The 71,910-nt window shown below is 41.9% G+C and overlaps 2 protein-coding genes across 3 annotated transcripts in view; both read left to right on the top strand.

Moving 5' to 3' along the window:
- Positions 1-774, top strand: part of RFESD (Rieske Fe-S domain containing) — a 1,979-nt gene extending 1,205 nt beyond the window's left edge. The window contains exons 3-4 of the mRNA XM_079331677.1: positions 10-44; positions 248-774. Coding sequence (XP_079187803.1) covers positions 10-44; positions 248-541 — 329 coding nt within the window. The 3' untranslated portion in view covers positions 542-774. The remainder of the gene's footprint in view (positions 1-9; positions 45-247) is intronic.
- Positions 775-18,347: 17,573 nt separating this feature from the next.
- Positions 18,348-42,542, top strand: RHOBTB3 (Rho related BTB domain containing 3). Of its 2 annotated transcripts, none has more exons than XM_079331675.1 (12): positions 18,348-18,655; positions 18,824-19,040; positions 26,411-26,603; positions 28,376-28,527; positions 29,369-29,480; positions 30,260-30,628; positions 32,138-32,250; positions 33,807-33,918; positions 36,465-36,638; positions 37,784-37,950; positions 39,077-39,173; positions 41,694-42,542. In XM_079331675.1, exons 1-12 carry the CDS (start codon positions 18,618-18,620, stop codon positions 41,807-41,809), a joined length of 1,860 nt encoding a protein of 619 aa, XP_079187801.1. In that variant the 5' UTR covers positions 18,348-18,617; the 3' UTR covers positions 41,810-42,542. The 2 variants fall into 2 exon arrangements, with proteins under 2 accessions (XP_079187801.1, XP_079187802.1); XM_079331676.1 differs by lacking the exon at positions 41,694-42,542 and adding an exon at positions 39,765-39,840.
- Positions 42,543-71,910: the final 29,368 nt, after the last annotated feature.

The following is a 71,910-nucleotide window of genomic DNA, read 5'->3' as shown; positions in this document are numbered from 1 at the left end:
ATGTTTCAGATGAAGGAGGCCCTTTATGTCGTGGAGAAATAGAGGTATGTAAGGAAAATAAAAATAATGCAGAGGTATACAGTCATGTGGAAACTCAAATTGATTTTTTCTAATGCCTTTATCTGAACATCATATGAAAAAACTCAGTCACATACATGTAACATCAGACAGCTGTATAACCAAATTGCAAAATGCACCTTTTGTCCTAGAAATGACTTGCTACCTTTTCTTCTTTTCCTTCCTGCAGGATATTGATGGTCAAGCATGTATTGTTTGTCCTTGGCATAAATTTAGGATTACCTTGGAAACAGGAGAAGGATTGTATGAAGGAATAAATCCTCTGGAACCAACACCAACACCAAAATGGCAATCAAAAGGAGTCAAACAAAGGACTCATCAGATCACAATACACAATGGAAATGTTTATGTGAGTCCCCCAGATTTATCTGTGAGCTTTGACTCTGATTATTTTGCTGACAAGTACAAAAAAGGTGGTGAATTAGCTATGGGAAAACAAAGCCACTCGGAAGCTGCAGAGTAGGTCATGGTCACACAGCAAAATTCTGGGGAATGCGAAAATGAAGAATTTTTTTGGGAAATAAAAATGTACTATGCCATGAAGATTATCTCCACATTAAATTCTAATGTTAATGTTATGTTACAGCATTGATATACATAGAAATGAGTAACATAAGCCCTGCATTGTCAGAAATGTGTCTGATCTTGTGCTGAGGATGTTTTTTTCTTGCACTTACATTTCAAAAAAGACTTAATTACAGCAGAGTGCCTCACAATATTTGATGTTTTGCTCGGACTATTTTAATTTTTAAGAGGGGATATCGTATAATATGGCTCACAAAACTAGGTAGTTTGAGGTAGATAGTCAGCTGTAAAAGTTATCTTTATATACTTAACAGTTTATATTTCTGATGCCTGTGGTAAAAATGACATGGAAATCTTCAACATTTGAGATATTTGTGTAATCTCTAGGTATTTATTTAGTGCCACAAAGGGAAGTACAAAACTTCAGCATGTTTTGGTGCACTCTTTTATGTCAATTTGTGCATTACTTTCTTGAGAGTATGGAAGTATTTATTATCCTTCCTCTAACTGAACTCCTCTTGTTAGTTGATTGAATAATGTGGCAACAATTTGTTATGTATAGCTTGTTCTTCCTGATTCTGTTGGTTAAAGTGAGAGCTGTTTGGTGTGATACGTGAACTAGTGGCTCTTGTTTGCTTGTTTTAACTTATTGTAACCACATTTTTATACATTCATCTGAAAAAAATGTGCTTTCTGTGTAGAGGTGTTTTTTTGTGTGTGTTCACCGTACAATATCAGATCTGTCCCAAAAACCTTTTCCAAGGAAGTTTCTTCTTGAGCTCTGCTGCACTCCAGGATAGTGGGTTCTGCTGTTCAGCCTGTAGAGTGCAGAGACACCCTGTGAACATGGAGTATCAAGAATCACTGGGGCTGAAAACACCCCTGAGTCCATTGAGTCCAACTGTTAAATCAGCACTGCCCAGCCCACCACTAAGCTTGTTCCAAACTGCCACATATGTACATCTTTCAATACACCGTCCTGCATGGCTGCAGTTCTTCAGTGTGGGTTTTTTATGTGATCTGTTGTTTTTTTGCAAAGTATCATTCCCTACAGGTTCAGTTTGAAATGACTGCTCTTCATCTGTAAGTTTCTTTTGTGTGTGCAGCAGGCCTTGCTTTTAATGTGTGTCGTGGGTAATTAGGCCTGTGTCAGCACTGTTGTTTGTACAAATGTGTTTAGAAGTAGTGAGGCAGAGGCAAGAGTTAAAGGAAAATTTGTGCTACATCTAAATTGAGAGAACCTCCTCTGGTTGTGCCTCCTCAACATGATTTTTGCAGATGACAGGGGAAAGTGACACCTTGAATGTGCTGCTGAGCTGACCTATCCCAGTTTCACATTTTGTAAGACCTACAGCACAAAGATGCTTTTCTTGTCAATTTCCTCCTCCTTCTTGTCCTCTCCCTGGCCTCTCAGCCAGCCAGTGCCAAGGATCAGATGCAAATGCCTGCCTTCCATCAGGTGAATCACACCTTGGTTGTCTGCTAGAAAATGCTGGTTTGTACTGACTAGCTCTGTGATGTGTCGAGGCTTTTTTTTATTACTATTTGTTTGCTTTTAAATGGATATGTCAACTTCTCCTTTTGAAGCCATGGGTTAGATGGCAGGAAGGTGGAGCAGGTGCCTTGGGGGCTTGGGTGGTATCAAAGGATTGGTGAATGGAGAATTGATGCCCTTCCCTCCCTCCTCACCCAGCTACCTGCACCTGTGATTAAACTTGACCACATTGTGTCCTAGTAAAAGACATGGATCATGTAAAGGGAGAGTATTGCAAGACCTTCAGATACACCTGCATTAACTCATGTGATTGCTGAGACAGTATTTTTATTGACTTTTCTTGAAGTAGTGCATTATTAGAAATTAACTCTTTAAATTAATAACGATGCAGTTCAGTTTAAGAAAGCTGGATGATATGCTATTATCTGTTTGATACTTAGAGAAGGATGGAAATAGGAAGTTTTATTTGTAAACTTCATTGACATATTCATACTACCATAAGAGTGCTCAGGATTTTGCAAAATTGCATTTACTGGTTAAAATTCATAAAAGTGTTTATTCATGGACTTATGCTTAATCATAATGAATAAATGCAATTGCATGTCCAGCCATAGGTGAGCTGTTTTTCTCAGTACTTCTTAGGCACAGTATCTACAAGCTTTTATGGTTGTTTTGCCTTTTTTTTTTTTTTTTTTTTTTAAGTGTGCTTTCCCAGGAAAGTTGCATTAATTTAAAATCTGAAGTTTGCCCATTAGATTTTGTTCCCTTCAATTTTCCTGTTGATCATCAGAGAAAGAGCAGAAAATTATTAACTTAGGCAGCTGTGAACAAAGCAGGGAAGGTTGGTGGGCTGTTGGCTTTTTATTTTGTTTTACCCTTTCCTCTTTTCCCTTTTTCCTTTCTTTTATTCTTTTATTTTTTTCTTTTTTCTTTTTTTCTTTTTTTCTTTTTTTCTTTTTTTCTTTTTTTCTTATTTTTTTCTTTTTTCTTTTCTCTTTTTTTCTTCTTTTCTATTTTGACAGCAAAGAGCAAAGCCTTCAACACGTTAAAGTCACTACCCTTAAAAAAATACATAGACTATTTTGAGCTTTGAAGTGCTAGACTATGCACCTAATTTGAAAACAATTTAAATATTTAATGTCCTATAGTTGAGCATCCTTATATTTCCAGCCCTTTCTAGGTTCCTAGTTATACTGGTGAGAGTGCATGAAGACATGGAAAGCACAGGGAGAGGGACGAGGAGTGGTAACCCCAAGGCAGTGATGCTAAGATGGCATTTAAGCCACAATGAAGGGACTGAAGGAATGAGGAGCCATGGGCAAGGGGTCAGTGAGCCTGTGACTAGATAATTATCATGTTAATGACAGCGATCAACCCAGTCACTGTGCAAGAGTGGTTTGTTTGTTTGAGGGGAGAGAGAAGTTCATTATGAATTATATTACTTGGAAGAGGGCAGTTTGCAGGATGGCAGAGCACAGAGAGAGAAAATGTTCATTCAGTAGGAAAACAATGTTAAAAACAGTCTTTCACCACTGAAGCCCTTTCAATAGCTTTGCGCAGTTCATAATTTTATGCTTAATATTGGAATGAAATCAGTTGCGAATTTTGCATCTCTGGTTTCTGAAATGATCTTAGAGAGGCAGGAGGAGTCAGTGAGGTTTAAGCGGGTGTGATAATAGGTCAATTCTTCAAACTCTATTCTGCAAACATGTTTTTGATGTGGCATTTATTCATGCAAACCCATGGATTTCATTAAGTGAATTTTCTAGCTGAATGAAGAATTGAGCACAGTTTTCAGCCTCTGCCATCTATAAATTATTGAAGTAGACTAGAAATTAAAGTGACAGTTTTGCCTGTAGGCAAAAAAATTTGGAAAATCAGTGGTGTCCTAATTAGCCCATTTGTGACTCTTTCTCCATGAGATGAAGACAGTTTCTTGATTGTTGTAGTTGTGATGTTTGAACAGTGGAATTGTTCTCCTGAGAGATGTCAGAGAGGTATGGTTTATTATTGCAAACCATAATAGTTAGAAATCCAAGGTTTATAGAGGAAAGATGACTCCAGAAATAACTAATAGCAATAGTAGTAGTAATAATGAATAATAAAAATTCAACTTGAAAGTAAAACCTGTTACTTATTAAAACAAACAAACAAACAAACGAAAACTTATAATTTGTTTAACTGTTCAAATTAAGATTAATTTTTGCTGTAGCTGTGACTAAGGACCCAGATAGAGCAGAGATTACCAATAAAGGTGATCCCTCTTTATCAAGACAGTCACTGCGGTGGAAAAAGTGGGGAAATTTTTGCCTCTACTGAAGTAGGTCTGTTGCACCTGAAACTTTTCTGATTTTTTAAAAGTATATATGTGAGTACTTTACTGAAAGGTTTCACCTCTGCACATATATGTTCTTCCTTGATTTCAATGGACATCTAAGATTCACACTCAAGGGAAAACTATTTTTATTACAGTATATGCTGAACTTTTCCCTCCCTCTCCCTCCCTCCTCCCTCCCAAAAAAAAGTTTACATGTGTATTTGTCACAGGTTGCTCCAGGTAAAAGTGGATACTTGTGTAGCTTCATTTTGGCCCAGGAAAGCACAGAAGATCAGTGAAATGATGGCCTCCCTTATATTCATTATAAGGCCTTGAGAATTCCTGGCATGGTGCTGGCTCAGCACTCAGATGACCAGCACGCTGCCATCTGAATTTGAAAAGCCATGGATGATCAGGATCAGCAACACTTCCCAGGAGGCTGTGTCATCTTGCAGTGCTCATGATATTTTTCATGAGACTCAGCACTGAAAGAATACCTGAAGCCAACAATAAGTTTGGAGGTGCAGGTGTTCACACCAATTTTCATTATCGATTTTCTTGAGGTAAGCAGGACAGAAGTTCGATGTTAACTAAATGGATATGCAAGGTCCTGCACCTGGATCAGGGCAATGCCAGACACCAATACAGGCAGGACAGAGAATGGGTGGAGAGCAGCCCTGAGGAGAAGGACTTGGGGTGCTGGCAGATGAGAAGCTCAAGATGAGCTGGCACTGAACTCAGACAACCAAGAAATCCAAAAGCATCCTGGAGCAGAGAAAGCAGTGTGGGCAGCAGGTTGAGGGAGGTGATCCTACAGCTCCACTCAGGGGAGACCCTACCTGCAGTGCTGCATCCGGATCTGGCCCACTATAGTGGGATGGAGATCTCTTGGAGCAAGTCCAGAGAGGTTTGTGAAAATGATCTGAGGTTGGAGCACCTCTGCTATGGAAACAGGCTGAGAGAGCTGGGGTGGTTCAGCCTGGAGAAGAGAAGGTTCTGGGGAGATTTTAAGAGTTCCCTTCAAGTCTGTAAAGGTACTGAGAGCTGGAGAGAGAGCTGAGAAAGGGCCTTTTGACAGGGGCATGGAGTAACAGGACTTGGGGGGAATTGCTTCAAACTGACAGGGGGCAGGTTTAGATTAGACATTGGGAAGAAATTCTTCCCTGTGAGAGGGTGAGCCCGACAGACAGGTTATCCAGAGAAGCTGTGGCTGCCCCATCCCTGGAAATGTTCAAGACCAGCATGGGTGGGGCTTTGTATGAGCAGGGTGACATCCCTGCCCATAGCAGTAGTGCTGGAACTAGACAGCCTCTAAGTGTCCTTTCCAACCCAAACCATTCTGTGATTTTATGATTTTATGTGATGTGATACTCTAGTTACCTTTTCCATTTTTTAAAATAGCTGATATCTGTGAAACTGAAGCAGAAATAAACATTTGAAATGTTTCCTAGTTTTGGTACAGAGTATTACTCTCCTATTAAAAAAGTGAAATGCTCTAAATGAAACAGTAAAAATACTAAATATGGTTTTGGCATTTACCCAAACAGTTTCCCCATACATCCCTACTGCAAAACCAAAACAAGAAGGAACCCAAAATTTCCCTCATGCTAAAAGAAATTAAATCTTGGCTTCTTGTCTTTTGAAGTTCAAATGGGACAAATCCAGAGCTGTTCTAAATTCCCTTCCTGAGATGACACATGGTGGCTGCCCCTTGCACAGGGCAGCTGTTTTGCTCTCCCACAGCTGTGACATATTTACCCTTTCCTTACCTCTATAAAGCAGCTTCTCAGTAAGCTCCTAAACTCTCCCTGCCCCTGGCTCTGCAGAGCTCACCTGGAGCAGGTGTGGCTTGGTCCGCTAAGTCTCAGATTTGCTTGACAGCCTGTGTCTAAAGGGTTCCTATTATCAGCAGGTTCAGCTGGAAACATAGGTTTACAGTCCTTGACCTTGTGGAGTGTACAATAACAAAGGAACAAAGCACCCATAGAGACACTTCATGGGGTTTCATCTGTATTGTGTCCAGAAGTGTGTGTTCCCCAAACTTCAGGAAGTGTACCCTGTAGCCATTCCTGTAAGGGTGTGTGTGTGTGTTCTGTGTGTGCTCCATTCAGAAGCAGCCTGCAACTTAGTGAGGCCTGTTGGCCCAGTCTCCAACAACATTTTAATGCACTTTTGCAGGCTGATGTGCACCAAATCCAAGCATCTCGCTCCCTTATCTCTGGAATGCATCAATTGTGTGAGTGCACAGTCAGTTCCTCCTTCCTGTTCCATTTTAGGGAAAATCACATTGCCCATCACAGATGGTGGGGGAGAAGAAAAAGGAATATCTTTTGTTGCTGTCACACTCTTCCCTTTCTATAGGAGTTGCAGGTGAGAAGAATATCAGTTTATTTAGACAGAGTTGTTCCAGTGGAAATATAAATAAATAAATAAATAAAAACAAGGCAGCTTCACAAAAGTTTTGTGTTGGTTTTAAACACCTGGATGACATACTCATCTCTATAACTCAGGAGCGATATAAACTTTAGTTAAGAATGAATACTGCTAACAAAAATCACTGTCAAGATTTTTTCATGTATCACTTACCCCAAGTTTCCTTGCAGCCAGAGAAATGGAATAATGGAGGGCAAACTGCCTGACAACCAGCAGAATTCAGGCCTTTATTTCAAAGGGGAGGAACTGAGTATCGAAAACAAGCTTCCTTCACTCCTTGTAAGATCTTTTCTAGCCCAGCAGCTCTTGACAGCTTACAGATCTGAACTGACTGCAGCTGTGTCCCATCCTGCTGGGTGTGGGGCACGTGTGATATGTACTGCCAACATGGGATATTGGCATGACACTCTGTGGTACCTGGGAATGCATCCTAGTCACAGGCTTATTTTATTTAGGATTAAGGGGAGTTATGGTTATGCATATATAAATATGCCAAGGTTTCTGAGTAAACAAAGATCTGTCTTCCAGGAGGCAGCGAATGGTGAATTGTAAATGAGGTGTCTGCAAGATGCTGCCCTCCTTCAGATGTTCATCCTTTTCAGAGCTTGGTAATCTGGGTTCCAACAGCAAAAATAGAATCCTTAGAGTTAGAAATAGTACAGCACCTGTAAATCAGTGGTGTAGCAGAGCTGCTGCCTCCTGTCATTTCAAATAGGCAGCTGCCCATGGGCAACATCTGCCTTGCTGATCCTGTGTTCCTGTTTCGTCTGGGTGGCTGAGGAGTTGCTTGTGGCCAATCTCCTCTTTTGCAAGTGGCTGCTGGACCTTGTCCAGGACAGTGGCCACAATGCAGCCACCAACCAGGACACCTCCAGCAAGCCAGACATCTGAATGGGGCCAAATCTGCGGAGCCCAGCCTGCTGGATGAGGCCTCCTTTCAAAAGCCATGATGGAGGTGATGAAGAAGGTGTGTCTGGACCAGCCAGCTGCAGCCCTTCAGACCAGAGTCTGGCTGCTCAGAAGTCCCGGGGAGCCTCTTCTCTCCAGCAGATGCTGACAGGGAAGCTGCTGGAGCACCTGCTCTTCATCCATAGCCTTCTGCACAGGGGGCTGCTTCACAACTTTTCAGGCATTTGGATTGAGAACAAGGCTTTGATATGTGCAGGTGAAGGTGCTGGTGGAGTTTATGGCTGAAAACTATGTGGGCAGGTGATGGCTGGCCTCTCCTGCCCACCAGCCAAGGGGAGCCTGGTGGCAGTAACAGGTACAAGGAGGAACTACAGTGCTGTCATAGACTGAGGCTTGGGGTTCCAGAAACGTCAAAGTCAAGAATACAACAGATGAAGGGCACTGGGCGGATTTTGCTTCAGGTGTTCTTGGCTTCCAAAAAGATACTGCTGCACAGTAGACAAGCACTTGGAAGAGCGAAGCAGAACAGCAACACACAGGTGGGATTGCCAGGCAAAATCCTGGATGGATGCATTCCCCTCTCTGCCAGACATCCTTAAAGAAGATGGGGGAGACACAGGGGTGAAATCCAAAAAGCAGATCAGTTCCACAAATAATAGAATAAGGTGTCTTAGGCAGTGAGGTGCTTTTCCGCTGTGCCTTCTGGAACCAAGCCCATCTCCTGAGATTATGGGATTCCTCCAGCCACTGAAATAATTTATATCCAAAATTAAATAATATTAAACAATTATTAAATAATAAGAACACCCAAAAAATAAAATAATATAATATAATATAATATAATATAATATAATATAATATAATATAATATAATATAATATAATATAATATAATATAATATAATATAATATAATATAATATAATATAATATAATATAATATAATATAATATAATATAATATAATATAATATAATATAATATAATATAATATAATATAATATAATATAATATAATATAATATAATATAATATAATATAACCCCAAATGGGAGGTTTTTCTCAAGTGTATTAGGAATGTGTTTAATCAAATCCCAAAATTTTCTCTAGAAAAACAGAGGAAGCGTAGCTGCCAACTTCAGAGGGTTTCTGCTCAGCTCTTATTTCTCCAGAGCTTCATTCAGTATGTTTTGCAGTGGGTGGACTGTGCAAGATACGAATGATGGAAATCATCATCATCTCTGCAGAACTGAGGTGGTGTTTTGGCAATTGGCCACTTACACCCCCAGGCTGTCTCCTGCCGAGTGTTAGCACCAAAGTACCTGGTTTGGGCACCTCCAACTTTTCTTCCAAACACCCCTGAGAATGTGGCAGAGTTCCTGGTAGGCGTGGAATGGCAGAAGAGCGTTTCAGAGGAAAGGAGCTAAAATGAGCTCTCTTTGGTTAAAAATAAGTACTGACTGCAGTGGATATTGGCCTTCTCTCCCCAGTCACATTGTGGAGTGGTTGGATTTGCAGGGTCCCTCCAGGAAAATGAAAATCAAAGACAAACAGAAATATTGGAGGCCAGGGAAAATGAGATGGAATATTGGCCAGGAAAGGAGAAAGAGAGAAGAAGGGGACAGAAAAAATGCAGGAGGATCCAGCAGGTCAAGAAGTCAGGTGTATCCTGGGCTCTGCTGTCTGTATTTCCCAATTATAAATGCTGTTTTAAGTCAGAATGTCAGGGGGCTGGGTCATGGGGTGTTAGGCTGGATATCAGGAAAAGTTTTCTCATTCAGGGATTAGGTGAGCACTAGAACAAGCTCCCCAGGGAAGTAGTCAAGAAGCATGGACATGGTGGGATTCATGAATCTGTGCTGCACAGGGCAGGAACTGGACTTCAGGATCCTGATGGATCCAACTCAGGACATTTTATGACTCTAATTTGGCCCAAATCGCTGACAAGTGGGCCAGTGAAGAGCAGCATTGCACTTCTTTCCACTGCGTGTGGAAAGAACTCCATAGCCCCACACCCTCCACCCTGAGTCCTGCTATGTGGCACAGAAGCACCTCTGCACGTGCACTGGGCTCCATGGGCATCACCCACAGGGAGAAGGTGCTGCAGCCATTCCATCACCAAAGCCAGCACTAGCTCTCTTTTGGGCTGTAGTGACCCTGCCTGGGTGAGTTCCTGGCCTCAAAGAGCACTGGCCTGGTGAGGAGCCATGTCACAACCCTAAACTTCAGCAGAATGGACAAAGGTGTATGAAGAATTATTGGGTGATGTGTGTTGGGATCTGTCCTTAGGATCAGAGGACCTGATCAGACCTGGCAGCTCTTTAAAGAGATTTTTCTTGAAGCAGAAGATCTTTCCAAGCTGATGTGTAAGGAACTAAGTAAGGTGGACAGGAAACCACCACAGATAAGAATTGATCTGGTCCTGAAACTGAGGAGTATGAGGAATACACTGCCAGTGGGAGCACAGGTTGGTAACATGGGGAGAGTACAGGGATACTGTTTGGAAATGTAAGGATGGGATTAGGAAAGCCAAGGCAAAAATGAAACAAGACTTGAAAAGGGGTACAAGGAGTAGCAAGAAGGGATTCTATAAGGACATAAGTTGGGAAAAAAGGCCAAGGACAGTATACCCCAAATAAATAAGAACAGGTGACAGCAGATATGGAGAAGGATGAGGTACTCACTGATTTCTTTTCCTTGGAGCTGAAGCCATCAGGTTTCCTGTGTCTCTTGATTCCCTGAGACTGCAGGTGTGGGCTGGGGAAGTGAAATCAGCCTGTTACGGGTTGATGTTTTGACTGGCTCCTCTCCTTACCCCCCCCCCCCCCATGCAGCTGCCGGCCCCTCTCCCAGGCTGTTTTATCTAAACTGGTGGGGTTTTTTTTTTTGCTTCTTCCGGCTGGTGGCTGCACGCTTCAGTCTCTTGGGCTGCTGCCATTGCTCAGCTGTCCCCCCTGGTCGCTTTAGCTGCCCCCCGGCTGCTTTAGCTGCTTCTCCCCTTCCCCCCAGCTATTTTAGCGGCTCCCCTGCTTTAGCTTGTCCTGGGCTCGCTTTGGCTTGTCTTAGGCTTGCTTTGGCTTGCTCCCAGCTGCCCCTTCCCCTCTCTCCCTTCTTCCCGTTCCAGGGATTTGCAGTGACTCCAGAGGACGAAAATCTGAACTTCGGAGACCACCGTTGGAAGTCGGCCGGAAAGGCTCTGCCACCCTTCTCTGCGAGAATTCATCTAAGTCTGTGTTGGGAAGTGGTTTTTGTATTTTTTTTTTGTTAATAAAAAAGTTTTTTCCACTCTCCCCTAAAGAAAATTCTTTCCAAGCTCAGTAAAAAAAAAAAAGTGAAGGGGGGGGGGCGGGGCCCTTTGGAAGTCTTTCTTCCCCAAATTTGTCCTAAACTTAAACACAGCCCTGTTGTCAGTGAAGAGCAGGCTCCAGAGCACCTGATGGAACTGAATGGGCACAAGCCTGTGGGACCTGGTGAGATGCATTCCAGTGCCTTGAGGGATGATATTGTAGCCAGGACACTGGTTTGCAAAGTCACAATAGCCAGGCAAGATCCCTAGTGACTGTGAAAATGAAAGCACCATTCCCTTCTTTAAACAGGGGATGAAGGAAAACCCAGAGGACTGCTGACCAATCTGGTGGCCTTCTGTGATATGGTGACTGCAATGGCTGACAAGGGAAGACTGACTGGTGTCACCTACCTAAACTTCTGTAAGGCCTTTGACACGGTCCACGTGACATCCTCCTGTCCCCAATAGGGAGACATGCACTAAGGTGGACTGCTGGATGGATGGGGAATTGGCTAGTTAATGCAGACAGGGAGTTGTGGCCAATGGCCCTGCATCCAGGGCAGGCTGAGGATAAGTGGTATTCCTCAGGGCTGTGTCCTAGGGCCTCTGCTCTTTGTTGTTTTATTGGTGGCACCAGACAGTGGGATTTAGTGGACACACAGAGCTTTTGCAGATGACACCAAGCTGGTTGGTGCAGCTGACACAACAGAAGGATGGAATCCATCCAGAGGCACTTGGACAAACCTGAGAATTGGGCCCATGACAACCTCAGGACGGTCAACAAAGCCAGGTCAGGGCAGTCCCAGGTGTGAGCACAGGCCTGGAGAGGAATCCTTGGGAGCAGCTGGTGTATGCTGGTGGATGAAAGGCTGGATGTGAATAACCTATTTACAAAGACATCTTTATTTATGTCCTTCCATCAGAAGTCATTTCTCACACCACACGGAGAAAAGGCCCTAAGCAGCCAAACACCTCTGAGAGAGCTTTCGCCTCTGGAGTAAGTAATATGAGGGTGTGGGATAATGCAAGAGGCTACAAGACTAAATTAAGTGAATTTCTTAAAGCAGTAAGGACAACATTTAAATCCATGAAGAGCATCCAGTTATCACACAGTGTTCATCCTCTCTTGCTGCCTTGATAGTTGCTTCTGTGTTTTCAGGTATGCAGTCAGAAAAGGAGGCTGAAAACTAGAAAGCAGCAGTGAAATTGTAACAGAAAGTAAAACAAGAAAATAGAAATCAGGAAAGTAAACAAAAAAGGAAACAGCCTGATTGAAAGACTAGCTCTGAACTGGATCTTGAATTTTAGTAAATTGAAGAGTTTTCTTAAATATTTTTTTAAAATTTGAAATAGTCATCCAACAGCAGATATTTAACACTTGTATAATGAAAATTAATTAACAATGTGTTATGTCTTTTGATTCTGGTAAAGTGCAGTTGTATAAAAAGGGTTAGAAGGCAACTTCAAATAGGAAACTTATTCCTGATGAAGAGCCATTTATGATTCACTGAGATCTTACAACTTTGATAAGTTATCATAACTTAGCATAACTTATGCATAGAGACTATGCAGATATTTGTATATCTAGGTATATTTTTTTGTTAGTTTTCTTCTCTTAAAATGGATATTAACTTATTTGTTTTGCTGACATTATTAGATAATTTTCATTTACATTAACAGATTAACATTTTTTGCACTCCTGTTATATGTTTTAAGTAAGAAAAAGTAGATTCAGGATTTTAGTTATAAAAACTAGAAACTTCTACATTACTGAAAAAGTATATCGGCAGGCAAAGGGCCGAGCTTGTGCAGGAGCATGCTAAGTAGTTTGAAGAACTTCTCTCTGTAAAATTCATGTGCTAGGTCACTCAGTTTTAAGAGATTATCTGGGGGATCATAAAGTGGATTAAAATAGCTCAGAACTTTCAAAACATGCCGAGTGTATTCCATCTCTTCCCTGGCCCAAAATATCAGCAGCATCTCTGGCCAGGGTGGTGCTTTTCTGAGTGCCCTGTAGGAGAGAACACCCAGCGGCCGAGATTCGTCAAAGGGGTTTCATCAGTGTGTGTGGCCAGGATGTCCAGGGGGGATCTTACCCTGCTCTTTGCTGAAGATCATGTGCCACTTCCCCATTCTTTGTGGTGCTTGCTCCATGCTCACCTCTCCCTGCAGCTCAGCCTCAGGACAAGTCCAAGTCAGCAAGTCTTGGGAGGTGAACCAGGGCAGGCTGAGATGGGAGTGATGCTTCTCTATGTGACATAATGATCTTTTCTAAAACAGCAGAAACAAGATATAAACTAGGGTTTTTTTGATCCATTGATCTTCATTCTAATGCAATTTGTAACTCTTGCTAAACTACAACATGAGAATTGCAGTGTGCAACTCTGCATCTACAGTTGGGGATTTTCACCAGTGTGGTGGGATTTCCTCTTCTGCATGATGTTTTTGATTTCAGCCCTTCACCTCAGAAGCAGATTGGGGCATTTAGGCACCAGGTGGGTCCCCTTCTCATGGCACAGAACCTTGTTTCTTTTACTGCCAAAAGCAGCAAGCTTACCAGGCAGCTCTTGGGTGGAAAAGCTTGCAGCAGCAGACCTGGCTCTTGTTTTCCTCATCACATCCTCACAGGGTTAGCAGCTTTCCAAGGCTTGCAAGTTGCTCGCACACTTCTGTTCTGCCACAAACTGGATCTGGTTTTAAATTTAAAAGTGACATTTTTCTTTTTCCTTTTCCTCTCCCCAGATAATTTCCCACCCCCTTCACACTTTTCAGTGTTGCGCTGATGCCTTTTCCTTGGCCCTAAAAGAGTTTTTACTTAGGTATTTAATAAAGATTTTTAAGGTGTGTCACTTGGTGAGGGTGGAAAATGCTGAAATGCACACACAGAGCAAATCCCATATACAATTTTATAGACCTTGCAAATTAGCATATCTAGGGCATCTCTTAGATGCTCTAATGAGAGGTTTGAATGAATAGCATGATATCTCTTTATCCTGAAATATTGCCCCTTGAGAGGACCTTGTTTTCTCAAGACAGAGTAGGACTTTCCAGCCTCCAACTGCAATGCCTTTAGGATGTTTGGTCTTCTGGCCTAATGGAATGCCAGGACTATGTTAAATTATCAGATTTAAGGAATTAGAAGTGTGCATGCCAAGGGCACTGAGAATACATAAAAGGTACACAAAAGAAAAGGCAAAAAAATCATCATGGCTTCAGCACTGGTATTACTTGATCTGATACACTATGACTAGAAAAAAGAAGTAGTAAAAATAGATGTTAACAAATGGACAGGTTTAGATAAAAATTTGAGAACAGTCATCAGAAACTGTGGCAAGAAAAAAGTAAAAGAATTGTGTCTCAGGTCTGTGTATCATAGGAGGCCACCAATATATTAAAAAACTCCTTTTAGCAGTGCCTGGATAATGCCAAAGTGGTGTGAGCAGCTACCACTCCTGGTGAAATAACACAGTCTACTACAGAAAATGAGATCCAGGGGTAAACACAGTCTGTTGGGAAGCTGTTGGAGACCCTCCAGTGGAGTCCAGCATCACTGGCTTCTGGAGAAAGGGTGGTAAGTATACCAATAAACGGGGTCGTGTGGGCATAATAATCCGCTTGCACTTTCAAAAAGCCTTTGAGAAGCTTTTTGCAAAGCTTATTAAACTTCGTAAAGAAAATAAGTTGCCACAAGATTGGATGAGAGGTTGGTTCTGGAGTTGAAAGCTGCTATAAGAAGAGGAAGTGAGGGACAGGGCTTAGCAGTAACTCTCCAGGAAGGAGGAGATTTATGCAGTCAGGGGATAATTCAGGTCAGAAGGGACCTCTGGAGGTCATCTAACCCAGCCTCCTCTCCAAGCATGTCTAGAGGGCTAAGGTTAAGGAAGGACTTCTGCAGTGAAACTTGACTGTGTCCAGGGATAGTCATTCCACAACTTGATACAAAAGCCTTAGAATTTGAGCTGTTTTCCCTTGATGCCCCCATTTGTGACCTCTAGAAAGCAGTCGGCAGTTGGGCTGAGTGAAACCTGTTGGGGTGGGGAGACATTGGGCTCTGGCTGTCAGTGCCTGTGCCACCCCTGTAACAGGGATGAATATGCAGGGTGGGGTTGAACTTCGTGGTCCTTAAGGTCCTTTTCAACTCAAACCATTCTGTGATTTATGTGTGGAAGTTCAGAAAAATTGCTTCCAAGTTTGAGCAACACTACATGATTTTTCTGGAATGGTAATGTTGAAAAATGCTACTAGTCCTGAACACTGTCCATCCATTCATTTCCCACACACAAATGGCTTTTGTTGGTGGGGATGTGGCAGATGGCTACAACAACAGAAAAACCCCTTTTTGTTTGCTGGTGCTTTGTCTGAGCAGGGGGTCTTGGCTGGCAGATCCTAGCCGTGTATACTCTGGACAAGCACCAATAAAGCCAAGCCTATCACAGGATACTTTTTTGCAGCATTGGGATGAAACAGCTCTATATGGCAAAGTGTATTACAGTTGTTTGGAATTATATTCTATCTTTGGAAAAAAACCCCCAAATTCCTGGAAATTTACCTGTCCTAGAACAATACCTTTTCTCTTGCACCTGAAGCTGACTACATCAGAATCAGCAACAGCTTTGGCAGTGTGCAGATTCAACTAATGAGCAGGTTTGGCAAAGACTTTGACTTCAAGTCACTGTCCTGAAAATATAGGCTGGATAATTCTGCATGGATCAATGCAAGCAAGGCTACAGCTTCCACAAGGGAAAAATTCTCCTCCTAGACTTGCCTGCACTTATCTCCCTGCACTGGCAGATATAGTTCCCCTTTGTCATTAAGGACTGTGTATTTGTTTTCAGTGCCTTATCTGAGATACTCACGGGAAAGCTACAGCAGAAAAGGTTTAAAAAGGAAAAAGTTCTAGTGCAAACTACACAAAACCAGATATGTGATTGTTTCCTGGACCCTGTCAAAGGCTCCCTTTTCTGCAGTTTAGTCTTTGTGTGCAGCAGCAGTGGCAAATGCCTGCTGGCTGAAAGGTTTGCTGATCACAGGATATTCAACTTTACGATTGCTGAACAGAGAACAGTCAAGCAATCCTCTGTAATCCTCTCAGTTAAACAATCTTTCAGGCTTTCCCTTGCAGTGCCCATGTAACTTGCAGAATGCATCTAGGGTAGGGGTGCCAAGGCACTTCCCTATCCGTGGTATTTGTTATCCTGCCAAAGTGAACTAATTTCCTTTCCTGTTTTGTTTCATTGTTTATTTGTTTGTTTGAAATGTATTGCACAATTCCTGAGCAATGCAAGCAAAAATGGGATTATGGACCTACTTTGACAGGAGAACAGACAGCATTCTCATCTGATTTTAATGCTTTCTTCTAAAATACTGTTTTAAGTCTTCTGATTGCCAGAAAATAGTTATCAAAAGAGCTCAGTATATTTTAGTATGTATTTTAGTATGTAAGCTTTAAGTGCTGTTATCAGCTGAGAGGAATCTCACATCCATCCATCTACACATGCTGGCAAATCTGATATTTCTGTCAGTCCCAAGTAGTTTCCCAGGTGGTTGAAGGAAGAAGTGAGAGGAAAACAAAAGTGTTTTCTGTGATCCTCCATCTTGGTACTCCCATCCTTGGCACCTCTCAGGACTCTCAGGACTAGGTCTGCAGCAATGAATAAGCTATGTTAATTGGAGTTTGGGTTTATTGGGTCACTCCTCTTTTGTGTTGATGTATTTATCAGTCTGTTTCTTCTTGGTTTTACAACTGTCTATATGTGTGTCCACATCTGCCTGTGTATGCATGTTGTATTTATAATAAGCATTCATGTGTTTTAAACATGTGTTTACATAAATCGGTGTATGCATATTTGTATATATGCCTGTATATTCCTATGCACATTTATTTATGTATTTAACTATTTATGCATTTACCTGTATGAGGTCAGGCTCATTAGTGATGTGAAGGACTCTTCTCCCTAAGTTTCCTCATTTTCAATGGGTAGATTGCTACAAGTGTGAATTTAAGAATTGCAAGAGATTTTCAGTGACCTTTAAAAAGTACATGAATAGTCATGGCTGCAGAAATTTGAGTGCTCTGTTGACTCACATCATCATATACCCAGTGTTTGGACACCACTGAGGCTTTGGATGTGGAAGGTAATACATCACAGTCAGAGGATCATCTGGGGAAAAAAAACAGTGGTTTCAGTGACACTTTTTAAAACCTACCTAAGAAACTTGTATTCTAACCTTTTACGCAGGAGGAAACAAAACCACAACCACCACTTGTTATTTGTCTTCTAGTTTTCTAAAGCAAAGCTAGATTGAAAAGCAGAAGCTAGAATGGGATAAAGACAAACAGGTTGGTAAATTATCTGTAGTTTTGTTCTTTTGGTTTTTTCTTCTTAAGTAGTTTCTGTAGAATTTACAATAAAAATAAAAATAGTTAATTAGCATTCATTAGCAGATAATAATACTTATGCTTTATTAAAATGGTCTTGCCATTCAATACTATATCAGTATATAACTTTTGTAGTGATATCAAATGGCATCTCCTACATTTGCAAGGAGTGGAATAGTACTTTTCTCGAAGTATGAATTGTTGCAAGCAAACATTCATGTATTCATTATTCTGTTGATAATCGTATTAAATCCTGTTTTGAATGAGTTCTTGCTAGTGGGATTAACAACAGCATGTGTTCACGTAACAGAGAGTATTGTGTATCATCTAGTGTGCCTAAAATATTTTTACTCTTTTTTTTTTTTAATTTTTTTTAAATATACTTTTGTGTATACAGTGGTATGTGACAGTAAATAGTATTTTTAGAAGGGATTTGGTATATTTCCCGTATAACCTCTGTAGGTGACCCTGCACTGGGGACTGGACTAGGTGATCTTTTGAGGTCCCTTGCCACCTAAACCATTCTGTGATTCCGTGATTTGTGTTTGTTTCACTATAATGTGAGATCATAGTTTTGGAAAACTGTGCTCCAGCGCCTTTCCCTGCCCCTGCTCACCTGGCTGCACCTGCCCTCGACTCGTCATCTAGCTCTGCCCATCGCCTCTGGGCTGCCTGACGTCAGGGAGCGCTGCCCGTGACCGCCCGGCCGGGGCTGCCGCGCCTTCAGCGGCGCCTAGCGCGGCCACCGCAGCTCGGCTGGTCCCGCTGCTGCGTATCCCCGTCCTGCTGCTGCTCCCGATCCTGCTGCTGCTCCTGATCCTGTTCCTGATCCCACTGCTGCTGCTCCCGATCCTGCTGCTGCTGCTCCCGATCCTGGTCCTAATCTGATCACTGCTGCTGCTCTCGATCCTGCTGCTGATCCCGCTGCTGCTGCTGATCCCGATCCTCACTGCTGCAGATTCCGATCCTGCTGCTGCTGCTCCCGATCCTGCCCCCCGATCCTGCTGCTGCTGCAGCTCCGTGCGGCCTCAGTCGACCGCCCGGAACAGCCAACCCCAAATTATCCAGCCTGGCCAGGGCCGCGGGAATGCGGCAGTAGCCCCCGAGGTCATCGCAGCGAGGCTGAGCGCGGGCACCACGGAAAAACAAGACAAACCCGCCGGGATTTGCAATGAAAGCAGCCTTTCCAGGTTTCTTTTATGCTTTGCTCCCACCCTGCTGTTGGATTTGAGATCATGTATGTGTTTTGCTGTTGATTACTGGAGGGTGTTAAAATCTAGGGAAGGGAGAGGATTCAGAAGGATTAATATGTTAGTTATGATTAAAGGGGATTTTATTTTCTTTCCGCTTATCCCTGACCTTCATCTTTGTTAACACAACTTTGTCTCTATTATTTTTATTTTAGGTCGGTTAACATTGTAGCTTTTGGGAATGAAAGAGATGGTTTTTCTGAGGACAATCAGCAGCCCAGCCTGATCTGGAGCTATCTCAGGAGAAGTGCCCTCATTTCCCAGATCGACAGCAGCTTGTCTGCCAGTCACGTTGGAAGCCCAGTTTTTACTGAGTATCAAGCCTGTGTATTTGGAAATGTCAGACTGGTGGTGCACGACTGTCCTGTCTGGGTAAGAGATCCATCTCAGTCTTTTTAACTGCACTTAACAGTGTGAGCAGTTTTTGCGAAATTAAATAATATCCTAATTTTAAATGGTTTTCATTGTCATGGGATTTGACTAGTAGTTTTATTATTGCATATAGTAAAAAAAACCCTTATAAAATGTAACCAGGCAATTGTGGGAAATCAAAATCAAAGGTGATGCAAAAAGGTTCTCATAAACAAGCCCCTGCTGGCCTCCTGTGTAAGATGATTTTTTTTCAACTGTGTTGCTTAGTGGAAATTTTGTGAAAGGTAATCCAGAGGTAAACAAGAATGCCTTCTTTGTGACACTGCATCATAAGCTCTCTCCAAACATTTGTCAACAATAAAATGAAATTTTATTTTTCTGCAAAAAAAGACAGTACGTTTTCCAGCTGTGCAAAATGACAGGTTAAAAGATCTGATAGCTTTCAAAATGCAATATAGGGAGTAATTTTACTTTTCTTACAAAGAATAATCATGTGTTAACATTATTACCTTTATCAGATGGTAAATAGAAAAGATTTTGGCACTGTTGCGAGTTGTCAGCATTTTTGTTAGTAAGTGAGAAAACTTAGTTTTGAGTGTGAACAGATCAGTGATTATGTAAGAAATGATACTGATAATCTAAATTAAAATATATTTAATGACTACTTAGTAGCCTTTAAAAAAACCCTTAGCTTTTAGAAATTAAAACAATAATCAGTTTCAGCTCCATAATTCCATCCTTTAGGTGATTTTTGTACTCCTGTATGGGGAACCTTTCAGAGAATCTGCAGGAACCATAACATTTCCATGAAATACATGATCAGAAGCCGACAATCTTAAAACTAAGCAATCCAGTTTGGCTGCCCTGCTGTTCTTTGTTTTTTCTGCCAGGTGCGCTTATGGTCACCAGTCCAGAGGGACTGGGGGGTCCTGTTTCTAATCTGTGAAACTGCATGTGACCTGCATGTGCAGTGTGCTGGAGTCACTGGAGCACAGCAAAGAGTAAAATCTCCTGAATATAAATGAAGTCTGTACGACTTCAGAGGCTGTTTCAGAGGGATGGAGGATGGTAAGGGAGGTGGGAAGGCAAGTGGGGGTAGCTGGAGAAGGGGAAGGAAGGACACAGATTAGAGGCAGAGTTGATTTGTTTTTACATTGCTTTAATTGCATTCAGCCTTCTGCAAAACAAGGTTGTGCAATTCTGGAGACCTTGTAATTTCTGCCCTTCAAAGCTAGCTTGTTATTGTCTGAGTCCTTGCATTTCTGAGACCTCAGGTTTTTTTCCCTCTATCAGCTAAAGGAGGCAGGAGGTATATTACTGAGAATGTTTAGGACGAATTAGCATTTTTCTTTTCATAGAATCCATCTCAGATAGCAAGACAAGACTCTGCAGGAGGTTATTTGTTATGCATGAAGCAGTGTTCTTGCTAGGGTAAGGCAGAACAGGACTACCTCCCACAATCCATGGTTTACCATGTTACAGTGGTTTGTTCAGGGCTGCTCCTCTGCTAACCTGGAGAAACAGCACAGAACAATTCAAAATGTTGACAGACCTTACCTCAAGTTATATTCTGTATGGAAAAGGATCCCTGTTTCATGTTACCAAAACACAGAGGTGGTAGTATAGTGGGTCTAGCAGTATTTCAGCCCCTACCATCTAAGCACAAGGCAGATTTGCATTTTGCCTGGGATTTGTACCTCATCTGAATTAAACCCATGTGATTGAGGCAAGACAGTCCTAGGCATGAACTTGACAACCAAGTACACTGATAGTGGTGCATCACAAAACTCAAGGGTGCCCAGCTGCTCTGCCTTCCACAGCCATCAGTCTGGAAAAGCAGTGTGGATGTGGGTTTACTGAATAAAGCTCCACAGGGAGTGGGGGGATCCTTTTGCATGGCAGATTGTAGTGCAGTTTAATTTTCTTGAACTTCAGGCTGCTGCTGATGCACCTGTCGGCCAGCCCAAGACACTGCTCAGCCTTTTGAACCTGCAGGAGGGTCAGGAGGTCAGGTGTCTTAGGGAAATTACAAATATAAATTCATGTTTGCCAACATGCAAACATTCTGTGAGGTGCTCTGCTTCCCCTGGCAGTTGCAGGGTGTAGGATGGAAATGCTGAGTTTGGGGACCTTATAATTCATGTAGATACCACAGGGCTGTAGAAACAGTAGTAGAGCACCACATTCTCAAAATCTGGGAGCAAGATGTCAGAGTTTCGAATGACAGGTTGCTCTTTGTGTGCCACTCTCTGGGTGTACCACTGTGGCTTGCTGTGTGTGGCACTGCTCTGGCAAGGCTGTGTGCTCTATGCAGGGGGACAAATCCACAGTGCATCGACATCCTTACCAATCATGTGTCTTCTAAACATTTTCCCAAACAATGCAAACCTAGGAGAAGACATAAAGAACAAGGGAAAACACATATGTGCTAACATCTCTGCTGAATATAGTGATTTTAATAGCTGCTCAGTTGCTAAAGCATGCTTAAGCTGCTGTATAATAAGGCATATTGAATAAGAATGTCCCAGTTTTTCTACTTTTGGAGGGGTAAACTTCTGTATGCAGCTAGTAACTCATAAGGAGCAATTTGCAAGATGAATTTTAAGATTTACTTTAGAAAAGACTTATAATTAACCCTCCGTGTTAGATTAGATAGTCTTCAGGACAGAGATGCTATTTTATTGACTTGCATGTATTTTTAAATTCCACTCTACTCTGAATTTTTTTATGCTTCTGCAGAAAAAAATGCAGGCAGAATTTTTAATATCTAATGGCAAGTGAATCTTTCTCAAATCCAGAAGCTGTAATTCATGTTTTGACTAATTTAATTGCACTGTTGGAAAATAAACGACAAAATAAAAAGTCCTTTGTAACTGTTCCGTACTGGAAGTAAATCTTGTTCTCCTCTCTCTTACTTGGAGCAATACTCTAAGGATATGAGAGTGTTTCTGTCCTGGCCTGGGGGTCTTGCTGCCCTTTTGAACTTTCTCTACTAAGAGCCATCTGGTTTTGGTTGTTTGCTGTGTTTCTGTGGCATTTGTTTGGTTTGTTTGGGTTTCTTTTTCTCCATGGGAAACAATACCCCCAAATGGTTTTTTTTCTGCTTTCCCCTATTTTATAAAATCTGATCAGTTTATAGAGAATTACTGACACGAAGTACAGAAATGTTACAAAATGGGAAAAGAGAGCAGCTAGGTTTTAGATATTGCCTTGTGCTGGATTAGACACCTGCAGAGGGATGAATGAACCTCTGTGTCTTCTGAGTCTTGCACAGAGCTGCAGACCTTCATGAGGTTCACTAGCACACAAATATATTAACTGCAACTTAAGTATGTTAACTACAATCTTGAGCTCTTCTGTGATTTTTCCCCTAATTCTCCCTTCAACAACCTCATTCTCTGAGACATTTTGTACTTTATTATTTATTCTACCAATAGGAGTAGTCACTCGAACACTGTGAACTTTCTTATGTCAAAGGTATCATCCATAGTGTAGTTCTCTGGCTTTTTCCTCTTTATCAGAATTCTTGTGCTCCTTGTGCTGCTAAAGCTGTCCAGCCCTTATCATGTACAAAGGTAAAGGAATCTGAGCCACTTTTAGATTCTATTTACTATTTTTAGAAATGTAGACATATTACTGCTTCAGTAAAAAGTGACAGCTTGTAACTTTTCATTTTCCAGTATTTCATCCCTTGTCATTTTTAAGCTTGAATGCCTGAAGTGGCAATTTAGAACAAATGATCATTTCCTGGTAAAAAATATTATTAAATTAATTTATGAAAGGATGACACAGCCAATATGAGCTTCCTTTGTTTTGTGGGGGGGGATGTTTAGGGGGATTTCTGAGGGAGATACTTTCCTCTGTGCTGCAGATTACTTATCTGAGTAAGTTCAGGGCACTAGAAAGTTATGGAGAGTACATCCAAAAATTTGCCCTGCTGCAGATCTTTGAAAAAAAGTGAAGAAGGCTCTGGTACATGGTGTGGAGAGCACTAGTGTGAAGAAGGTTTTGGTAGTGGAGACTGAGTCTTAGAGAGGGATAACTCTCCATTGTTCCCAGAGCAGTTCTCTTGGATCCTGGGAAATCCCAGTGGAACATTCCTACAGGGTGTCCAGGTGCTCTTTCCCCCACCAAGAGTGCTTGGCACTGCTCCTGCCTCAGACCCAGGGCTGGGCTGGTTGGACATGGGGACAGTTATGAGCAGCTTTCAGAAAAAGTGTGGGTGGACATTGCAAGGGCATTTGTGTGAGGAATTTCTCTACAATTCAGAAAGGCATTCATCAATCATTTTTAACAAAGCAAGTATTGTTGTCTTGAGGGATCATGTGATTTTGTAGGAAAATAATATCTTCAGTGTTGCTGAAAGCTTTATTTTCAACATAGAATCTTGAGAATTATAATTTACTAATGGCAAGAATATGTTATGAGACACTTAAAATGAAGGCATGCAAGGAAAGAATGAAGATTTTTCCTCAATATATTCCAAGTGGAACAGAAAGGTCATATTAAAATAACCTTAGCTATGCAAATATTTCTTCCTTTTGCCAACAGCCTGACTTGTGGAATGGAGCAGGAAGCATGATGAGGAGTAGCTGTTACAAAAATTTCATAGATGGAACCTGAAATTATGGTTATTTCTGAATCTGAATGGCTGCTCATCATTTGAAGAAATTCCCTCTGTCACTTTTGCATGAAAGGTCCTCCCAAAGCGATAATGAAGGAGGCTCTAGATGCTCTGTCTCAGGGATGCCTTCTGCAAATAATCCGTTGTTGAAGATATTTTTGGGGGATTTTCCTGGCGCTTGAGATTTAGCTCCACTGTACACTGGAGTGAAGGAAAATATACGTAATATACAATAAACAATATACAACATACAAACATATCACAAAAACAATATACAAACAATATAAAAATACACATATTAAATTCCATGAGAAGTTTCCATAAGCATTTTTATTACTCCTGCTTAAAGCTGTACAGTTACAGTGTATTTGTGCACCTGTGCTCTACACCCATGGGTGATATCTCCCATTGTCTCCAAGCTTGTAGAGATGAGGGGGTGCAAATCTGGGCTGATCTTGAAGACAGTCAACTGGACAGAAATTTCAAAGGAACAGATTTGCTTTCTGTCAGCATCAGAATAGAACAGATAAATATTCCATGTTATTTTTGGGTAGTATTGTATTTTTCCTTTAAACCTTTGTTGTGTTAAATGTATACAACTCTGCTAAAAATTCTCCATTGAGTTCTTCACCAACTAAATTGTACTAAAGCTGTCCCTTGAAAATTCTCAATTTTTGTCTGCTTAGGTGATCAAGTTCTCCAAATGTGCATCTAGACATTTGTCTCAAAGCACTGTTGCTGGTAATCTTACTGTTAGAGTTGCTAAAAGTGCCTTAAAGGTGTAAATGTTGCACTATTAACTGGGCATGAATGATTGTATTAAGTACTAATTGAGATTGTCCTTAGCCTGGGATTATAATAGTCTCTAACTGAGTTGTCTCAGAAAAACAAATATCAAGGGCAGTGCACTTGAGCTCCTCTCTTGTCAACATGGTTAATCATGTGAGAGCTATTCCTGATAAATTATTAATTGTGGTCTACTTATTGCCGAACAAAAGCTTCTATTAGAGAGATCAATGCAAATGCCTACTATAATTTATTTCCTGATTTATTTCTTTGTAAGGTCAGGACTTGAATTGGGAATGATGTGCACTGACATTTTAGGCAAATACTTGCTGACTTTGACTTCCATCAAGGTCATGATACTTCTTGTATTTAAGAGCATTGCAGCTACCTCACCAGATTTTAAACAATGACCCTTTTGAAGTGATCAAAAATAGTTATGTTGAAAATGGATGACATTGTTGATATGCCATGTGTTGATATTACTAATCTTTTGTGTACTTGACTCCCACTTGTAATGGTCTTATTTCTGTGACTTTCTCTTCAAAACTCACACTGTTGCCCACAACTCAAACTTGAGTTTTGCCTTTTTATCACTTCTTCAGTGCTCATTTATTCCTGTTCTTACATTGTCCTTATTTCATTACTGCTAATTTCCATTTTTTCCCAAGTTCTTGTTTTGCCTCATGCTGTGCAGGGCTGCCATAGAGTCACAGAATGCCTGAATGATTTGGGCTGGAAGGAACCATGGAGGTCATCTCATTACAACCCCCCTGCCATGGGGGGTTGCACAAACATATGCTTGAGAATTGTTAGTTTTTTCCTGCCCTGAGCAGAACACCTTCACTAGACCAGACTGCTCAGAGCCTCATCCAACTTGGCCCTGAACATTGCCAGGGATGAGGCACCCTCAGCTTCTTGGGGCAAACTGTGACAAAGCCTCACCGCCCTCTGTATAAAAAACATCTGCCTTATGTCCAGCCTAAATCTACCCTCCTTTAGTTCTAAACCATTGTCCCCTGCCCTATCACAACAGGCTCTGCCAAGGAGTTTGTCCCCATTTTTCTTATAAGCCTACTTTAAGTACATAAAGGACAAAAAATTTCTGTCTCTTTTAAGAGTATTTCGGTTAACAGTTTTTTTTCAGTTCTCTCGACCAGTTCTAGACTTTTCTCAAGAGTTTTCAATTCAGCATATAACCAAAGTCAAGGCTTCCCCTGATATTTATGAATTACCTTCAAGTGAAGAAAAAATTAGGGAATCGCAGTTTCATGACAAATACACAAGTAATAACTGTATATTGGGTGTGGATACAGCACAGTTTAAATTAACAGAATATCAAACAATTTTAGAGGTCAAGTCCTCAGCACAGAGCAATGAAAATTTGAATTTGAAGTTGAAAAAGAAGGTTTAGGTATGTGATTGAAGTCTTTATCCTGAATACATTAACACCTAGTAAATCTATATGTAAGCACTTGTGAGGCAGATAAAAATCACACTGAAGTGTGTGTAGTTTATATTTAAAAGTTCACGGGTATATAGGATAGTTCTGTGTAATCCTTTCCCTAAAATGGTGTTATTAATAATGTTTTTGTATGAATTGCTGAAAACCTCTAGCACTGAAGGTGCTTGTATTTCCTAAATGAAACAATTTTTAAGTCAAGTAATCAAACCAGCAAAGCTTCTTCCTGAAAAAAATATTCCCTGATAAACCCTATTTTTAATTTTTCTTGCAGAATTCTGGAATTCATGAAAAATATTTATGATTTGCTATAACAAACAACTTGCTCTTCAAACAATGAAATTACAAAGCAGGAAGTCTGCTCATTGTTGCATGTCTAGAAATAAGATCTAAGCAGCCAAAAACACTTATGTAAAGTTTTGCATTGCGAATATAGAATATTTCATCTTTTTTTTTTTCATATACAGCAAATTCTTCACCAGTGTTTTTTTTTCTTTTTAGGGCATATTTGACAGTGACTGGTATACTTCCTGCAGGCTCATTGGAGGAGCTGATATTATTGTGATTAAATACTCTGTCAATGATAAGACTTCATTTCAGGAACTAAAGGACAGCTATGTGCCAATGGTAAAAAAAGCACTAAATCACTGCTCAGTTCCAGTAATAATTTCTGCTATTGGTGCAAGAAAAAACGGTATGTATCCAGCCTCTTGTAACATTTGGAAGTTGGGTACAGTGTAATTTCAGTAGAAGCTGTCTGTTTTTCCAAGCTGCTAACAGAAACAATTAGTCTGTCAGGACAGTAATATGCACATGCATTTTGGCTCTCTAGACTGATGGACTCACAAGAACGTTGTTAATTAATTAACCCCAGTGATGAAAGACAACCTATCTTTCTCTGACCTCTGCAATGGCTCTTGAGAACTATCACACATGGGGGAGAAAATCAGTAATTTAGATTAAAAACAATACATTTGTGTATAATGTATCTCTAGTGTATGAGATTAAAATTATATCCAGCAGACTGAAAATATGAGAGAATGGGTGGGAAAAGCCTTGAAATTCTCTGGGATTTTTTTCTTAAAGCAATGAATGAAAACCACAACCCTGGCTTGTCTTTTACTTCATGGCACCTTACAGAAACAAATGGTTCTGAGCTTCCCTCCTTTCAATGAGTAAGAGACATTATTAATGTAGATGTCAACATTTATTTTGTAATGTACATAGAAATATTAATCCATATGAAGTATGTCATATGTGGATGGAATGCTCAGTGTTGCCAAGCTCTACTTATAAATCTTTTAGCTCCGTGACAGATTAAGGACAGTTAAAGAACTCCATAACAGTTAAATATTTATTTTCTTCCATTTAATAATTCACTGATCAGGACCAAAAACTTTTATGCTCTTGTTTATACAGAAGTAATAAATCTCCCATTCTAAAGGCAAGGTCTTGCTAAATTTCTCACATTTTCTCACACTTTGTATTTAAGAACATGGCATCACCAAACTGAATGACTATTCTAGTGTTTTGGTTTGGTTTTATTTCTTTTCCACTCAGTTTTTTCTGTCTTGCTCCCTAAATAATGTGACCATGGGAGACATCAGGCTGGACCTCTGGGTTTACCCTGGGATCTGTCAGAGCAAACTGCTGTGTGCACATAGAACCCTTTTGTTTCTGGGAGGTATTTGTGAACACAGCAGTTTGCTCATACAGATTGCTAAGATCTTAATCCTCTGTAGTGGTAAAAGTTGCTGCCAAAACAAATGATTAAAAAATCCCAGAAAAAGCTGTTTTATTATGTTATCCATAGGTCTAGGAAGAGGACATCAACATGGAGCATGCACAGCACATTTGAAAGAACTTCTATGCCTGGAAGGTTCTTACTGTCATTAAGCAAAGCTGACCCAGTGCAGCTAAAAGATTTTAAACATTGAAATGGTGTAATCTTAAAAATGCCTATTCTGGTTTTTTTTTCAAAAAATGTATGTAAAATACATGTCAATGAATCAGATCCTGCAATATGTACATAAAAAGTATGTATAAAGGTTCTGGAATTTTCTTCTTTCATTACTGTGTGTGTTTCCTGCATGGACAGGCCACAATAATTCAACAGGTTTAAGGGTGACAATTGTGGATGGTAACACCTGCAAGCTAGCACAAGCCCCAGGCATGCAAAGGTATTGAGCCAAAGCCAAATCTGGCATCCAGAAGTCTGGATGAACTTTTCTACCTAAACATAACCAATAAAGTAATATAGACGGAGGTTTGTAGAGTGACTAGTATTTTGAATTGTTTAATAAGAAGTTAGGTTTTTTTTCTGTAATTACAGATTTCTTACTATAAAATTACTATGTTTTCTTTTCCCTCTCTATTTTCCTCTAAGAAATCTTTACAGTTATTTAGGAATCTGAGAATTCTGCATTATTTGGCCAGTATTTTTTTTTTCATCACTTTTTACCCCAGGAGTGCCTTGCACCTGTCCCCTGTGCACTTCAGATAGGAGGAGCTGTGTCACAACCTCTGAAGGAGTTCAGCTTGCAAAGGAACTCGGAGCCACTTACCTTGAACTGCACACTCTTAATGACTTCTACATACAGAAATATTTTGGAGGAATGGTGAGTGAGAATCTGCTGTTTTGTAAGCAGGGTGGAGCATGAGGTGCAGGACTGATGTGAGGGCTCATAGAGCTGGGGAGGCACACCATGGGTCTTCCCAGCAAGTGCCAAGTTCCCACCAATGCAAGATTCAAGTTAGGTATTAGAAAGAAACGTGAGGGTAGTCAAATGCTGGAACAGAATGGTCAAGTAAGCTGTGAATGCCCCGTCCTTGTGTTCTTGGCTGGGTTGGGTGGGGCTTGGAGCAATGAGGTCTAGTGGAAATTGTGCCTGCCCATGGCAGGGGGATTGGAACCCAGTGGTCTTCAAAGTGACCAAGCCAAACAAGATCCTACCAGATCCAAAACCAATCCTATGATTCTGTGATGCTATCTGAATTAGAAGGTTGCTCTGGTTTTATTTGGGAAGATTTAGGAAAGCCATATGAAACACTGCAGTAAGTTTTCCACTTGTATTCCTGTCCTTTTATCTTGCTGGATAACACCCAACCGAATGAGGCCACTCCCCAAGACACAGTTGGCATCTAAAGAGGTTGGTAAATTGAATAACTTTGTGTCTGTCAGTTCTAGGAAGACTAAATATACAAGAATTAACCACAATAATTTGAATAAATAGTCTTAAATTGTGCTAGTTCTATCTAAATAAGATATCTTTTAGCAGAGTTTTGGGGATTCTCCTGGATGACTGGCAGTAGTGTCATTAGTAGCTTTAGCCCTGCATACATGTTATCCACGAATAAAAAGTGAACTCTTCATACAGAAACTCTTACACTCCTGACTTTGATGCCTAAATTGTTATTAAATAGCAAGGATTTTAAAAAAATATGTATCTATTGTCTTAGCTGGAATATTTTATGATCCAAAGTTTGAATCAGAAGTCATCTGAAAAGATGAAGAAAAGGAAGAAGACACAGAAGTGCCATCGAGTCCAGCCACCTCAGCTTGAACAGCCAGGTGCTCATTGATATCTGGTCTCTAGTATAATTCCTTATGTGTGTCACTTTATTTGCACAATTAATAATTTTTACTACATTTTTTACTAACAGTTGTTATTGCAAGCTGTGCTATCTATTTTCAGCTGTTCTGGTTATGTTACATCATCTTTCAGTGATGGTTTAATTTACTTGGGGAGAATTATATGGTAATATTTAACAGTGCAATGGATGTCTAACTTATTTTAGATATAACTAATAAGAGTAGTTTTCTGGTGGACTTATGAAATAATGAAAACATGAACTGGTGAAAGCTTTACATAAAATCTTAGATTACAAAAGAAAGCTGTAAGAGCATGAATTACTATTCTATGGTATAATCAAGTAATGTTTTCATTTGCTGCAGATAAATCAAGGGAGATAAGCATGTGCCTTTATGTGATTTATGAGCATCTGATGCATTTGTTCAGTGAAAAAATTACTGACAAGCAGTTACTTCTAAATGTGTAGTTGTCTCTTCTTTTAAAAATTTGCTCAGATCTCTCAGATTTGGAATGCACAGTCAAAGTTTCTTTATAGTGTAAGTTTCTAGAGAGGGTTCATGAAAGCACTATTAAAATAAGTATTTCTTAACTTACTGTAATATTTCCATTTTTAGAGTTTTTTTTACTCAAGATATTCAAACATCATGTAAGATATATTCTTACTGAATATCTCTTCCAAAAAAGCAACTGACCTGACAAGGTCAGTTGTCCTGTGGTCAGCACTTGCCTAAGTTTCATGGGCTAACTCTTTTTGCAGACAAGATGCCGATCCTGAAGGGTGAAGCCTCGCACTACAACGCAGACCTGCATAACCTGCTCTGCTGCTGCCAGTGTGCAGATGTGGCCTTCTACCCCGAGGACCTCAGCATGGCGGTGGAGGCTCACAAGATCATCCTTTGCTCTGCCAGCCAGTTGTTCATGCTGCTGTTCGGGGTGAGGAGCCCATGCAGTGCCCAGGACACCTCCGCAGTGCGGCTGGCACAGAGCCTCTTCACCCTGGAGACGGGGGACCCCAGCCCCTCCTCGCACCCGGGGCTCCCACCCTGCGCCCCTCCTGTCAGGGTGGTGGTGAAGGATTCTGTCTTCTGCTCTTGCCTCCCAGACATCCTCCACTTCATCTATTCAGGTACCTGCTGGGAACAGAACTGGCTACTCATTTCCTATTGTCTCGTGGAGGAAAGTGTGCATCAGCCAAGGAACACGGCTTTGCTGTTGAGAGATGATCTCTCACTGTGTTTCCACACCTATTTTTTCCCTTGTGATTTACTGTGCACAATGGAAAAAGATCATCACCTGTATTTAACAAAAATTAGTTGTCATTGCAGATCTAATGGGCCTAAATTAAATTAGTCTAGAGGCTAACATCAATAACATTCAAAATTTTGCCAAAAAAAATTTGGAGTTTGAGTCAGTTTCAGATCCTAGGATTTTTAAATACTGTAAATGGTTACATGTTCTAAACAGAGGGGCAAGAGTGCAGAATTACTTAAGAAAAGTCAAGTCATTTTTATTCTGAACATGGTGCATTGAAAACAGTGATAAGTGTCTGAGGTGTGCAGACCTCCGATACATTGTATGAGTTTTGCTACCAGCTGGTACAAACTATGACCTCACCTACTTAATGACAGCTATTAAAGTAGCACTGCTATTTTTTTTTAACTTTTCAGGTGTGGCTTACAAAACCTCAGCAGAAAGATCTGAGGGGTTTTTGTTTTTTTTTCAGGATGTAGCCAATGCCTATTCATTCCTTATAGAATATTTTTCAACCTTTCAGAGAATCTTTCAGCTTTCAGTTGGAGTTTGTACATCAAAGACAAATAATGACAAACTATTTCCAAAATAGTGACAAACATAAAGAATAAATGAAGAAGTTTTTCACTGAAAAAAAATCCCTAAATGGGTTATTATTTTTTTTTGGTCTTATTTATTGGAGACAATGATAGGGGATTAAAACTGGATTTTCAGGAGGTGATGGATAAATATGGTATTTTTAATTCATAGAACAATTTAATAATTTGGGTTGAAAAAGATCTTTCATATTATCAAGTCCAACCACTAGCCCATCACTGCCATGCCCATCACCTAAACCATGTCCCCAGCTATCACATCTTTGAAGTACCTCCAGGGATGGTGACCCCACCACTGCTTTGAGCACATTCTTCCAGTGCTTGACAAGGTGTAGAAATTTTCATGATATTGACTCTGAACTTCCTCCATGCCTCTTGAGGCTCTTTCCTCTTGTTTTGTCAGTTATTACCTGGGAGAAGAGTCTGTCCCCAATCTCCTACAACCTCCTTCCAGGCAACTAAAGAGAGCAACGATTTTTTTTTTTTTCTGAATCTCTGTCTGCAATATATAGTGACTGAACCGGGAGGGATTAATAGATTGAGTGTGAAAGTGAGTGAAATGCTCTAGTTTGTTGGTACTTGGTTTCACTATAAAAAGTACAAAAGTAAAAAGTAAAGTGTGCAAAAATTGCACTTGCCCTTCCTAAAAGCAGAGATTGGGCTGATTTATGTAAAATTCCCCTACTATTTCTGCAGGATGTGTTTGGTGCTGATGTCATCTTTCCTCTGCCTGCTGAGGCCTGTGCCTTGTTGATTTATAATGCTTTTCCCTCCCCATTTTGTGATAGGTGCTTTCCAGTGGGAACGATTAGAAGAGGACATAAAAAAGAAGTTGAAGGATCCAGATAAAACAGAACATGTGCTTGAGAAAGTTAAATGCATTCTGAAAACTCCAGGGAAGGTACATCTAACTCCCTTAGGTCACCATTAGTTACTCAAGTTTTCAAGAAATTATTTTGTAGCAAGGTTTTCTTCTCAGTCTTTGTTTTAAAGTTACTTTGTCTTACACAGCCTGTACTTTTTCATGTTTCCAGTGGGCTGTTTGCAGGCATGCACACAGAGATCCTGATGTAACACGCAGAAATTAATATAATTGGTAAAAATCACACAAGCAGGTATTCTAAAAGGATTAGTCATAATCACAGCTTTGAACATTGTCTGGCAATATGATTATGGATTGCTAATTCACATGTAATAGAGGCTGCTCAGGAAACACTTGTTCCTGAGCATATGCCAAGAACTGGGCTTCTGCAGTAGATCCAGGGGAATAGTTTGTCATATAAATGTGATGTGTAAAGCTGTGTGCAACTCAATTTATTTAATTCAGTAGTAGACCACACCAAAAAATGCAAAGTGTATCATATTTAGTTAATAAAAAGTCACAATGTATGATTAGTTTTAATATAGAATTAGTTTTTACAGACATTTGCCCTTGGAGCTAATACATTCCCTGACAATATAGAACTTGCTCTAATAATTTCTGTTGATTTAGGTGGGAAAACTGCTCAGGTTCTCTTGGTACAACACAATACAAAGATGAAAAAGTTACCAAAAAATTACTGTTCTCAGCTTCTGACTGCTCTGTCTTGGGTTTACCAGCCCATAGTGCCCACAGTTAAAACATTTATAGCTTTGGCCTTGGAGGGCCTGAAGACTTTTAAGGTAATGAGTCAGAGCTGTAGTAATTTCTTTTATTCTTTTACCCTTCAGGGTACTCTTATTTCCCATTTAAGCATTTGTCTTTGGAGGCCAAACAGAAGGAATGGTGATTTTTCTCAGTGAAACTAAAAAATAGATAAATTTAAGATTTTGACCATAGATTTAACCTCATCTGAATTTCACTTGCGACAATCTAGATTTCAATGTTGTTCCTTTTGGCAGCTTTAGATTACATTTTTGAGGTAAGACGACCAAAGCTGAAAACTAACTGGGAGTACTGGGATTTGGAAGGTCTTCATACTACCAGGTTGCTGTGAGAGAAGTCTGTGCTCCAGCCTGTGGGAGCCTTCTGCCTCTGTGGAGGCAATTTCAGGGCAATATAAAGAAACACAGAACTTCCAGCTGCCTTGCTTCTGTACACAGCATTGCCTTGGGGGATGGAGGTTTGTCCCACCCCTGCTCCCCCCAGAGCCCTCAAACCTCATTTTGCTGCAGCATGGGGTCTGGACAGGGAATGTATGAAAAAGCTTGGACTCCAGAAAACTGATGAAGCCCACCTGCCTGTAGGGGAGGTTGAAGGTCAAGAACACCAAGGAGAGAGCTGAGGTCTGACTGTGGGGAACAACAGACCCCTCCGAGCTGCTGCACTGTAGGGAATAGGAAATTAGAAGATAAAAGGTGATGGCAGAGGAATGCATATGTGAGAAGCTGTTGTTTCCCATATAAATGATGTCCCATAACAATTAGCTCTGTGGGCAGCTGCAGGTAACAGTGCTTTATTTCCAATTTATTTTTCAGCTAAACAATGTCAAGGACTGCAAGTCTCAGCAGATAAAATGGCTCTATAACACTTCCCTCAAGCTATTTTTTAACACACCTGTGCTAGCTGATGTAATCTTCAAAATACAAGGTACAGTACATCTGCTCCGTTGGCATCCAGCCTTTATCCTTCTACCCCTCTTCAGCAATGTGGGACACAGAGGTGACCATGTTCCATGACATCAAAACTAAGGGAATATGAGTGCTTTGCTGTCACTGAGGAAAGCAGGGAAGCTTGTCCTTGTGGGTGCTCTGTAGCAGTGCCCTCTGCTAGCATGGTTTGTCGGAGCTGAGCCGAGCCTAAAAGAATTCCCTCTCCTTGTCATAGCACACTGTGCCTCCCTGATTGACATTATTGTTTATTCTGTTTTATTCTATTTTGGTTTACTCCATTTTGTTTTACAGTCTTTCCTTTTGTTTTGCATTCTTTCATTTTCTTTCACTTATTTTATTTTATTTTATTTTATTTTGTTTTGTTTTATTTTGTTTTATTTTGTTTTATTTTACTTTAATTTATTTTATTTTATTTTTATTTATTTTATTTTATTTTATTTTATTTTGTTTTATTTTATTTTATTTTACTTTATTTTATTTTATTTTATTTTATTTTATTTTATTTTATTTTATTTTATTTTATTTTATTTTATTTTATCACTCCTGTACCCAGCTGCACAAGCTCTAGGACATACTCAAGAGCTCTGCCCAGCATCCCATCATGGACATAGGCTTCACCTTTATGCTTGTTCCCTCACTGAAAAGACCAGAGATGGTGGTTATTGACTCCTGGTCAACATCTCCTGTTTGTCTCAGGCAGATATGCTGCAGTGTCAGGATTCTTTTTTTTTTTTTTTTTTGTCTGAAAACTAAATGCGTTCATCCTTACAATAAAAGATGCTTTGGGACAAATGTGTTGCATGATTTTGTAAGAAGAAGAATGAGATGGTTTTTAAAAGCTAACACTAGTTTCAGTTTGTCCATACTCACCCTTCTTGCAGAAATGGCCTTCTAGAATTAATTAGTTGTTTTACTATTTTCAGATATAAGTCTCAAGGACAAATATAAATCATTAACTCCTCAAACATAAGCACAGACAGACAAGCAGACTCTTTCTAGATGTTCTGTTTAATATACTGAAAAAATCTCCACAAAAACATCTTTGAAAAAGAGAATTAAATACTGATTTTGAGCTCAATGACATAATAATTCACCTCAGTGCCCCACTCCTGAGAGTCTTTGTGGGAAGCTGATGAAACCAGGGCAACACTATATATTTTACAGAAATAAAACTCAAATCTCTGAATGGGTTGACAAGCATTTTTCAAAAGAATGCTTATCCACTAATAAAAAGTGAACTCTTTTTCCTAATAATTGATACATCTTCCAAACTTTTTTCTCTAATTCATCAATCAGAATAACTCTATTAAAATTAAATAAATACCAAGAGAAATTAAAGGCTCTAATCTTAACCAGACAAACAAATTTTGAAGTTTTTGAGTAATTCCTTGGATACTTAGTGTTGCTTTGAGCTTTCTAGCTTACAGAAGTACAGGAGCCAGGAAAAATAGGAGCCCATTATGCCTGTGTAAAGACACAGAACATGACTGAACTTCTTAATTAGTAGATAAATGTTCATTCACATATAGCATGCAGCTTAGATATTTTGAAAGTAGTAGTACAGGGGGCAGGAATAGGACAAAAGACAAAAAATGCCAGAAGGTTCAAATAATTACTCAGGTGTCAATGGTGTGGTTAAAGACATAATTAAACCAGTAACATCTTTGTAAGTATATACAGTATATTTATCTCGCATGTCAGTTGATCTGTTTATCATAATTTTGATTGAAACATTTGCATCCAGCTCTAAATGGTCATTTTGGTTTTGGCTGGCTCCTGTCTTGACTGGCACTTCTTTGCACACAGGACTGGACTGCTCAGTCCAGCTGGACTCTGCAGCTTGAAAGTCTTCAACCACCCTAGGCTGTTGTTCTCTCCAGGTCTTCCAAATGCTATAGTAAAGCAAAGCATTCACTTGCAAATAATAGAAAAGTAATAAATATCTGGAGAGAATCATCAGTGTTCTTTTCATAAGACAACCATTCAGGAAATTCACTTAGGCACAATATTTAATCTGGTTAAATTTATACTTACTTACTGTACTTAATGGAATTCCATCTGGAAAAAATTGCCTTTCTCTGCTTTGTGTGGTTATTCTGGTACAAATATTAATTACCAGTAGGGTTACTGGTGAATGTAAATGACTCCGCATAGAATCATTCAGGTTGGACAAGACCCCTAACATCATCAAGTCCAACTATTAACCATTTGCATAACAATACATAGCACTGTATATTTATGCAATGGGCTAGTGGTTTCAGTTAGTGTGAAGAGATTTATTCTACCTTGTCTATTCTCTGTTGGTTTAGTCTATTTCATTTTGGTTTAATTACTTTTTTGTTTGTTGATTTTGTTTTATTTGACTATTTATTACTCATTTTTACTGCTATGCAGTGACTGTGTTGTTAGTTATTAATCATGTCCAGTGGAGTGAAGACCTCCTAAGAAAACATGAGCTTTAAAATGAAGATCTTTCTGTGTTATTTGCATCATTCTGTATCCATTTTTATCTGCATCCTGCAGGTACAACTGTACCAGCCCACAGGGCCGTTCTGGTGGCCCGCTGCGAGGTTATGGCAGCCATGTTCAATGGTAACTATCTAGAAGCAAATAGCATTCTGGTTCCAGTGTATGGGGTTTCCAAAGACACTTTCCTGTCCTTCCTGGAATATCTTTACACTGACTCCTGCTGCCCAGGTAAGGAAACTATAAAATACTGTTCCACATCTGCAACCAATTTTCCCACAGAAGGGTATTGATAGAGAGTAATGTAGCAGCATCTATTTAATTGAAAAATACCAATATTTGAATGTACAATGTCTTGAGAAAGGGAACTATCTTGTATTGTGCAATAAAAAAAGAAATCCTTCCTATAGAATAAAATAGAATATTTCCAATAAAACCATGTGTTTGCTTTGTCCTCACATAACAAGACACAAAGAAGTTGCAGTTTTATTTCTAATCTATTATAATATTTGGAATTTTCTTTTTACATTACAGTAATACTGCTTTCTAGTCTGGATTCTGTGTTTTATTTAAAAGTTGCCATTTCTTGAACACGCACATAGCTGAGTTTATAAAAATTGCAGGGATATCTTATTTATATACATGGTTCTCTTATATGCATATAAACCCAGAAAAAATATGTTAATAGGAGTATTTCACAAGCAAAATTGAGCTATGATAGTCTTCATGTCTTGATCTTTTTTTTTTTTTATGGGAAGGAAATCTGCATACTAAATTTAAAACAGGATTTAAATGCAACTAATTTTTCCTTGATATAATGAGTAAATGATGTTTTGATATATGTTTTTGCTTTTATTGTCTTTTGAAATAATTATTCTACCTTATTCACACATATCCTATGTTTCTCTTTTCACTCCACCTAACATTTCCTTGTTTATCAGTTTAAAAATGCAAACACCGTGCTATATTTTTTTTAAAAGGTCACTCTTTTTTTGTCTTTGGACTTTTGGCTGTATTTTCTTGTATCATAAAAGTGCTGTTCTGAAAGAGAACATAGCTAAATCCACTTTTAATTATCTCTTAATCTAAATAGATCAGCACCACTTGACTAATCATCTTCAAGATCCATATTATTCACAGCAATTCTTTACACGTATCTGTAAAAAAGTTCTAAATGCTTTTTTCTTCTTAATTGAATGGCTTATCTGGAACAATAAGGGGATACAGAAAAAAAAAATTATTTTGTGTTGAAAAACAAGGTGATCACAGCAGTCTGATTTTGTGTTGTTAGGTATTTAATAGACAACTTGGTGAAAAGTAGCTTTCTTGTCAAAAAGGCAAAATACATATAACTTGTGTTTTCTTGGTTTTTTTAGCCAGTATTCTCCAAGCAATGTCTCTGCTGATCTGTGCAGAGATGTACCAAGTTATGAGACTCCAGCACATTTGTGAACTTTACATCATCACGCAGCTTCAGAGCATGCCTAGCAGGGAGCTGGCTTCCACAAGCCTCAGTATTGTTAGCTTGCTCAAAAAAGCTAAGGTACTTATTTTATATATCAAATGAGATTACATATGTTGACTTTAATAAGTTGATTGCTTTTTAAGATTTTTAGAACCTTAACAGCAATTTCTGCTCCCGAAGAAACATGTTGGTATAATATCTGTTTATTAGGGATAACTGGTGTCACAAGGCTGGCTAGAGAAATCCTTCAGCCTTCAACTGCTGAATGTGTAGTCACAGAATCGTAGAATTGCCTCTACCATTGTACCAGGGTAGCCTTCTCTAGAACCTGATAACCCTTGCAAAAAGAAATTTTTCCTACTGTTCAACCTATTCAACCTAAACCTCCCTGGCACAACCTTAAGCCATTTCCTCTTGTCCTGTCTCTTTTTATCTGGGAGCACAGACTGACCCCCACCTTATCCATAACCTCCTTTCAGGGAGTTGTAGAGAGTGGTAAGATCCCCCAGAGCCTCTTTTTTTTCCAGGATAAAATGCCCCACCTCCTTCAGCTGTTCCCCATAAGATTTGGACTCCAGACCCTCTAGTCACACCCTCATCTGTGGAATTTCCTTTATCATGGACACACTGCAGTAATTCAGCTTAACTACAGATTCTTCCAGAAAATATGTGTTTTAGGCAAGTAAAGATGTACTCATTCCTCTTCTGGTCAAAAAAGAAAATTATGTGGTAAGCAGGTGACAACTAATTGGATAGAATATTGAGAGAAATGCATAAAAGCATGAAAAAAATATTAGAGGATGAAAAATAGAGAGACAATAAAGGCAGGGCTGGAAAACAGCAGAAGAAAATAAAAACTAGGTTGCAGGATATTGCCTTAATCAAATAGGACAACATACCATATTCCTTCCCTCCACTTCTGTGGAGCTCTATCTCTGTGCAAAATGACAAAATTTCCAAGATTCATGATTTCTCAGAGTTTTTTTCTACCTCTGGAAGAGGGACTTTTGCAATTTCTTCTTAGATGTTCATCTGTTTACATATTTCCATTAAACGACTTTTCCTTCATTATCTTCCACAGTCGAAACTTTATTTAGCAAATTGCTTAACAGTGGAAACCTGTAATATTTTGACATGTGAGATGTGGTTATGTTTTATACTTGGCAGCACTAAGAGTATTTTTGTCTTTTATTTCTTCACACAGTTTCACAATTCTGACTACCTTTCAACTTGGCTTCTTCATTTTATTGCCACTAACTACCTCATCTTCAGTCAAAAGCCTGAATTTCAAGAACTTTCAGGTATTTTTCTGTCCATTTTGAAGAGACAAATGTTCTACTTTTTTGCTGCGATGAAAAATGATGTTCTGGATAATAACATTGTTGCATGAGAAAATAATTAGGGTTTCTTTAGAATAGTCCAACAGGATGTTTCACCACACTACTGTGGGAACAGCACACAACACTACATAGCCAGCACTGCATTACCATTTCTTTGGTTCCTATTGGGCCAGGCTCCTAACCAGAACTGAATTTGCTGGAACAGTTTGGTTGTTACAGACCAACCCCGTTGTGTTACCTTGATAATTCAAATAAAGGTAATGGGCCACTTTTGATACTTCTTCAAGTGCTGGCATTTTCCATGAAGAAAATAGGATTCTTATAGCACACTCCAGCAAATCTCAAAAAAAGAAAAAAACATAATCCATTCAGGTAAATAAATCCAGCTTCTTCCAGGCACTTGATATTTATCTCTCCAAGCATTTGTATTTGCTCCAGCACTGTAACTAGAAAGCTCTGCTCATTGCCTGTGTGATTTTCCTTCACCCTGATGAGGGGTGCATCTCTTTGCCCTGGATGCATCTCTGACTCGTGACACCTCATCACCTTAAGGCTCAGGACAGCAGCACAGCAGCAGGGAGTGTCTCTCCTAGGGCTTTCCAAGACCTGTGTCCTACACAGAATAGCAGAGTTGGAAAAATGCACAAGGATCACTGAGAACAATTCCTGGCCCTGCACAGCACCATCCCCACGAGTCACACCATGAGAGTGTTGTCCAAAAGCTTCATGAACTCTGTCAGGCTAGTGCTGTGACCATTGCGCTGAGGAGCCTGTTTCAGTGCCCAAACACTGCAGGAAGAGCCTTTTAGTAATCCAGCCTAAACTTCCCTGACACCACTTCAGGCCACACCCTTTGATCCTGTCACTGGTCACCAAAGAGAAAAAATCAGTGTCTGCCCCTCCTTTTCCTCTCTGGCACTCTTCTTCCCCGCACAAGGAAATTGTAGACCCCACTGAGGTCTCCCTCAGTCTCCTCCAGGCTGAATAAACCAAGTGCCCTCAGATGCTCCTCATACCACTTCCCCTCAAGGCCCTTTACTGTCCTCCTTTGGACATTCTCTGATTGTTTAGTGTGATTTTTATAATGTAGTGCCCCAGGACTTGAGATGGTGCCATCCCAGTGGACAGCAGAGCAGAACAATCCCCTCCCTTGCTTGGCTGGCCAACAACAACATCCTGGCTGCCAGGGCAGTGCTGACTCATGTTCAACTTGCCATCAACCATGAGCCCCAGGTCCATGTCCAGGGCACTGTTCTCCAATACTTCATTCCTCAGTCTGTTCATACATCCAAGGTTGCCCCATCCCAGGTGCAGAGTCCAGCACTTTCCCTTTTTGAACTTCCTACGACTGGTGATCACCCAGTCTTCTAATTCATTGAGGTCTCTCTCAGGGCCTCCCTGCCTTTGAGAAAGTCAACAGCTTCTCTCAGATTTGTACCATCTGCAAACTTGCTCAGTGTCCCTTCCAGTCCTTCATTCAGGTCATTTATGAGGATGTTGAAGAGCACAGGGACAAGGATGGAGGCCTTTAGAACCTTGCTAGTGCCAGGTGTGTGATGTCACCCCAGCCACTGTAATCCTTTGTGCTTGACATGTAAGCCAGTTGCTCACCCTCCACATGATGAGTTTATCCAGCTGTGAGACGGACGTTTTGTCAAGAAGGATCCTGTGACAAGCAGTATCAAAAGCTTCACTGACATCCAAGCACATTACATCAGCTGGCTTCCCTTGATCAACTAGGTGGGCTGCCTTGCTACAGAGGAAATCAGATTTCATCAGCAGGATAGTCACCTGCAGAATGAAGCCCTGCCCAGTTGAACAGTTTGCCTGCCCTCAGGCTCCCCAGGCTGTGAGCCTCTCTTCTATGCCTTGGTCTGAGGCCATCAAGGAACCAGGAGAAATGGTCCAAGCTGGCTCTGAAATATCTGAGGTTAAGGAGATGAAAATGCATCTTTCTGCATAAACAGAGGGGATTCATCTAAATAATATGGGTAAAAGACTCTTATATGACTTTGTCAGTGATAAAAACCACATACAATAGGAGATTAACATCTTGCTGAATTCTTAGCTGTACTCCTCTCTTGCTTTCTGTACTGATCTTGAGACACACTACTGCACAGGAGTTTATATACCCTACTCTATAATTCTGCAGCAAAGAAAAATTCTTACATACCACATATGGCTGTACTCTTGGCATAAAGTATGTTCATCTTTAGGAATATCTCTCTACTCTCCTTCATGAGTATTGTATTCATATTTTGTCAAAAAACTTATTACTAACTTAATAACAAGGAAATATTGTGTGCTCTTACATCTGTGCCATAGCAGAGCTCAATGCAAAACAGGCAGCACTCATCTTTACTTCCGTAGGCATATTTGTGTCTTCAATGTTTTTTAATTATTTAGAAAGACTTTTTGCAGCTTGTTCATGTGTGCTCTATGCCTATATATCACATTTATTTCCTCTATTTATTTTTCTAGTGGAAGAGCGCAATTTTGTAGAGATGCACAGATGGCCTTCAAACTTGTACCTGAAGCAGCTTGCTGATTACAGGAACTATATCCACTCTCAGAAATGCCACTGCACAGTAATGTAAAGAGACTGAATACACACAAAGTGCATCTCAATTGCAAAATTTCAGGTTGTGGATTATACAGAATATAAAAACCGTGTCAAGAGTGAAACCTGATGCTTACCTCCTCTGGAAATTACAGACATTCTTTGTTTTGTTAACAAATAATTCTACTTTTTACCTTGAAGCATTGTATGTTGAAGATTTATTTTAAGCACAAGGACTTCATATTCATGGGGATTAAATGTATTATAGGACAGTGTCATGATTGGCATCTGTTCCCCCTTCTAATTTCCCTTTTGTTTATTTTATTGTTTTTCATGGTTATTTGTGGCTGCTAAATTGCATCTGTTGAAAATAGACAGGTTTTGTAAATCTGTGTGTAATAGAAGCATAGGAATACAGTAGCAGTGTAGAGAAGCTGAGAAGCCAGGTCATAAGTTCATCATACGCTTCAGGATGCAAAAATTTTCTGCAGCATTTGTTAGTTCACAATACAAAGGGTAGGCTTAAGAAGCATTGTAGTAACTATTAATTTATTACTTCAAAGGAAGTCTGTAGTTCTGTTATTTTAATTCCAGAGGAATGCCTATGCATCGCTGTATTTTCTAGTGCCTCTCAAATATCTAAAGAATAGCATAATTTTTCCTGCCAGTAAGTAGGAGAAGAAAACCTGCTTTAACAGGCAGGATGCCTTTCTTACTGTGGTCATATTGTAGTTTCCCTCATGAGGAATAAAGAGAGGGAAAACTACCTATACTCAACATGTTACTAATGGACAGTGAGGTCAACAGCCTTTCATGAGGCTTGAGCAATAAAACTCACGAGCAGAAGTGGCTTTTTTGGGAAAATTGTGTCTTATAATCTTAGGTCCCCACAAGAGCTGGCAGCATAAACATTAGATGAGCTGGTCATGGAGGAGATGACCCCCACAGATTTGGCAGTGCTGCCAGGAATGTTGGCTTTTGTGGTAGGACTTTGAGCTCAAACCTCCCCAGCAGGGACTCAGTTCAAGTTTATTTATCATCATGTGAGACAAACCTAGCTGTGGATCCTTTCTGAGATACAAGAGAAAACCCCAGAATATTATGACTGGCATGTTCCATACAGGTGCTATTTAGCATTTTCTTGACCAAAATAACTTGTCATTCTGCTGTCATGTGTGCACATAGTCATGTGCTAATGCCAAAATGAACCCAGCCTTTACCTGCACATAGGTGCTTTTCTAGGAGCAAAATAAATTGAGAAACAAAATGCTTCATTATTCTTGCACTTTCAATTCTGCTTTTTCATTTGCCTTTGCTTTTGGCAAGTAGACTGAGATTGTGGCATTTCAATCATATCAAGTGTGCCTGGAAACAGCACTTGGGAGAAGAAGGTGGAAAAATAAGCTGCTGGAGCTGATTTTTTTTTTTTTTTTTTTTTTTTTTTTTTGTAAGGTGTAAGAATTGCTGCATTTTTCAATACAGTTTCATAGGCAAATTGCTCTTTTCAAATTCCATTCTAGAGTCACAGAGATTTTTTTTTCTGGTCATACTTTGCAGAACTTGAAAGGAAGTTTCCTTCCCTATTTTTGTATACACACAAAATAAAAAGGAGTTGGTGACTCGGCTGGCTGCTGCAGACTCAAAATTCCAAGGTTAGCTTTATGCAAGAATGATTTATATTTTAAAATTAATCTGGATCTTCAGATCCTGAAGTTCTTTAAAAGATTAATACTTTATCAATGTCTTGCATATAGAGAGTCTAAAATATATAGCATTACATTGCTTTTTCCAGATAATTAAAGAAAACTGAAATTATTAAACAAAAAAAATTAGTAGAAAAGCAATACATATGGAACCTACATGTGAATAAAGCAGTTTTTATCGTCATATAGTTATCAAATATTTAAACAAAAATTAAATTACTGGATAAATATGAATAAAACTGTAAGTTTTTTGAAGCTTAAAGTCATGGAAAAAATTTGTGTTAACAGCTAAACTACAGTTTGTATAGTCATCTAATACATCCTTAGGTGCTTCTACCAGAAACCAGTTAAATTATCAAAAGTGGGGATTAAATGCTTCATATTGTCATCCTGTGCAAAAGTGATACAAAACCTCTGAATATTAGTCTAAGCTTCACGTAGCCCTGCATTTTTAATAATTTGAAAGCTTTCCCAGTTTTTTCACTGGGAGTCATTCTTTTGCCAAGGATTTGTGTATAAACAACACATAGCAAAGTACTGGTTTTAATTTTCTGCAAATGTTTTATAGTTATTAAAAAATAGGCTTAATGGAAATATAAGCACTTTATATCCAAAGCAGAGAAATATTTTGCTAATATGCATTTTAGTCAGTGGTAGCCACAGGTTTTGTACAGAGAAGTTAGTCAGTATAAAAATATTTATTATTTATTCAGAGGCTCGGAGAGTAATGCTTACTATTATTCAGGCAATAAACCATGTTTGCATTTTACTATATATCTCCATAATGCTGCCTGTATCAGGTGCAGATGTGCTGTACTTGCAGACATAGACCATCTCATAAATTTTAATTCTTAGAAGAAATTTTACAGAAATTCTTATTTTCAGTCTCTAAGATGATTTTCTCTATAAATGTATGTATCCTAAAGCTATTTTTAAACCTGGTACTTTTAGCATTTAGAAACAGGACTGAACATAGATAATGATGCTTTGTGAGTTGCTGTTCTTAGCTGGTTTTAATGGAGGCTTTAGGACTGTATCCATCACAGATAGTCAAGAATTAGGGCAGTAGTGAATTTGGTATTTATTTATAACTGTGCATAGCATAAAGTAAAAACTGCTATGATATAAACCCTGCACCTCATACTATGACATAAAGTAAAAAAACAGGAACCAATTGAAAAAATAAAAAGTTATTTGAGTAAGTGGTTTTGAAAAAATGAAATGTTTCTGGAATGCTTCCATACAAATTCCCCTGGCACTGGAATTATTGAGATCAAAGAAAGAGATCAGTGGTGAATTTGGATGCCCCAAGGTAGTACCTACAGCATTTGAAATTATATATTTAGGCTTTAGTTTAAGTAGAGATGCAGCTCATGGGTCCTTCATTAGAGCTAACTCTCAAAATTAACTTTCAGAAATGGATTATACCCTTAATTCTTGTTCTCCAATATATGTGTTTTCTTGCCCCAAACTAGCACTAAGCTTTATAGAGACATAAAAGGTTTCTTCACAAGTAAAGTTTTACACACCACAGTCAGTAAACCTTTACTATTGTCCTTAGGCCATGGTGTGCTTGATTTAAAAAAACAAAAACAAAAACAAACCAACCTCATTAGAAAAGAGAATAACTGTTTTATTAGGCATGTCCTGAAACTCCTGTATGTTTTTCTTTTAGTGTACCCTGACTAAATTACCCATTTTTAGTTTATGTAAAATTTGGAGACAAAATTTTAAAAATATGATTCATGTGATTACTTATGGATATGTATTAGCACACTTGAGTGGAAATATTTTTCTTAGCTTATTGGAATCATAGAACCATACTGGTTTGGGTAGAGCCATTGGCTTGTGTTGCAAGGAACTTAAAGATCATCTTGTCCCAAGAAGTCTGAGTAGGGGATGAGTAGGGACACCTTCCACTAGACCAGGTTGGTCAGAGCCCCAGCCTCACCTTGGACACTCAGCTCCTCAACTGAGCACCCGCTGAGCCACAATAGCACTGAGGAGGGCTGGAAACTCCAGACAGTGTCCCAAAAGCCAGAGTGTGTTCAGGCAGAAGTGGGAGAATTTGGGAGGAAGAGAGGAAGGCTTTGTATTATGAAGCATTGAAGAAAGACGGAAGAAAAAGTAAGGGGAGATCAGATAGGAGAGGATCACCAGCCTTGGGTCCAGCATTGATCCAGCCAGAGGTGTTCAGGGTATCATGAGTTCCCAAGCCAGGCTCTGTGGGGGTACCTTTCTATAGGTAAGTATATGTAGCCTCCCTGCATTTTGTTGTTACCTGACAGACCTTTCCAGTGGTTCTGAAAACAAGAGGAAACAAGAACACCATTAAGACTCTTATCCCATCTTCACTGACTACTGTTAATCTGTGGGAACCTGTTCATGTTTTTCCCAAAAGCTTGTCTGGTAAAATTTTTGCCATCTTGTGGCAAGTGCAGAACTGCAAGAAATTTACTGTGGGAAGGGATGAATAGGTGAATAATTAGAAATCATGCTGATGATTGGCACTAACTTTGCTGCAGATGGCGTCTTGTTTCCAGGGTTGTGACATGGTATTCAGCCATCAAGGGTTACCAGGGATTGTTTGAGCCCACTTCACTGCAGTATTAGGGGAAGTAACACAGTATTTGCTGTCATTCTAAGTCCACAGTGTCTCTTAGAAAACACTGCAAAAAGTGGTGTCAGTATGAAGACAGACATATCAGCCAGTCCAGGTCTGCTCCAGAAGCCTCAGGTTGAGAACAGCAAAGGCAAACACTTCAGGCAACAACACTTTACCCAAGTACAGAGGGTGGTATAGGGTAGAAGGCTGAATTCTGGTCTGGTTACTTTTAAAAGATTTGCAGTTACTCCTCCTCTCCAGATCAGTACTTCTGACTTTCCAGGGAAGTGATGTCTTCATGGAATGTTTTAACTGCATGCATAATTCACATTCAATGTTATTATTATTATGAAAATGCCTAATTTGAAAGCCTTAAGTCTTGAAGCTATTCTTAGCCTGTACATGTAGCTGTCACATTTAGAAAGGAGAAGGAGGTTCAGGTCAAGTAGTGGGAGAAAAAACCCAACCATCCAGTAGAGAGATCAATCTCTTTTCTCAGTTCTGCTCTGCTCCCAGTCTCCTGTTCAAGGACAGCTGCAAACAACGGCTGAACCCAAAAAGAGTATCACTCTATCCATCTTCATCTTGTGCAGGCTTCTGGCAAAGTCCTTTGTGTGTCAGGGAGGCAGACTAGGTCAGAGGAAAGCCATCCCAGATTTTGACTTTTGTGGCTGTCAGGGTGAAGACTATATTTTAGAGTTTTTAACTGAAAGATTCTCAATGTGACATGGAAATTCACCTGGGAACTCCAAGCTGAAGATATTAAATTCTCACTTTTCTTTGCTCAAAAGGATAAAGATCTGGGGGCTGGCTCTTGGGTGTAAATGCACAATCAACAATTACCTGCATTCTTTTATATGTTCAGCCATGCTCAGTTAAAAAGAGAAATTAGCTGGGCAAGCCTGGACCATGACAGCTCATCCTTTTGAAGCCCAAGGATATCTCACGTCATATACAAAGACTTTCTAAAGACAGGGGCATCTTTTTATTCATTAACCTGGTGAGTTCTGCTTTTTCCTACACTAAAATCATCTTGCATGCAGCAGTAGATGGGAACCACCCCAGGGGCAGTGCAGCCTCACCAGCAGCACTGCAAGCTGGGATACTCAGATCTGCTTTGCACCATGGGCTATCCCAACTGTGTGCAGGCATGGGACAGAGGACTGCTGACAGGCTTCTGGTGAAGCCAGCAGGCTGTCAACATCCCATCACATCTGTCTGCCAAGGACACTGTGCCCTGCCCCACTCCCAGGGGTCTTGAGCAGCGTTCTGGTCTTCAGAAATGCTCCTACTTTGTTTCCCAGCTATGAACTTGCATAGTTAGAACCAAGCTACGTAGAGCCTCCTGAGCTCATACAATCATGTTTAGCAGGCATCCAAAACAGCTTTCCAGCAACTATAATTTACTGGATTGGTGGCTTTTTTGTAAAATTCACGTGGTATTTTTCCACTTGTTTTTTCCTGTTTGGAGTAGAGTTTTTTTTAATTTCCCATTTGTCTTTTTAAAGCGATCTGCAGAGAATTGACAGCTAGAAACACACAGGCATAGTAAGTATGTGGACATGACACATCCTAAAGACAGTTTACAGGAAGAGTGAAATGTGACCCAGAATAAGGATAAATAAATGAATAATAATACCTTTGTCTCTGCCCACTCTCAAGAGCAGCACTCCTGCACACTCTGCCAAGCAGCAGCAGTCACCAGGCCAAGGGCAGGCACCCCAGCAGAATTCAGCCCATGGTCCCCACTGCAGACTTCCTTGTGCTGCTGCACTCCAGAGGTGTAGGAGCACCCCCTGACAAGGAACAAAAGGACCCAATTCTCAGAGATTAAGAGGTGACACTTTCTTGAACTTTACTTGAAGGAGAACAGAATGGCAGCAACAGCTCAGGTGTTCAATCACAAAATGCCCCAAGATGTCTCACATATGGGGGCTTAACAAAGTTGGCATGAAGAAAATTGAGGAAGTTCTAAAATGCTCTCCAAGGAAGAAAGGGGCATTCACAGGTCCATTTGAATCATCCTAAATATTGCCCTCCCTCAGCTGATTTCATATCCTTCCCCAAATGGTGGTTATGGTATTGCTGGCGACAACTCTACCCTGTCAGCTGAATAAACAAACAACAGGAAACTTAGGAAAAAGACTGGGCTTCAATATCCCCGTGAAGGTCTGTGAAGGAATCAACATCCTTGTCTCTCTAGAAAGACTGGTTGCAACAGACTATTTCTTAAAATGCTAAGAAATGGACAGCATTTCCACAGGGACACTTTAACCTGATTTCTCTTCAAAACCCATTGAAGTACCTCACTTTCAACACTTCCCTATGTGTTTTACAAAACACTTGCCAAAATCTCAATATTCCTTGGCTTGTTGACGAATTGAAACCAAGGTCTACAGGTAGTCCTGGGAGGTTCTCCAGCTGACATCTTGGAGCAGCCCATACACATTCCTCTGTAACCCTTCAAAACAAGGTGATTTGGGAATGGGGTTGACCAAATTTCTACATCTTCAACCACTTAAGGCAAAGATCTTAAATTAACAAGCAAGGTTGGAAAACAAGCTTATTCTCATCATAAAGAATGACCATTCGCTACAACCTTCTGTTGAAGCTGAGTGGGGTAGTGACCCTTATCTCCGTGGCACATACTATCTGCTAATGGACCATCTTTAAGACTAGGTGGGACAATCATCTTTATCTTTTCCACAGCCCATCCTCCCTCCAGGAAGACATCATCTCCTGCTGGGCCATTAAGTCCCACTGTGTGACAGATAAAATTGCATCCTCCCATTGGGAGATGCTCCAGCCAGGGGGAGGAGCCAAGCCTTTCCTACCTAGGTAAAAACTGAGATTTTGGACACCAAGATACCTTGTTTCCACTGGATTCCAGAGGAAAACCAAACCTTTCCACATCATCCCTGGACCTTCAGAGAAAAACTGCACCTTTCCACAGGAGCACTGCTTCAGCTGAACCACATCTGCCACTGCAGGGGGACTGTAGCCACCATTTAATGGGAGTGCTACCAACACCCTGACTGACAGTGTGTCAGGTTGTATTCTGACTCTGTCAGGGTTGGGGTTGTCCTTTGTAATACTGCATTTCTATTTTAATTTTCCTAGTAAAGAACTGCTATTCCTAATTCCCATATCTTTGCCTGAGAGCCCCTTAATTTTAAAATTATAATAACAGTTTGGTGAGAGAGAGTTTACATTCTCCATTTCAAAGAGAAGCTTCTGTCTTTATTGGCAGATACCTGTCCTTCAAACCAGGACAACTGAATTCTTCTGCAGGTGAAAGGAATGGAGAAAATTGCATCAGCTATGTCTATGGTGGCACCACTTTGCTGCCGTGGACTTCAGTTCACATTGAGGTTTGAGCATGTCTGGCACAGCAGCACTCGGTGATGGTGTGACTTCAGTCAGGCTGTGATACTCCACTGTCAGTCTCCACTCTCCCTTAGACTTATGCACAGGCCACAAGGGACTGCTAAAGGCTGAGCAAGTCTTGCTGACCACTCCTGGGTTCTCCAGGTCACGAATCATCTCATGGATGGGGGTCACGCCTGTCCTGGCTGGGGCAGGATTTTTGACAACGCACTGTTGTGGTAGTGATTGGCACCTGTTGTTCTCTGATCCTCAGCAGTCCCACAACAAAAGGGTCCCTTGAGGCACCAAGGATCAGTTCTCTCATTTCCTCTGTCTTCACAACAGCTACCCCAAAAGCCCAATGATGCCCTTTGGGGGTCCTTGAAATACCCTCTCCTGAGGTAATCTATGCCAAGGAGGCACAGGGCCTCTGGCCAGGGATGTTCTGCCGCTTATGAAGAACAAATGCTCACTTCAGCTTTCAGTACAGGCAGCTGTTGGGATTCCCCCTGTAACCCCGGAACAGAGATGGATTCTGCCCCTGCACAGGTCAATGGGATCAGGATACATTTTGCACTGGTGTCGACCAAAGCCACCTATTCTTGTAGGTCTAATGTGGCAAGCCATGAATCCACACAGTCCAGGAGAGCTGACTGTCTCTTTCCTTCACTCAGCTGGGGGCAGAACCCATCTAGTCTTGGTTATAGTACTCACTGCTCACTTCTAATAAATGTGAACTGGAGGTCCCTACAAGAGTATCAAAGAGACATCAGCCCTTCCATTCTGAGAACTTGCCCACTGAAAACTAGAGCACACCTATCCTTGCAGTATTTCCTGTGGTGATATAAGAAATTGGAAAGACTGATGTTTGGAGAGCTTTTGGGATGTGTGTGTGGGGAAGGAAAGGTCAGGCCTTCCCCAGGCAAAGCAGTGAACTGCCTCACATCCCCCAAAGGGCCTGAATCCCAGCCTGGCTGACCTGCCAGTCATTGGCACACTGGAGGAAAAGCCCACACTCCACCCCTGGAGCCCCTGACCCAGTTTCTGAGTGGCCAAATGACCAGAAGTCCTACGTGGGGGGTGGGCCCATGAAGGCCGAGGGGTATCTAACGCTCAGCACGAGGCCATATGTCCTGATGCTACCTTCATCATCTATGTGAACACCCCTGGAACTCAGGAGTTCCTATCTATGTGTGTGCTTTTTTGTATCTTTTCTCTCTTTTTCTTCTTCTTCTCCTAATTCTCTCTTCTTGGAACATTTTGAGTAACTTAACATCAAATGGGTTTATGTTTGCTAAGTGGAATAGGTCAAGTTAATGCTCTGAGAAATGTTTTATGTTGATTGGGTGTTGTAGCAAACCTTTTACCAAAGCTCGCTGATTTTTAAAATTTTACCAGTAAAGTTGTTTGGACCTCTTGAGAATATCGTCTTAGTTTTTCTCCCATGCATTTAGCCAGAGTAAAAGAATCAGTGTGACATGTTTCAAAAGCCCTTTTAGCAAGTTGATTGGGGCCTTACAGATGGTTGTTCTTCCTCTCAATTCTCTCAAAAGACCTTTCTTTGCTTTTTCTGTAGAATTCCAATCTTCAGCCTTCATTTGGTTACCCTTTTGCTAAGGACAGATTTCAGCATTAAATGCCAGCCTTGTTGGGAAGGTGAATATATGCCTTTGAATCAGCTCCAGCCAAGCTCCACAAGGAAATGGGCAGGTGCATTTCACCAAAAAGAATAACTCAAAAAGCAAAGGACGGTCCATTTTTCTTAGTCTAGATCAGGATATACATCAGATATGAATGTTAATTTCTTAAGATGAATTCAGTTATCAGACATGAACTTAACACTGCCACCAGCAACCAACAAAATAACTGTATTCAGAAAGGAAAATGCAAGTGGTTTAGAAGCCCATACTGTAAACGCAGAACATCATGCACTAACACTCCTATGTATTTCACACTCAGTATTAAGGTGTTGGCTTGTTGGGTAACCTGTAATCCAGTGAACAACTGTGTACCTTAGAAGAACCAGAAACACAACGTTCAGATATAAATGAACTGAGAGCTGCAGTGATTTCTTCTTGTTGCTGACTTTACTGACATTAGAGCAGAATATTCAGGGTCTACAGTGACAGTGCAGATCCTACTGCATAAGGGGTAGTGTCATGGTAAAGGAATTGTTTACAGCCAGACTGGTTAGATATGGAGGCCTGCTAGGGAAACAACAGTCTCCATGCCCTCGAAGGAGAGACCCTGAGTCATTGAAGAGGCATTTCAGGGCATGGAGACAAAAAGCTTCTCCACAGTCCTTTGCTCTTTTATGCCAATGTAGCCAAGTTCCCTTTTCCCCATTGGCCCATTGGCCCAGACCTCCCCTTCTACCCATTTATGGCCTTCCCCTAAAATGTTCTCCCTTTCCCTGCTCCCCATTGGCCCTGGTTTACTGCATTGTTCCACCCTGTTGGTTTACTGCATTGTTACCCTGTTGGTTTTCCTGGTCCCTTACTCCATCTATGTACCACTTTCCCATGTTCCCATTGGTCCCTGATCCCATGCTCTGCCCCTCTTTCCCCATATTTAAACCCAAACCCTTCCACACTCTTGCTTTTTTGTCTGTGGACCCCCTTGGTGTGTAGCTGCAGTAAACCCCACACAAAAGGCCCTTCCCATCCTTTCATTTGCTGGGTTTCTCCTGTCATCTGTAGAGTGCTTGTGTGTGTGAATGAGCTCCTGTGTGCAGGTCTGACCGCCTGGATCATCGCCTGCTGTAGACGCTTCAGCAGGGCAGCGGCAACTCACCTTCATCACACGCTGCTACAGCTAGAGGCTGTTTCTTAAAATGTTTGTTTCAAATACCAAAGAAACAGAAAGTGAAACACTGCAAAGATTTTGGGCCAAATTCCCATCTCCCAATTTTCAGCCTCAATGTAGAACCTCGCTCATGGAGATATTTTGATGTGATACAGGGAAAACTGCTGCAAAATGCCAATAATTAAATGACCATTGCATCTGAGGCAGATGTTGATCCAGCAAACTCATGCCACACTGACAGTCTGTAAAGGATTCCTGTGATTCACTAGCAGAACACCATTTACCCACTTCCCAAAAAACTCTGCAGGTCTTGTCAAAAAACAGACTGCAAATCTCTTGCTTACGAGCATCTCTTGAAAGACATATGAAATTTATTTTTCACAGGGTTCATCTATAAACCAGCACTATATTGTATCAGGATTGTTATGAGATAGCACTTGCACAAACTCACATCAACTATTTAAGTATGGGACTTAGAACAGCAAACAATGCAGCTCTTTGTGTCAGCGACTGCTCGGCAGCCCTGGCGGTGGTGAGATCACAGCCCTGCCCGGGGAAGAGCGCTGCGGGCACCGCTCGGGCTCCCAACGAGGCCACGGCATTGCTCGGGTTCGCCGCTGCATCCGTGGCAACTCAGAGCATTGGCCCCTCCTCAAGCCCAAGGGTCACCTGCACCAGGTGCGCCAGAGCATCGTCTCTGTCCTGAGAACCCACAAGGAACAGCGCTGGCATGGACTGCAGATCCTCAACAGTGGCAGGGCAAAAAATGCAAGGAATCTTCCATGGGAGAATACATGGAATAGGAGTGAGGTATCACTGTGAAATGTGTTAGGATGCTCTCATAAGGATACTACTGCTCTTGGCTCAGAACATGGAAAAGAAGTGGGAAGTCATAAATCAGAAGTTGATGGCAATGTCCAGGGACAAGATATTTGCTACACAGCATTTTATAGGAAAGCTTTATGGATGACTAATTACTGCTTGCCAAGTAATCCTGACTTGTTAGGGGCAGCCTAGTTATGTCTCAGAAATTACTCTAGAGCCATGATTAAGAAAACTATGAAGAAAGGCTTATAGACCTCTATTTTAATGCAGTTACTGTGGGTTTGATAAATGGAATCTGCTGTTATGCCATGATACTCCTGAAGGTTTGTATTGTGGGGTTTATTCATACAGGCATGCATGCAAAATTTGGGGATCTAAGGGATATTGGAAGAGACTAGCCTTTGTTCAGCAGTCTATTAGTGAGAGACATTATTACTGAGAGGAAGAACAGCCCTGCAATAGAGGTGTGAGCCTGGGCTGATATTCACTAGAACCACCTCTAGTAAGGATCAGTTAGAAGGTAGAGTGAAGGGCTTAAACCTTTGGTGTAGTATTGTACAGACTTTGGGGTCACTATATCCTTCCATATGGTTTCCCCTTCAGTCAAAAGAGGATTCTATCTATTACAAAATTTGCCTACTGATACTCTTCTGCTCCCTTCCAAATCAGATCAAGCCCAAACCTCAGGCACATCCCCATATTCCCTCTCTCCCATCAGCTCTGAGCTGCCTTGCACACTGCTTGCTGTGCTCCAGAGAGCACAAAGCAGGCTGGCCTGGTGCCCCTGACTATTTGTGCACAACACTCTGCATTTCACACCTTTGCTCTGGCTCAGTGCAGAAGTGCAGGATTGCAGGCGCTTCCTGTCAGAGCTCTGTGAGGCACTGTGTGCTGCAGATGTGAGCTGACAAGCTGTCAGTACCTCCCGCTGGCCTCGGTTCCCTGGCAGAAGTGCCGTGCCTGAAGGATGCTGCCTTGTGCTGGAGCCTGCGGAGCAGCCCGGCTCCCTCCCGCTGTGCCCAGAGTGCTGCACACACTGCTGGCCTTGCCCAGGAGTGACAGGGCAGCCAGCATAAGAGCAGCAATGCTCAGCCAGGCCAGCAGCCCTGGGTTGCTGTTTGCCTTTCTCTGCTGCTGGGCAGCTTGCAGATGGCCAATGCCAGCAGTGTGTGCTGAGCCCAGCACGGCTGCGCTTCCCCTGAGCACCAGCCAGCTGCCAGTTTGGCTCTGAGAGCAGAGGATTCGCCTGGTGCCAGGAGGAGGCACCCAGGGCCAGGCTGCTGCCTCTGGCAGCTGCAAAGGCCTCCTTCCAGCTTGCCTCTGCCCAGGCTCAGTCTGCTCTGGGCTCTCCCAGGGCTCTGCTGGGGCTCCAGCCTGGGCAAGGCAGGGCTAACTCTCCCCTCACAGTCGCTGTGCATGACATCCTGGAGACCTTTCAGAGCACCCTCACTGATCTTTCTGCTTTCTCAGTTGATCAAAACTCTCATCCAGCCAGAGACTGCACTTAGGGATGGAAATCCAAGAGGCAGGAACCCAAATGCTCTTGAGGCACATCTGAAGGCTGTCACAGTTGAGATGTACAACACTATGTAGTTCCCACAGCAGCAGCCAGTTTTATCAAGTGCAGTTCCTATCCATACGGTTTTACAACACCTGTGCAGTTGGTCTCCCAATTGGCTGAATTTGGTTACCACCCAGCGCATTTCCCATTCTTGTGTCCATGCTTGCCAGAGATTGGCTGGCATTGCTGGCATTTAAATCTCCCAGCTTTGAAATGCCTTCCTCCCAGGGATGTTTACCTCTTTTCCCTAATGGCATAAATTGGTGGAATTAATTATTAGGTTATCTATGTCTGTGAAGCCTCCAGGCCAGCTGTTAGCCGTCATAGAAGGCCTGCATCTGCACAGGATGGCTTGGTGACCCCCTCCTTTGGATTTGCCTGCAAATGCCATTGCCCTTTCTGCCTCAAATACAACCACCATGCTGGGCAAAACCAGGCCAGTGGGCCATACTCCAAAGGCAATGTGGTCTGGAGAGGAGAAATGAAGAAGAGCCTTCCCCACTTAGAAACCATACCAAAGAAGCCATAAGTGTAATTTAGCAGCATTCAAAAACAACTGGCAATCCAGAAGGAAATGTTGAATTTTTTGAACGAGTCATAAGGAGAGGAATCTTCCAAATGAGTTAACATTTCAATAACTTTATTTATTTATAATCCTGCTCTATAATCCTTTTCTACAATTCTAATCCACAATCCTTCTCTACAATCCTGATCTATGAGGGTTGCAGAGATGATGTCTTGACATGATTGTTACATTCTTGTCTTCTTCTTCGTCTTCATTGAAATGATGAGTAGTGCCAGGGTTGACGCTGGCTTGGCTGATGATACAAACGTATGCTGTTCACAGGAAAAAAACCAAACAAATAATAAATCATGACTTTCCAAGCTCAGTGCTTCACAGACTCAATCAGGATTGCTCTGGTTCATTGAAACATGCAGAAGGAGGACAACAGGGCCACCTGCACATCAACATTCAGGGCAGAATCTTGCCATCACAGTAAAACCTGGCCCAGAATCCCACTCATCTGTTTATTCTGGTGTCTTCATCTTGCTGAGATTTTTACCCTTCTCAGGCTCTGGAAATGGTTCTTTCTTCCCTTGGTGTTTCTTTCCTTCAGGAAACTCCAAAGACTCACAAAGAGGTGCCTCTCTTTGAAAGACAGCCATCAGGCTAATTTCCACAGGCAGACAGAGCAGTGTGTACCTTTCCATGCCCTGCCCCTCCTGTGCTGGATGGCACCTTCCTTCTTTCCCAGCAGGGACAGCCAAGTGGCACTGGGTCCTGCACTTTCCTCTCTGCCACACAACCTGGCAGTAACCCTGGGGCAGTTCCTGTCTGCTTGACCATGCCAGGCAGCAGATGGGGCTGGGATAAGTCTCTCTCAGCTGTTCCTGATTGTGTGGCAGAAACCTCTAAGAGTGGGGTGGGGGGCACAAACCAGGGCCCCTCAGAGGCTCACAGTGTGCCCACCACCCCTCCTTCCCACAGCCAAATCTCTGATCTCTCGCCTGGGACTGGCTTCCTTGGGTTCTTCCACCACCATTTCACACCTCTGGACCCTGCATTGCTCTACTTCAGTTCTTTTGCCATTAGATAAAACTGAACGCATCACCAAATTACAAAACAGGGCAACAGAAAGTCAGAGGACAGAGCACCTGTCCTCTGAGGACAGACTGAGAAACCTAGAGTTATCCAGCTTGGAGAAGGATAGGCCCCAAGGAGACTTGATTGACACTTTTCCAAAACTTCAATGTAGCTTCTGAGGGAGTGTGAGACACCTTCTTTAACATGTCCAGTTACAAGAGGATGTGAGCTATCATTTTTAAAAATAGAGGGGATCGAGTTAGAGTAGGTCTAAGGAAGAACTTGTTTATTAGGAGCATGGTGCAACACTGGCACAAGTTGCTCAAAGAGCTGGTAGGCGCTACAATCCTGGAAACATCCCAGATAAGGTGGGAGAAGTCTCTGAGCAACCTGATCTCTTTACAGATTTCCCACCTCATTGCAGGCTATTTGGACCAGATGACCTTTGCAGCTCCCTGTCAGTCCCATCCAGTCTGGGATTCCTCTCTCTTTTCACTTGATCAGCACCAAGATTGGAGGTGGGAAGGACGGGGGCTCATCTGATGCCTTGGACTCCAAGTGGAGGAGGAACCCATCCCTGGGACACTGTTTCATCTGCAGCCCCCTTGTTTTTTATCAGCAGGAGCTGCTTGGCAGAGCAGCGCTGCACCTTGTCTGCCTGCAGGCAGCAGCTCAGGAAGTCCCACAGCAAAGGCGAGAAGAGCTCGGGCCGCCGCAGCTTTGGGGTCTCTTCTGTGGCTGTCAGGTGTTGAGCCTGGAGAAAAGGGAACACAAGGCTTGGCCTGCTTTTTCACATCTATAACTGCTCTCCCAGATGCCATTGTTTAACCTCCACTCTGCACTGGCAGTTTCTGCCCTGGCAGAGGCAGAGATGACTTCCCTATACCAACAAAACACTCAAACCCCAAAGCAGCTGCAGCTTTTCCAACACCCAGGGGATCTTGCCTTGCCAGCTGATTTCATTGACTGACCTAAACAGTGGAAATGACATCAACAAAAACATGTTTGCTACTTTGAGGATTAACACCAGCTTAACAGGCTATTTGGAAGAGGGACTTTTCTGTATTAATTAACTTTACTATTTCCAAGGTTTATTACATGAAAGACATCACTGAAATGCATGTTGGTCCCTTAAGCACAGCTGCCATAAACCAAAATTCATCAAGCTTTTCGTCCTGTTGCAGTAAACAATGTGAATTGGAAGAATAGAAGTGAAATTCACCAGGTATTCCTCAGGTAAGGAAATAAACATTTGGAATCTCATATTCAACATGAACACATTAAGATGCATGCACAAATGTATTGTAAGGAAAATGCCTGTTTGGGCACACAAACAGGAAACACCTGGAGCTCTGTTTCCCAGCAGTCTGCAAGTTTCAGCTTCTTTATGTGGCAAAAGGAAAGCTTTGCATGGGCAAATGGGAAGAAGGAAAAGTGCTATCCCTATGGTAACCCTCTGCTCATTTGGATACTCCAGTCAATGCATTAATGGTGTGTCATTGCAGAAAGTGCCTGGCAAGAAATGGGAGGTTTTGGAAGGTTCTCCATGACACCAGGCTCTGGACTGGTCTCCATAAAAATGTTCATCACAATCCTAACAGCTCAGTGCTGGTGGCACTGAAAGAGATGGTGACCAAACGCACTTTGTTATTATCCTCTTCAACCCAGAGGAAAATTTCCAAGCCTAAAACAGCAAACACACTGCGCTTGAGTAAAAATAATTATGGCAGCTTTCTTTGCTTTTCCCACACAGCCAGAGGTCACAAAAGGGGTTTTATCCTGTCCCTCTGCAGCTGAGCTCAGCCACTGGACATGGTGGGGAGCTGAAATCCTCACTGTCATTAGAACTGTGCAAGCCAGGGATGGCCAGCTCCTGCAGTAAAGGACACAGCACTGGCATCAACAACACCCCTTGGATCCCAGCCACAGGCACCTGACTGCAGCTCATCAACTTGCTCAAGTACCAAGAAACAGCCAGGGGTTTGGTGTGCAATTCTAACTGCAGTCGGAGAAAAGCACATCCTAAACTTATCCAGGCAACCCAGAGATATGACAGAAAAATGAACACGTGACTGGAAAGCCTCAAAGTTTTGAAGACACACAGAATTTGGAAAATATGCCACAGTATGCGGGAAAATTGATGTACTGTGGCTAGAAAAGGAAAAAGCAAGCAGAACTGCTTGGACACTGCTTTGGTGGTTGTTTTTATCTGGTTTTCTTTTTCTTTTTTCTTTCTTCTTACTTTTTGTATAAAATTGAACCTTACTATAAACTGTAACTTCTCCCTATGTATCCATAAGAAGGAGCTAGGCTTAGCATGGAGATAAACACAAGGTTCAAAAGAGGCTCCTTGCCTTTCTTTATTTCATGGTGGTCCCAGGGCAAAAGAGGAAGAGGATCTCAGGTCTTGGCTTTTTCTAGGAAAGGGTCAGGGAGGGGATATTTGGCTCTCTGCCAATAGGATAGGGACAGTAGGGAAGAGGTAAGACCTTCCTTATACCTCTGGTATCGGATTACAACATCTCACCGTTTTCTGTTTAATTAAGTAAGGGCAAGATATTAAATTTATTATGATTTGGATTATGATTTTGCCCACCATTTGTAATTGGTGGGAGAATTAGATTGTTCTATATTTTTCATTTCTATGTGATTGACTACAGAGGTAGAAGGAATGATACCATTAATAGCTTTGAAAACTAAGTGGCGTAGGATTCCCAATGCCATTATTACAAGGAAAATAATAACAAAGAATAACAAAATTGTTTTGACTATAGAAGTCCACCACCCTGAGAACCCCCAGCCTTTGAACAGTTCATTGAACCAATCTTCTGATTCTTGCTTCACTTGTCCGATCAATCTGTTCATGTTTCGGAGGGCAGCGTGGACATTAGGAGCTTTTGAGGTCAGATTCATACAGCAGAGTCCTTCGAATTCCTGGCATTTATGTCCATGCAGTAGCAGAATAAAATCTATAGCAGCATGATTTTGGAGTGTGGCCTGCCTGGTAATTTCCTCATCTTCTAGGAAGAAACTGATGGCAGTTGATGTTAAGTTTGCCTGTTTAACTATCTAACACTCTAGGTGGCCTAATTCTCCTAGAGCTTTGGCTGCTGCGACCCATGGAAGAAACACGGACACAGCAATTCTTTTTGATTTGGCCCAATGGAAAATATCAGCATTACAGTTTGGATCCAAATTGTCCGCACTTCTCTTTTGTATTTTTCCAGCCAATTTGTTCTTGTGAGTCCAATCACTAATTAAGGTTTTTTTGGGTGCTAACAGGGACAACTGCCCGAAGGTACATGGCCCTCCTAGAAGCCGAGAAGGAATCCCTGCCCATGCCTGGTCTCCACAAATTAAAAACAATCCCTTAGGGAGACTTTTGGGACTTGAATACATTGGAATGATCATTGCAATATGATTTAAAATATTACACCAATGTTGAGCCATAAATTCTTTATGAAATTGTCGTATGAGTTGGAACTCATTAGTGTTAGTAGGTTTTGAAACAATATTAAAATGAATACAGTATTGTGCTGGGAACCCAATAACTACAATTCTTGGGGCTCCTAAGCTGCTCTGGACAGCTTTGACAGCAACTCCTCTACGGGGTTCTTACGCTATGCAGCTTGCTGCCTAGGATTTTTATCATTGGTCTTTTGTATTTAAAGCTGGCTGAATATTCTCCAGCCTTCAATGGGACCCCTACCAGGCAGGTGGACATAGGATCCTTTGCTGCTTCAGTGGACAGACATATGTTTTCCTGTTGGAGCGTCTGTGCCAGGATCACCCAAATGTTTTGATGCGGATGAGGGACGATCCATGCCACTGCCAAACTGTTCAGTGTTAACAAGAAGACAACTTGGAAGGGGTTCTTCACAGGGTTGAGTGGAGGGTAGGTTTTCTCTAAAAGGAAAAACAAACACTTTAAAACACATTAAAATAAAGATATAAAATAAAGATATAAAGAAAAATCTTTATAAAGATTTTTCCTCTTCTTTCCGGTGGCATCTTCTTTTTGAAGCAATGGTAACTTGCTTCTCATCTCCTTCTGCTGGAGCTGGATTTTTTGGAACAAAAGGTTTCACCCACTTTTGGGGAATCCACCAAGGGCCTGAGGGAGTGGATACACACGCATAATCACGTCCCCAGGTAACAAGCTCATAGGGAGCTTTGGTTTCCCATGTTTCTGGGTCCCTAATTAGAACTGGTGGATGCTGAGACAATTTGAACTGTTTACTGCTATTAAAGTGACGTACCACAGGAGGACTCATATTTTCAAATGAACAATTCAAGAAATTGACAGTGAACAGGGCTTTACAGAGCTTTTGCTGTGGAGACACCCACACAGTGGAACTGCTCTGTATAGCCAGAACCTGTTTGAGCATCTGGTGGGCACGCTCAATCACAGCTTGGCCTATGGGGAAGTGGGGGATGCCACTTTTATGTTCCACTCCCCACTGCTAGATAAACTCCAGGAAATCCTTGGATATGCATGCTGGGCCATTATCTGTTTTGATTTCCCTAGGGATCCCCAGCACTTAAAAGGCTTGCACTAGGTGTTGTTTGGCATGAACAGCCTTTTCTCCTGCATGAGCAGACGCATAAATTGCACCTGAATATGTGTCAATACTCACATGGACATATTTGAGGCGACCAAAACTGGGAATGTGTGTAATGTCTGTTTGCCAAACTTCACAGCTGCCAAGGCCTTGGGGATTAACCCCCATACCCAGTGATGGCATGGCCTGGAGCCGGCAGCTGGGACAGGTGGCCACAATAGCTTGAACCTGACTTCATGTTAGCTGGATCTGACAGAACAAACCAGGAGCATTCTGGTGGTATTGCTGGTGGCTCAGCTTTGCCTGTTGAAAGATGTCAGGGAGGCGTGCTTTCTCAGCTGGGGCTGCAAGGAAGTCTGCCACTCAATTCCCCTCTGTGATTTCTCCTGGCAGCTCTGTATGTGACCTTACATGCATCACATAGAAGGAATGCTCTCTGTGTGAAACCAAATAGATTAGTTTTGACAGCAGCCTGAAAAGATGCTCGTTATCAATATCTTTGAGAACTGCCTGCTCCGCTCTGGACACTACCCCAGCAAATAAGCTGAGTCAGTTACCAAGTTAAATGGTTCTGAAAACTTCTCAAAGTTTCTTCTTCAAACTTCTACAGCTGTAGCCAGCTCAGCTATTTGGGGCGAACCCTCGACAAATTCACCATCAGCTTTCCAGTGCTGAGTCTGTGGGTTTCTCCAAGTCATCACTGACTTGTGAGAGGCCCCTGATGCATCTGTGAACACTGTGAGAGCTTCAAGTGGTCTCCAACTCCTCTTTTCACGAGGAATGAGATGGAATTCTTCATTGAACAACTTATGAGCTGGGCCGTGGACTGATATTTGTCCACTGTAGCTGTCTAGAGATATTTGGAGGCTGGCATTGCTCTGGAGCAAGTGCTCAAACATTTCTTTGGTTAACCTTTCAGGAGAGTCCCTTCCCTCCTCAGAAAGTTTGACTGGAAGGTGAATGCATGCAAAGTCACAACCAGCCAGCTCATGCAGTCTCATCCTTGCCTTCTGAATCAGCTGAGCCATTAGCTCCTGTAGCTGAGTGATGGTTTTGGATCTTTGATGGGAGAGGAAGACCCATTCTGTGATTAAGAGTGAATCTTTCTGCCCCTCAATCCACTGGAATATTAGACCATGCAGGTGTGGAAGTTTCCCCAAAACAATGAATTTGAAAGGCAACTCAGGCTGTTAGCAGTGAGCCTGCCTCTCTGCCAAAGCTTTCTGTACCTTTACAATTGCAGTTTTGGCCTCTGGGGTCAGTTCCCTGGGAGAAACCAACTCCCTCTTCCCCTTTAATAAATTAAAAAGGGGTTATAAGTCCTCATTTGTGAGACCTAGCCAGGGCCTTACCCAATTCAAAGACCCACACAGGGAGTGGACATCTGCTAGGGTTTTGGGATTACAATGGATTTTCAATTTCTGTGGGACAATAGTCCGTGCAGTAATTTCCAAGCCCAGATACTTCCAAGGTGGCATCCTTTGAACTTTGTCTTCCTGCAATTGAAATCCAGCAGAGGTTAAAACTTTAACCACTAAGTCAAGTGTATGTTGGAGTATTAAGTTATTGGGAGCACACACAAGAACATCATCTAAATACTGTAAGATTATTGCTTCCCTTCTCTGTGCACGCACCAGGGACAGCAATGAGGCTACATACCACTGGTAGATGGAAGGATTGCACTTCATACCTTGTGGAAGCACTTTCCATTGGTAGCGCTTCATTGGGGCTTCTCAATACATCGAGGGAACTGAGAATGCAAACCTTGGGGCATCTTCAGGGTCTAGGGGGATTTGGAAAAAGCAATCTTTAATGTCTATTATAGCTAATTGCCAGTGTCGGGGAAGCATTGTTGGAGATGGCATCCCAGGTTGAGGAGACCCCATGTCCTGAATTACTTTGTTTATTTCTCTGAGGTCGTGTAATAATCTCCACTTGTCCTTCCCTGGTTTTTATTTATTACAAAGACCGGGGAATTCCACGGGCTTGTGGTTTTTTGCCAATTGTTCCTCTACAAGCTGCTCAAGCGCCTTAAGCTTTTCCTTTTTCATTGACCACTGTGCTACCCAAATTGGGGTGTCACTTAGCCATGTTAATTTCTGGGTAGGGAGCTCCACAGTGGCCAGTTCTGAAAATCCTGAGGAGTTTTAGGGATAATCATTTTAATACCCCACTGTGACATGGAGTCTCTGCTTCATAAGGGACACTTGTAATCTATAACAAACGGACTGACACTGGCCAGTTTTCCATCCGGCCCCTGAATTTGCACAATGCTTTTTGCTATTTTTGCCAATTTAATTCCTCCTATACCCTGAATTTTTCCAGCCACAGGTTGTAGTTCCCAGTGTGAAGGCCATATTCTTTCCGGTATAATTGTTACATCTGTACCTGTATCAAGGACACCTTCCACATGGAGATGATCTGATCTATGTGTAAGGTTGCATGCTAAAGAAGGTTTTTCCTCACCCACCATTTCTACCCAGTAGGCCTCAGGTGATTTTCCTGATCTGCTGTGACCTCTGCTGGAATGGGAATGGCCTGGGCTAAAATCTGCCCTTCTCCCAGGTAGAATGGTGGCTGAGAACAGCGTGCTAATATTATGAGGCAGGATATTTTTCCTTTCATAATCATAGGAGCTATTTCAATTTCTAAGGGTGTGTGTGTTGTGCCTCCAACAACAAAATACTCACTCTCCATTTCCATGTGAAATACCGTCATGTCTAATAAGCTGCTTGACAGGCCCACTGTAATAACTGTCCAATCAGTAGACCTGAAATGAAAACCTTTGGTAGTCTCCAGCCTGACACAGCCACATGGCTGCTGGACCTGGTTAATAGAACATTTGACATTTAATTTGTCTTGTATACCCACACCTTTTATCCCGTCCTCTCCCTTTGTTTTTAAGAGAGAGGCTTTTGCCAAAGTAGTGCTCACAGTATTTATATCTTTGCGCGGTATGTTAATAGCGAGCTCGTGCTTTCCACTCAGTTTTTTTGTTTGTTTACATTCTTTTGTTTCTGGTTAAGAGGGCGTTTCTTAATGAAATGTCCTTGCTTTTTACACTGGAAGTAGGTGATAGGCTGTAGCTGTTCAGGTGGCACTGGTTGCTTCTTTGCTTGTGGTGTTTCAGCTGCTGCAGGCTTGGATGGTGCTGGCCTTGGATTCCTTTCTGGTGCACTGAACAGTTCTGCTTTACTGGTGCAGGCTTCTATGATTTGTGCTAAAGTTGGTTCTGGATACAGAGGAAGACTTAGAATAACTCTGCGACAGGCTTCATTGGCATTTTGCTGTGCCATTTCTTTAATCAGTTCTGTCTGGGTTGCTGGATCATGTACTTGTCTTTCCACCTGTGTACGCAGACAATCCACGAACCTCAAAAAATTCTCAGAATCATATTGTTTAACATTACTATATCTACCAGTTATTTCAAGAGTTGGTATTTGATTAAAAGCTTTTTCAGCTATATTGCAAATTTTATCTAAAACAAATTTAGATAACACTCGAGTTTGTTTTTCAGGGCAATGGAAACTCCTTTCACCACATAAATGATCCAGTGTAATATTATTATCATCAGAATCTTTGGAATTGTCAGGGCTTTGGTGAAGTTCTGTTAAGAGAACCATTAAAGAACACTTCCAAATATTAAACCATAAATCATATTCTGAGGGAGTTAGCAGACACCTGAAAAGGTCTTTCAATTCATGGGGAACTAATTCATTTGAAGTAAAAGTTGCTCTCATCATGCCTTTAAAAAATTTCACTTTCACTGCCAAATTCTCTTTGTACTTTGCAAAACACCTTTTTGTCCTGGTAAGACAATGGTTGATAAACACTCTTGCCATTTCTTCTACCCACATAAACTACAGGAGCAGCTGAAGGTACATAGTTTTCCAAGTTCTGAGCTTTAGGGCTAGGTGTATCTTTATCTGTTAGCCTGGGAGATAGTGCAGTTTCTCCCTCTGTAGGGACAGAGTCACTGCTGTTAACGGAACTTTTTCCTCCCCCTTTGCCTGCAGTCTCACTGTCTGTCTGGCACTTGCTGTAATCGGGAGGATTAGAAGCTGTAACCTGAGCCGGGAAGAAGTGACTAGGCATACCTGTGGGTGTAGAGTTACACGGGAGCAGAAACGGGTTATGAGAGGGGGAAGGGAAGGGGGAATTCTGCAAAATATTCAAAACCATAAGATATTAAAGTGTCAGGTCACAAAAGACCTGCCAAAATAAAGGAGAGAATTAATAAAAGGAAAATAAAGAAACATTAAGTTCACAACTTAGCTGATTATCTTCATACATTTGATTCAAGGACATATCTGGAGGCTTTCCAAAACTTACTTAAAGTATTGAATGATTTCAAATTAAACAATGAAACAGAAAACAAAATCATTCTGTAATATAGAATTCATACAATCTTATTACAGTGTTTTTAAAATTAAATACAGAAACTAAATTTAAATTTTAAAATCTAACTCAAAATCTATTGATTTATATTGACAATATTGCAAATACTTATAAACTGGCTTCTCTAAAACCATTAACTATAGGAAAATTAAAACTCAATGTTGACATTTAAAAAATGTCCACTCATATCTGACCAATAACAAATCACTAAATATAGGTGATATATATTCAAATAAAATACAAAATACCTTATTATACCTTCAATTATTAAAATACCTAATACTATTAAAATACCTTTACCATTCTTAAAGTTTCAGCTATTTTTTTAACAAAAATGCAAAAACAAACACCTTTAGTTTAACATACAACAACTGAAAATAAAACTGACTCTCTTGTCCTGTTTCCTTGTTCTGTTTGTTCTCCACAGTATAGATAAAAAGCAGCTCTTGGCCTCTCTCCATCCCCCATTCCCCTTCCTTTCCGCAGCACTGGGTCTGTGCAGGCACAGGGGAAGCAGTGGGGGTGCTGCTGGAGCCTCTGGGAGCAGGGTGGCTGTGCCTGCCTCCTCTCTCTTGGTGAGCCTGGGGTGTGACCTCACGCTGCTGTGCCTGGGTTTGCTCTGTCCGGCTCTGTCCGGGCAGCTGCCTGCAATTGCTTCAAAGTTGTTAATTTTTTCACCTTTGACTTAAAAAGCATAAATTTCTCTCCCCATTAGAATCTGCCAGTTCTAATGTGGACAACTCAGGTTTCCCTGAAACAGGGCATTAATCTCCTCCCCCAGCATTTCTGACAGCTGGAGACAGGTCTGTCTGTGTCTTTTCACAATTCTCGCTTTCCTGCGTCCCGGCGATTGCCGCAGGTTGCCCCTCCCTGGACATCCCTTGCAGCTAAATGCACCGAATCCGCGCTTTTTTCCTGTTTTTGTCCCGGTCAGTGTGAAGGCTGCCGCTCCCTTCCCCCTTTGGGCTGAGAGCCGCCCGCATGGTCCTGTCCTTCTGCGTCCCAGTCCCCGCAGGTTGCCTCTCCCTGGACATCCCTGCGGCACCGAGCCCGCATTTTTTCGTGGTCCCGTCCCCCTCCCCTCTGTCCCCCACGGCCCGGGGAGTCACCTGTAGCGCCCTCCCGCCTTCTGGGGTCAGGGTTTCTGAAGGGGTGAAATAGCAAAAATGTATGTCCTGCAACTCACTTGGAAATATTTCTAACTTAATTTTTTCCCTGGCCTTGCTGATGGCAAGGCCCTTGCTGAACCACCTGCTGCTGGCAAGGCAGTCATAAACTTCCCTCCCCCAGCTCATAGCTAGGTGAGAATCCTTCCCCAGTCTCTGAGGAACTTTAATTGCTTTCTCCGCCTGCTGATAGCAAGGCAGCCATAAACCTCCCACCCCCTGCTCATGGCTAGGTGGGAATCCTATGATGTGTCTGACTCTGAACCATCTTACCCAAAAGCAATCCGTCCAAAATCGATTCGGTGGTTCCTGAAACCGACCAGCAGTGCACAGGAGCGAGGCTTCCCAGGACACCTCCTCTCCGACTTGCGTCTGGAACTCGGCTTTTCTTGGCAGAGGGCCATAAATCTCCTCCAAAGTCCTTTTCAACAGCGTGCCTCTTCTGAGGTTCTGTCTTTTGGGGGTCTGTACCTGCCTTTGCAGGCTACAAGGATCCACCAGGGTCCGTGCCAAATGTCTCTGCCTGGGGGGGTCTCCTCCATCTCTGTGCGTCTTCTTGAGCTTGCCCTTCTGGGGGTCCGCACCCACCTTTGTGGGCTGTGGTGCATCCAGAGACGTCAGATGTCACTGCCCAGCCAGGGGGATGCCAGATGTCAATGCTCAGCCAGGGACGCCAGGTGTCCCAGTCTGGGGTTCCTCCTCTGCCCCGAGATCACCCCAGAGGGACACGAAGGTGGTTCAAAACCTGGTTTTCCCCGAAGCCGCCGAAGAGAGACTCCCAGAGACAGTTTTCTCTTTTTCCAAGGACAGTTTATTGTTTCTTATCTCTGGGACACTTTGCCTGCCCAGCAGCGGTCTGCTCAGCCTGGCATCCATGGTGGAATCTGCCTGGTCAAGGCAGGGCTTATCTTATATAGTTAGTACTACGCATTACATGTTTACAAAATTTTACCAATACAATACAATTTTATTAAATGGTCCAGCCCTGACCCCAACCAATCCAAGAGGCCAACGTGTCACCCAACATGGATGACATGGAGAAGAAGGAGGAAAAGGTGTCCACCCCCCAAATTCTCCATCTTGGCCACGTGTCCCTTATCATAAACATTCAAGAAAACCTATTTATCTACGTTCTAACATTCTAATTTACACTCTACTCATCATTATTTTCTGTGTCTCTTCTCTCAATGTGGGCAGATTCTCCCAAGGAGCCAAATCCAGCCCCTGCAGCTCCTGGGCAGCACTCAGGGGTCTCTGAGGGGTCTGCCAGGGGGGTTTTTGCACCCCCAAAGGAGCCAGGAAAAAACCCTGGACTCCCACACCCAGCTATTCAAGCCATCAAAGAATCCCTAAATGCAGGAAAAAATACACAGATGACACCAGGCTGACTGGTGTGGTGGATACATCTGAGGGATGAGATGCTATCCAGAGGGACCTGGACAAACTCTACATGGGAGGACATGGGAATTTCACCAGGTTCTACAATGCTTCAGTTGCAGCCCAAAAATCCAACTGTGTCCTGGGCTGGCCTTCAACATACCTTGCATCCAAAACCAACTCTAGCAATCTACAATTTCAGGCAAACTGAGCATTTCTTTCAATTGGGGACTTGCCATGTGTATGGTGCGTTTCATCCTCCAGGCCAATGGTTCATTAAGAGACATAAAGCAATGAAGTTCTTCCTTCAAAATCTCACAAGCCATTACAGAGCTTCAAGGATTGAAATGTTTATTTCTTTAGAAAATTAAGGCATGGGCAATGTGCATGACAGCAACATCACTCATCAGGGTCACCCATGTAACCTGAAATGCAAATAGGGATTCTGTATTCCAGCACTGCAGGAAATTTTATCCCTTGCAAAAAAACCTGTTTTAACACAGAGTTTGGTTATTTGTGAACTCAAGAAATTTCTGGACTCTATATTATGTGAAAACTCATAAACTCAGTTAAAACTCATATTTGCCAATGCATGTATTTGGAAGTAAATTAGTTATCAGCGATACCCATGTAACCTGAGATGGTAAAAGGGATTCTGTATTCCATCACCAATGCTGCAGGCAGTTTTATCTCTTTCACAAAAAAGAGTTTTTGACATAAATTTTAGTTCTTTTTAAACTAAACGAATTTTTGGACCACAAAGCACACTCCAGTTGAAATGCAGATACCACTCATAAAAATTAATACCACTGCATTTACTTAAGGAAGCTTAGATCTCAGCAGTGTCTTCTCACATGAATTTCACGTGAATGAAATACCTTCTATCATGTCCAAGCAGCAGTTGTTGTGGCTCGTGTTTTTTGTGTCTTTTCTAAATGCAAGGAAAATGTGATCTTTGCTCCTCTGACACAGCACTCTCTTTTCATGATGTGGGACAGCAAGTGTGCTGATGTGCAGGAGTTCCTGCTGATGGAAGGGATGGGGTGAGGATGCAGCAGGCACAGTGCCAAGCACACAGAGGGGTGATCTCTGACAGTGGCACTGAAGGAGAAGATTTTCCAGGCAGGACAGAAAATGGCTCTCTGTTTTCTCTCTGTTTTGTTTCTGTTTTACCTCTTTCAGCACTGCTAAGAATTTAGCCTGGAGCAAGCTGGGAGCACCAGAGCATGGAGCCATTCCCAGGGCTGTGGCAGCTGAAGGGACAGAGGGAGCCCAGCAGGGATCAAACACAAACCAGCAGTGGACTGAACTCCTGTGGTTCCCATGAGCAGCTCTGGGCACTGGTCACTGCTCCTGGCATTTTCTGTTGAACCATCTCAGAGGTCTTCTGTTGTGCTCTGTATTTTGGAGTGTCTGCCCTCTTGGTGTTGCTTATCTTCTGCACCTTTATTTCTCAAAACTACTGGAAGTTTTAAGGTGCATTGCACAGCAAATGTTGTGAAAAAAAAATATTTTGATATGAATGCAGTCTCATTAATTATTTTTCACTTGAGAATTCTCTGATCTCTTAAAATGCTGAAGCCTTGATCACCTTAAGTCAGGTTGAAACTGAAAAGCAAGAAATACTTAATGAAATATTTTTATAGCACTGAAAAGAGGAGAGAAACCCTGGAATGGCAGTTCCCCATCTTTCCAAGTGGAACCATAGCAAGTAAAGAAATTAAAGAAAGAGGGAGGCGATATCTAATGACAGCTTGGATCAGTCCGCCCATGCCTTGTCAATGTTCTGCTTGTCAAACCCACAAATTCTAAGCACAGTTATGGAGATGTCTTTCATAGTACATCTCACACGTGACTATGCAAAGGGCTGATTTTGCTTCCCTAAAGGATGGAATTGGCAAATGGAAAGCCCTGGACCTTGAAGAATTGCTGACCAAAAACCTGAAAACCCAAAAGCACCAAAGCACAGGAGTTCAATCCAGTGCAGATCTGCTGTATGAAACCAGGCTGCATTATCAACATCATGACAATCAGGGGATACAAAGGTGTCTATCCACCATGGCAGCAGGGAATGGTGTTCAGTTGAATTGAACACACACACACTGTCTGACTCAGAAATTTGTCAGGCAGGATATCAAGCATGGCACCCTGTTAAATGCCTCAAGAGTTGGCCTGAAGCTGTTATGATTTGTTCATGGTGGTAGAGGTGAAATTTCACAGACAGTGAAATTTCAAGAGTTGTAGGTATTTGAAATCTGATTTTATGTGATAGTTCCTTCACTGGGTTTAATTTTCTTCTTCATTTTTATCTGAAATGAGATCATTCTGAGTTTTAAGAAACTTTTAACTATAAATAAGCCAAAATTGAAGGATCTTTTTGGGAAAGCGGGAGCATTCTTCCCAGGAATGTACCATTTCTAAACTTTAAATGAGGTCAGGTGGGGACTGTCCAAAGACTGGAACTACCTGAGTGTCAAGGCCAGAATTATGTGTGCTGTCAAGAATGAACTTCAGCAATCTCAAATCTAAGTGTGGAGAGTTGGTGCAGATAAACAAACAAGAAATGCTCTGAGCAGAACATCCCCATTCTCTCCAGGACCATGGCAGTGACACTGCACCAGAGAGCAGCGGGGCACCACCAGGAAATCTGTAACTCTCAGAAGGGGAGTTACAGCTTTGCTGCTGGGTGCTCCAGTCAAATTCTACAACTGTCAGACAAGAAGCTGCAGCCAGGTGAGGATGGATCTCCCAAGAAATAAGGGATAGGAGGAGAGGAGATGTGCTCAGGTTGCAGCAGGTGAGATTTAGGTTCTCCTGTAGGGCAGTCAGGGGTGGTCAGCACAGGAAGATCCAGCTCCAGTCCCCAGTGATGACTTTAGGATGTCTGCAGCCTGGATCCAGAGTGCCCTGGAGGCTCCTGTGGCTGGGTTTGCACTCAAGGAGAGGATGCCCAGGAGTCGCTGAGGGATGAAGGCTGGGGCTTGTGGGCTGGGAGGTGTGACTCTGGGACTATGACATGCCAGAGCATGGGTCACAGTGGGAGCTGTGAGCAGGGGCATGGCAGCTTGGCAGCTGAGTGACGTAATTCTGCGGCCTGTTCCCAACTCTGCTGGCCCTGCCACAGCCCCACCACTGACCCGCCACTGCCCCACCACTGCCCCGCTACTGCCCTGCCATGGCCCCACCACAGCCCCACCACAGCCCCACCACAGCCCCGCCATGGCCCCGCCACTGCCCCACCACTGCCCTGCCACGACCCCACCACAGCCCCGTCACAGCCCCGCCACGGCCCCACCATGGCCCTGCCATGGCCCCGCCACTGCCCCGCCACTGCCCCGCCACTGCCCCACCGGCCTCTGGGGCTGCTGGGCCCACACAGGAGGCAGCACGTTCCCACCAGCGTGGGAAAGCCCTGCCCACAAAGCCACGGCCATGGCCTCAGGGCACGGGCTGCCATCGTCCTCGCAGCTGCGAGCCATCCCTCGCTCAATCATTACTTGTGTGACTTTTGTCACTGCCCACCCAGAGGAACGCCAGATGTCAGTGCCCACCCAGGGATGCCAGGTGTTCCAGTCTGGGGTTTCTCCTTTGCCCCGAGATCACCCCAGAGGGACATGAGGTGATTCAAACCCTGGTTTTCTCTGAAGCAGACTAAGAGAGATTGCTGGAGACGGTTTTCTCTTGTTCCAAGGATTGTTTATTATTTCTTATCTCAGGCACTTTTTGCCTGGCCAGCAGCAGTCTGCTCAGCCTGGCATCCATGGTGGAATCTGCCTGGTGAAGTCAGGGCTTATCTTATATAGTCTAAATTACGTGCTGCATGTTTATAACAACTTTCCAATACAATACAATCATGTTAAATGGTCCAGCCCTGACCCCATCCAATCTAAAAGTGCCAACGTGTCACCCAACATGGATGACAGGGAGAAGAAGGAGGAAAAGGTGTCCACCCCCCAAACTCTCCATCTTGGCCACGTGTCCCTTATCATAAACATTCCAAAAAACCTGCTTATCTACATTCTAAAAGTCTAATTTGTACTTTACTAATTTTGGTAACCTGTTTCCATTCTCTTTTTGCTGACAACTTCCTCCAGGGGTTAGAATTCAGTGCCTGTGACACCAGGGTCTCAGGAGTCTTTGAGACCCTTGCCAGGGGAATTTTGAGACCCCCCAAGGAGGCCAGAG

The sequence above is a fragment of the Erithacus rubecula genome, assembly GCF_903797595.1.
Source record: "Erithacus rubecula genome assembly, contig: SUPER_Z_unloc_6, whole genome shotgun sequence".
Taxonomy (NCBI): domain Eukaryota; kingdom Metazoa; phylum Chordata; class Aves; order Passeriformes; family Muscicapidae; genus Erithacus; species Erithacus rubecula.
Note: the sequence above shows the minus strand (reverse complement) of the source record. Positions and strands in the feature narration are given on the sequence as shown.

What these genes read in the sequence shown, in the direction of transcription:
- RHOBTB3 (XM_079331675.1), top strand. Translation starts at nt 18,618, where the DNA reads ATGCTTTGCTCCCACCCTGCTGTTGGATTTGAGATCAT. An exon ending in AGAAATATTTTGGAGGAATG is followed by an intron (nt 28,528 to 29,368) that starts GTGAGTGAGAAT and finishes CTATTGTCTTAG; the next exon opens with CTGGAATATTTTATGATCCA. An exon ending in ACCTCAGCTTGAACAGCCAG is followed by an intron (nt 29,481 to 30,259) that starts GTGCTCATTGAT and finishes CTCTTTTTGCAG; the next exon opens with ACAAGATGCCGATCCTGAAG.